Source organism: Hordeum vulgare, chromosome 2H, assembly GCF_904849725.1.
Source record: "Hordeum vulgare subsp. vulgare chromosome 2H, MorexV3_pseudomolecules_assembly, whole genome shotgun sequence".
In the NCBI taxonomy this organism is placed as follows: domain Eukaryota; kingdom Viridiplantae; phylum Streptophyta; class Magnoliopsida; order Poales; family Poaceae; genus Hordeum; species Hordeum vulgare.
In genome coordinates this window covers 586,988,221-587,060,309 of record NC_058519.1, presented here as the reverse complement: position 1 = coordinate 587,060,309, position 72,089 = coordinate 586,988,221, and the positions used below count along the sequence as shown (strand labels likewise).

The following is a 72,089-nucleotide window of genomic DNA, read 5'->3' as shown; positions in this document are numbered from 1 at the left end:
ATGAAGCTATGGATAGTATCGGGGGGTGGGGGGGTACTAGCCATGGAAAAGTGAGAATACAGTAATCCAACACCAATATAAATAGAAATCAAGTTTGCTACAGTACCTAAAGAGGTGGTAGTTTATTTTCTTGTGCTAATGTGATCACGAGTTTCTGTTTAAGTTTTGTGTTGTGAAGTTTTCAAGTTTTGGGTGATGTTCGCATGGACAAAGAGATAAGGAGTGGAAATATCTCAAGCTTGGGGATGCCCAAGGCATCCCAAGCCAAATTCAAGGACACCAAAAAGCCTAAGCTTGGGGATTCCCCGGGAAGGCATCCCCTCTTTCGTCTTCAATCCATCGGTAACATTACTTGGAGCTATATTTTTATTCACCACATGATATGTGTTTTGCTTGGAGTGTATTGTATCGTAGTAGTCTTTTCTTTTTGTTGTGTCACAGTCATCCTTTCTTCACACCTTTTGATAGAGACATGCACTCATCGTGATTTTGTTAGAATGCTCATCGTGCTTCACTTATATCTTTTGAGCTAGATAATTTTGCTCTATGTGCTTCACTTAGATCTTTTAGAGCACGGCGGTGCGTAACTTGGTAGTTGGTTTGTGCTATGAAAGTAGTCCCAAAGGTGATAGGTACCCAAAGAGGATACAAAAACCTCCATCTTCATGTGCATTGAGTAGAAAGAGAAGTTTTGCTTCCTCTCAATTAGTTTTGAGACGTGGATTTGGTAATATTAAGAGTTATGTTAGTAGGGTGTTGTGAATCTAGAAATACTTGTGTTGAAGTTAGTGATTCCCGTAGCATGCACGTATGGTGAACCGCTATGTTAGGAAGTCGGCGCATAATTGATCTATTGATTGTCATCCTTTGTGTTGAGGTCGGGATTGCGCGATGGTTAACACCTACCAACCCTTCCCCTAGGAGTATGCGTTTAACACTTTGTTTCAATTACTAATAAAAACTTTCACAACAAGTATGTGAGTTATTCATGACTAATGTGAGCCCATGGTATTGATGCACTTTCACCTTCCACCATTGCCAGCCTCTCTAGTGTCGCGCAACTTTCGCCGGTGCACGAACCCACCATATAACTTCCTCAAAACAGCCACCATACCTACCTACTATGGCATTTTCATAGCCATTCCAAGATATATTGCCATGCAACTCCCACCGTTCCGTCTCATGACTTGTGCTGTCACTCTCATATTGCCATTGCATGATCGTAAGATAGCTAGCGAGATGTTTTAACGTCATACGCCAAGCTAGATCGTTGCACATCCCGGTACACTGCCGGAGGCATTTCCTATAGAGTCATCATCGTTCTGAGCTTGGAGCTGTGAGTAAATAAAAGTGTGATGATCATCATTATTAGAGCATTGTCCCATGTGAGGAAATAAAAAAAAGAGGCCAAAGAGCCCCAAAAAAAGAGGCCCAAGAGCCCAAATAAAAAAAATAAAAAAAGAGAAAAAGAGAGAAGGGACAATGCTACTATCTTTTTCCACACTTGTGCTTCATAAAAGCACCATGTTCTTGATGATTGAGAGCCTCTCGTTTCATCACCACCATATGCTAGTGGGAATATATTATATAACTTGGCTTGTATATTCCAATGATGGGCTTCCTCAAATTGCTCTAGGTCTTCGTGGGCAAGCAAGTTGGATGCACACCCATTAGTTCTCTCTTTGAGCTTTCACATACTTATAGCTCTAGTGCATCCTTTGTATGGCAATCCCTACTCATTCACATTGATATCTATTAATGGTCATCTCCATAGCCTTTTGATATGCCAAGTCAATGTGACCATCTCCTCCTTTTTTGTCTCACAACCACCACCACACTCTATTCCACCTATAGTGCTATATCCATGGCTCACGCTCATGTATTGCGTGATAGTTGTAAAAGGTTTGAGAAAGTAAGAGTGCGAAAACAATTACTTGGTCAATACCGGGGTTGTGCATGATTTAAATTAGTTGTGTGGGGATGATGGAGCATAGCCAGACTATATGATTTTGCAGGATAACTTTCTTTGGCCTTGTTATTTCGAAAGTTCATGATTACCTTGCTAGTTTGTGTCAATAGCAAACTATTGTTTTGAATCTTACGGATCTGAACATTGATGTCACACGAAGGAAGTTGCAAAGGACAACTATGCTAGGTAGCATTCCACATCAAAAATTCAGTCTTTATCACTTCCCTACTCGAGGACGAGCAGGAGTTAAGCTTGGGGATGCTTGATACGTCTCCAACATATCTATAATTTTTGATGGTTTCATGCTATTATCTTGTCAAACTTTGGATGTTTTGTATGCCTTTTATATCTTTTTTGGGACTAACCTATTAACTCAGTGCCAAGTGCCAGTTCCTGTTTTTCCGTGTTTTTTACCCTTTTCAGAGGAGGATTTTAAACGGAGTCCAAACGGAATAAAATTTCCGAAAAGATTATTTCCGAAACAGAAGAAGATCGGGAAGCTTGAGAACCAAGGCAGGGGGCCACCAGGGACCCCACAAGCCCCCTAGCCGCGGCCAGGGGGGCCGCGCCTTCGAGGCTTGTGGGCTCCCTGGGCCACCTCTGCCCTAGGTGTTTCGCCTATAAATTCCCATAAATTCCAGAAAAAATCAGGAGATCATCGAAAGTACATTTCCGCCGCCGCAAGCTTCTGTCTCCGCAAGATCCCATCTGGGGCACGTTCTGGTGCCCTGTCGGAGGGCGGATTCAGATACGGAGGGCTTCTTCATCAACACCATGACCTCTTCGATGATGCGTGAGTAGTTCATCATAGACCTACGGGTCCATAGCTAGTAGCTAGATGACTTCTTCTCTCTCTTGGATCTTTAATACAAATTTCTCCATGATCTTCATGGAGGTCTATTCGATGTAATATTCTTTTGCGGTGTGTTTGTCGAGATCCAATGAAATGTGGATTTATGATCATATTATCTATGAATCTTATTTGAGTTTCTTCTGATCTCTCTTATGCATGATTTCATATCCTTGTAATTCTCTTCGAGTTGTGGGTTTTGTTTGGCCAGCTTGATCTATGATTCTTGCAATGGGAGAAGTGCTTGGTTTTGGGTTCATACCGTGCGGTGACCTCACCCAGTGACAGAAGGGGTAGCAACGCACGCATCGTGTTGTTGCCACCAAGGGTAAAAAGATGGGGTTTTCATCATTGGTTTGAGTTTATCCCTCTACATCATGTCATCTTGCTTAAGGCGTTACTCTGTTCGTCATGAACTCAATACACTAGATGCATGTTGGATAGCGGTCGATGTGTGGAGTAATAGTAGTAGATGCAGAAAGTGTCGGTCTACTTCTCTCGGACGTGATGCCTATATGTATGATCATTGCCTTAGATATCGTCATGACTTTGCGCGGTTCTATCAATTGCTCGACAGTAATTTGTTCACCCACCGTAATATTTTCTATTTTGAGAGAAGCCTCTAGTGAACACTATGGCCCCCGGGTCTACTCCACACCATATTTTCAGCCTTACTCCTTTTCTTCGTTGCACTTTCCGCTTTCAGGTCTCACTTTGCAATCAATCTTGAAGGGATTGACAACCCCTTTATAGCGTTGGGTGCAAGCTCTTTTGTGTTTGTGCAGGTACTCTGGACTTGACGGGATTCTCCTACTGGATTGATACCTTGGTTCTCAAACTGAGGGAAATACTTACTGCTCCTGTGCTGCATCACCCTTTCCTCTTCAAGGGAAAAGCCAACGCAAGCAAGTCTCCGTCAACGTTTTAAATTCTGGCGCTGTTGTTTGAGAAGTAGCAGGGCCCACAAGCCAGGGGAGCGCCCTAGGGGGGTTGTGCCCTGCAGGCTTGTGGCAAGGTGGTGGCCCCTCTCCTGTTGATTCTTTCTCCAATATTTTTATTAATTCCAAAAATATTCTCCGTAAATTTTCAGGTCAATCCGAGAACTTTTATTTCTGAACAAAAATAACACCAAGGCAATTCTACTGAATACAACGTCAGTTCGGGTTAGTTCCATTCAAATCATGCAAATTAGAGTCCAAAACAAGGGCAAAAGAGTTTGGAAAAGTAGATACGTTGGAGACGTATCAACTCCCCAAGCTTTATCCTTTGCTTGTCCTCAAGCAATTCAGTTGATAAACTTAAAATGATAAAGAAAACTTTTACAAACTCTCTTTGATCTTGCTGTTGTAAATATGTCTAACTGATGATGAGAGCTTCAGCTAAGATTATAGACTAACCACATTCACAATAATATTTAGGTCTCATATTTACTTATATCAATGGCATAATCAACTAGCGAGCAATAATAATAAGTCTCGGATGACAACAATTTTATCAAAACAATCATAATACAATATGATAAACTGGTACCTTGCTAGCCCTTTCTGAGACCACAAAACATAAATGCACAACACCTCCGAAGAGCACGGACTGACTAGACATTGTAATTCATGGTAAAAGAGATCCAGTCATACTCATACTCAATATCAATTAATAACAAAGCATACAAATGACGGAGGTGCTCTCTGACTGGTGCCTTTTTATAGGAAGAGGATGACTCAATAGTAAAGTAAAATAGATAAGCCCTTCGCAAAGGGAAGCATTGAATTACAGAGGTGCCAGAGCTCGAGCTTTTAAAACAGGGATGAATCAAGATTTTGGGCGGTATGCTTTCATTGTCAACATAACATCTAAGAGATCTCAATATCTTCCATGCTAGATACATTATAGGCGGTTCCCAAATAGAATAGTAAAGTTTTTACTCCCCCTCCACCAATCGATCACACTCCATGGCGGACCGAATCCATGGGTACCGTCCATACAAACAACAATCCCGGGGAAGTTTTGTTTCATTATACTTTGATTTGACTTTTGAGCATGGAACTCGGCATCCCGAATACTAGCCACTTTCTCGTGAATGATAGTGATGAACACATACCGTGAGAATAACCCACATAGCATGTAAGATACTGACAACCCCTAGTCAGTACATGAGTGATTCGGGCATATAGAACAGAATATCTATTTGAAGGTTTAGAGTATGGCACATGCAAGTTTACTTGGGACGGCAGGTAAATACATCATATAGGTAGGTATGGTGGACTCATATGGAACAACTTTGGGTTCATGGAAATGGATGCACAAGCAGTATTCCCACTTAGTACAAGTGGAGGCTAGCAAGAGACTGAGAAGAGACCAACTAGAGAGCGACAACAGTCATAAACATGCTTTGAGATTAACCAACATTGAATGAAAGCATGAGTAGGATATAAATCACCATGAACATAAACATCGTGGATTCTATGTTGCTTTTGTTTCAACTACATGCGTGAACATGTGCCAAGTCAAGCCACTCGAATCATTCGGAGGAGGATACCATTCTATCATACTACATCACAACCATTTTAATATGCATGTTGGCACTCAAGACAAACCATTATTCACTCCTAGCTAATTAAGCATGGCATAAGTAACTATAATATGTAATTGTCATTGCAAACATGTTCAATTCATAACAAGCTGAATCCAAAATGATGAGATAATCATATTTACAAGAACAAAATAGGTCGAGTTCATACCAGCTTTTCTCCACCTCCGCCACTTCATCATATATCGTCATTATTGCCTTTCACTTTCACGATCGAACGGTGTGAATAATAATAATAATAAGAGTGCACGTGCATTGGACTAAGCTGGAATCTGCAAGCAATAACTCCAAGGAGAAGACAAAGTAATATGGGCTCTCTGATAGATAAACAATAATGCATATGACAGACTCTCAGCATGTCGCCGTTGTCTTCTCCTTACGACCCAAAGAAGAAAGAAAAACTATTTACATGGGAAAGCCCCCAACAAGCAAAAGAAGAACGAAAAATCTTTTGGGTTTTCTTTTAACACTACAACTTAAACAAATTAGAAGGTAAAGCTAGAACTAATTTTTGTGGATTTTCTCAAGGTTAATGAAACACACAAGAAGAAAAACAAAAGGAAGAAATAAACTACCATGGATGGTAGAATGAAAAAGTATGAACACCGACAACTGGAATGAGTGTGTGAACATGAATGTAATGTCGGTGAGAAATACATACCCCCCAAGCTTAGGCTTTTGGCGTAAGTTGGTATAGGGCCATGGCTGGAAATAACCCTCTCCTGGATACTCCGGAGGATATCGAGGGTTCCACTCGTTTGCGAGCTCCTGCGGCTCCCACTGAAAAACTGGAGCCTGATACGGATCGAGGGCTGGTGCAGGCTCAGGTGTTGGGGGTTGCGACAGGCCCCAATATTTGTAAATGTCCTCGGGCATAATAGTGTACCTGCCTGAATGGATATCAAACAAAGAAGAAGCAGACAAAACAATAATCTCACAAGTACCCTGACTAAATACTAAGTTATAAAGCAGCCTCTTATCGTTATCTTTCTTAATAAAATCATGTGCTACCATCCTATCATAATCTAAATATCTTATAGGAAGTAGCATTTCCTCTTCCTCGTCAAGCCTAATAGGTATCTCAAAGTGTTTAGCTAAACGAGATGCATAGATAACTCCGAATATAGGGCCCTTCGAACGGCTTAAGTTCAACTGTTGGGCCACTATAGCGCCGAGACTGAAAGTTTTTTCAGCAAGTAAAGCGTGGCGCATAATAGTGGGGTCGGGAGAACTGAGGCTTCCACTTTCACCATGTCCAACTAAACATCTCCCTGCAAATAATGAATAATAACATAGAATAGGAAAATGTACGTTGGCTGCTCTTGCCTTTGATACCCCTCTCTCTTCCTCTACAGTGATTGCGGAAATAAAATCCTCCATGTCTCTAGGACGCGGTTCACTGATGCTGCCCTCAAAAGGTATTTTGCAAATATTGCAAAAATCATAAAGTGACATTTCCTTAAGCACATCATATAAATGAAATTCTACCATGGGAGGATTCTTCCTAGGATAAAAGTGAAAATTTTGCACAAAAGTATTAGTAAGTAGGAGATACTGGGAACACTTATCGTTGAGGAAGTCGGTGATGCGTGCATTTTCTGCTAGATAGTAGAAATCTTCATAAATTTCGGCCGCCCTCAAGAATGCCTCACTTGGCCATTCACATGGTCGAACTTCCACGGTGCGAGGAATATTGTATCGAGGCTTCTCATTTTCATTTTCTTTAAAACCCCAGCTTGAAGAGCCTCTCAACAATCTCCTTATCTTTTCTTTCTCTGAAAAATAAATCTGAAATGTTTAGTGACTCCTCATAAAAATGGAACAAAACTCAATCAACTTATAGCAACTACTCCCACAAGTCCCTAGAAGCTATATCATGGATCAAAAACTACTTGGGACCCTACAAGTTTGACATGCAAGCTCAAGAACAAGGTCACCACAACATAATTTTTTTGTAACATATAAAGCACTAGAACAAAATCTAATTGAACCATTGGAGGAGTCACATACCAATGAACAATCCCCTAAAATAGTTTTGCAAATGGAGCTTTGAGCAAGGAGGTCAAAAATGGTAGTAAGATGAGCTAAAACACGGGTTTGAGCAATGGTGGGATTTTTTCTGGAGGAAGATGGAGTGGATGGGTACTGGAGTAAGTGAAGGGCCCCACATGGGATCCACAAGCCATGGGGGCACCGAGGGGTGGTGGTCGCGCCCTGCAAGCTTGTGGCCCACTAGTGCAACCCCCTGATGTGTTCTGAGGGCCAAAAGTTCTTAAATATTCCAAAAAAATCATACTAATTTTTCAGGGCGTTCTGAGAACTTTTATTGCCAAGTCATTTTTCTATTGCACGAATAAAACGGAAAACAGAGAAATAATAGCATTTTTTCTAAATTTAAACTAAGGAACAGAAAATAAAAGTTGGGTACAGAAGGTTGTGTTTCTAAATTGATCCATCTCATGCCCGTCAAAAGGAATCCGTCAATAAGGTTGATCAAGTCTTATTGACAAACTTTTTTCGATGGACATGGAACCAGAGAACTTTCAAATAACACTAGGTTACCTCAATGGTGATATGCATGTCCCCAACAATAAGTATATCATATTTCATTTTGACAATAGGGAGAGGGAATTCAAAGTCTCCAATAGTAAACGTTGGGAATTTTTCAATGGAGTTGATACTATGAACTTGAGGTTGTTTCTTCAGAAAGTGTATCATATGCTCATTACCATTAACATGAAAAGTATCATTGCCTTTGTTGCAGTCAATAACAGCCCCTGCAGTATTCAGAAAGGGTCTACCAAGGATGATCGACAAATTGTCGTCCTCGGAATATCAAGAATAACAAAGTCCGTTAGGATAGTAACGTTTGCAACCACAACACGCACGTCCTCACAAATACCGATGGGTAAAGCAATTGAATTATTAGCCATTTGCAGAGAGATTTCAGTAGGTGTCAACTTATTCAAATCAAGTCTACAATATAAAGAGAACAACATAACACTGACACCAGCTCCGAGGTCACATAAAGCAGTTTTAACATAATTTCCTTTAATAGAGCAAGGAATAGTAGGTACTCTGGGATCTCCTAGTTTCTTTGGTATTCCACCCTTAAAAGTATAATTAGCAAGCATGGTGGAAGTCTAGGCTTTCGGTATCTTTCTTTTATTTGTAACAATATCTTTCATATACTTAGCATAAGGAGACATTTTCAGAATATCAGTTAAGCGCATACGTAAAAAGACAGGTCTCGGCATTTCAACAAAGCACTCAAAATCCTCATCATCCTTCTTCTTGGATGATTTAGGAGGAAAGGGCATGGGTTTTTGAACCCATGGTTCTCTTTCTCTACCATGCTTCCTAGCAATAAAATCTCGTTTATCATATCTCTTATTCATAGGTTATGGGTTATCAAAATCAACAGCAGGTTCAATCTCCACATCATTGTCATTACTAGGTTGAGCATCAACATGAACATCATCATTAATATTATCCCCAGATTCATGTTCATTACCAGATTGTGTCTCGGCATCAGAAATAGAGATATCATGAGGTTCACTAGCAGCATGCAAATTCCTATCGTCATTCTTTTTCCTTTTATTAGAAGGAACATGTGATCAATATTAACTCTTTGAGAATCTTTCTCAATTCTCTTAGGATGGCCCTGAGGATACAAAGGTTCCTGAGTAATTCTACCACCTCTAGTCACAACTCTAACAGAATGATCATTGTTCTTACTAATCATCTCATTGATCAAATCATTTTTTGCCTTAAGTACTTGTTTTACTTGAGTAGTTACTGGAAGAATGTTTACTAACAATTCTAAGGTCATTAATAGTTCTACTTATATAACCACCCAAACGATCAAGCATCTAAGCATTATGTTTCAATTGTCTACTAACATAAGCATTGAAATTTTCTTGTTTAACAACAAAGTTATCAAATTCATCCAAGCATTGGCTAGCAGACTTATTATAAGGAATATCGCCTTCATCAAATCTACAAAGAGAATTTACCTCAACTACCTATGTCGGGTTATCAAGACCATGTATTTCTTCAATAGGTGGTAGATTCTTAACATCTTCAGCTTTAATACCTTTTTCTTTCATAGATTTCTTTGCCTCTTGCATATCTTCACGACTAAGGAATATAATACCTATTTTCTTTGGAGTTGGTTTTGGAGGTGGTTCGGGAATGGTCCAATCATTATCATTGCTCAATATATTATTCAATAGTAGTTCAGCTTGTTCAATACTTCGTTCCCTGAAAACACAACCAACACAACTATCTAGGTGGTTCCTAGAAGCATCGGTTAGTCCATTATAAAAGATATCAAGTATTTTATTTTCTTGAGAGGGTGATCAGGCAAAGCATTAAGTAACTAGAGAAGCATCCTCCAAGCTTGTGGGAGACTCTCTTCTTCAATCTGCACAAAGTTAAATATTTTCTGCAAGGCAACTTGTTTCTTAGGGGCGGGAAAATATTTTTCAGAGAAGTAAAATATCATATCCCGGGGACTACACACACAACCAGGAGCAAGAGAATTAAACCATATCTTAGCATCACCCTTTAATGAGAACGGAAACAACTTAAGAATATAGTAATAACGATTTTTTTCCTCATGGGTAAATAGGGTGGCTATATCATTCAATTTAGTAGGGTGTGCCACAATAGTTTCAGATTCATAACCATGGAAAGGATTAGATTCTACCAAAGATATTAACTCAGGATCGACAGAGAATCCATAATCCTTATCAGTAACAAACATAGGTGAAGTAGCAAACTTGGGATCATATTGCATTCTGGCATTCAAAGATTTTACCTTCCACTTGCATAGCAATTTCTTAAGATCACCTCTATCCTTACAAGCAAGAAAGTCCCTAGCTACTTCTCCTTCCATAACACAACCCTTAGGTATATTAGGCAATTCATATCTAGGAGAGCTAGGTCTAGCAGGTGCATCATAGTGTTCAGTTTCAATAATTTCATCAGATTTAGAAATATCATCAGTTTCAGCATTCACTCAAGCAATTTGTTCATCAAGAAATTCACCAAGTGGCACAATAGTATCAAGCAAAGTATCACCATAAGCATCATGCATAGCAGAAGTAGCATCGTCAATTACTTGCGACATATTAGATTAAGTAGCAGGTGGCGGTGTCGCAAATGTACTCATAACAGAAAGCGAATCAAGTGCAGAGCTAGATGACAGTTCCTTACCTGTCCTCGTAGTTGAGGGGTATATCTTGGTTTTAGCGTCTTTAGGATTCTTCATAGTGATCAGCAGATATAAATTCCAAGTGACTCAGAGAATAAAGCTATGCTCCCCGGCAACGGCGCTAGAAAAAGGTCTTGATAACCCATAAGTATAGGGGATCGCAACAGTTTTCGAGGGTAGAGTATTCAACCCAAATTTATTGATTTGACTCAAGGGGAGCCAAAAAATATTCTCGAGTATTAGCAGATGAGTTTTCAATTCAACCACACCTAAAAGAATTAATATCTGCAGCAAAGTATTTAGTAGCAAAGTAGTATGGAAGTAACGGTAACGGTGGCAAACGTGACAATAGCAGTTTTGTAGTGATTGTAACAATAGCAACGGAAAAGTAACTTCGCAAAGATCAATATGTGGAAAGCTCGTAGGTAATGGATCAGTGATGGATAATTACGTCGGACGACATTCATCATGCAACAGTCATAACATAGGGTGATACAGAACTAGCTCCAATTCATCAATGTAATGTAGGCATGTATTCCATATATAGTCATACATGCTTATGGAAAAGAACTTGCATGACATCTTTTGTCCTACCCTCCTGTGGCAGCGGGGTCCTAATGGAAACTAAGGGATATTAAGGCCTCCTTTTAATAGAGAACCGGACCAAAGCATTAGCACTTAGTGAATACATGAACTCCTCAAACTACGGTAATCACCGGAAAGAATCCTAGTTATTGTCACCCTGGGGGATGCGGATCATAACTCGTAATAGGTGTATACAACTTGCAAGATAGGATCAAGAACACATATATATTCATGAAAACATAATAGGTTCAGATCTGAAATCATGGCACTCGGGCCCTGGTGACAAGCATTAAGCATAGCAAAGTCATAGCAACATCAATCTCAGAATATAGTGGCTACTAGGGATCAAACCCTAACAAAACTAATTTGATTACATGATAGATCTCATCCAACCCATCACCGTCAAGCAAACCTACGATGGAATTACTTAGGAACGGCGGAGAGCATCATGAAATTGGTGATGAAGTATGGTTGGTGATGACGACGACATCGATTTCCCCTCTCCGGAGCCCAAATCAGACTCCAGATCTGCCCTCCCGAGGAAGAACAGGAGGTGGCGGCGGCTCCATATTGTAAAACACGATGAACTCTTCTCTCTGATTTTTCTCTCCCCGAATAGGAATATATAGAAGTGGAAACGAGGTCAGAGGAACCACAGGGGCCCCACAAGCCAAGGGGCGCGCCATGGGGGGGGGCTGCAGGCTTGTGGCGAGGTGGTGGTCCCTCTTGGGTTGATTCTTTCTCCAATATTTTTTATTAATTCCAAAAATATTCTCCATAAATTTTTAGATCAATCCGAGAACTTCTATTTCTCCACAAAAATAACACCAAGGCAATTCTGCTGAAAACAACGTCAGTCCGGGTTAGTTCCATTCAAATCATGCAAATTAGAGTCCAAAACAAGGACAAAAGAGTTTGGAAAAGTAGATACGTTGGAGACGTATCATAATCCATCGATGAATTACATAGTCACGACCTCCCAAGCTCCCTCTAGTACTGTTAGAGGTTCCAAAAATCCGGGATACTTGACACACTCGGGTTGGGCTTGTTGGCAAATGCAGCAAGATTGTAAATAGTGACGAGTTTGTTCTTTCATCTTTGGCCACGCAAAGTGATGACACAATCTGCGATAGGTTGCTCAAAAACCTGAATGGCGTCCTACCAAACTGTCATAAAACTCGTGCATGATTATTCGCTGAAGTTCTGGTGCCCCGCTAAGCCAAATTCTGCCCCGGAAATATAGCAGCCCATTACGCACAAAGAACCGCCACTTTGTATATGGTTGATTGGCTAATTTGGCAAAGATCTTCTCGGCCTAAATATTGTTGGTGTAACTCGCGATGACATCCTCTCACCATGCAGGTTTACATTCAGAGATCACAGTTAATTGAAAGTGAGGGTGTCCAGGGCATGACAGAGCACCAGGAGCAGCATTTGTTGTCCCCGGTCGATAACAGATCTTGTAACACGGTCCAAGTAGTTTAGTGAAGGCCTTTTGTTGCCATGGAGTAAACAAACGCTGGTCATTCAAGTGGATTAAGTTGCATTGGTCTGTTCGAACAGTGAATTGCCGAGTCTGAAGTATGGTCGCCAGTGTTTGATAACCATCTGCATAGCGAGGCACTCTTTTTCATAAATTGAGAGACCGCGACTCTTGGGGCCCAAGGGTTTTCTCATGTAGTCTATGGGTGACCTCCTTGATGTAATACTGACCCCTACCCCATAATCACAAGCATTCGTGTCAATCGTGAATGGTTGGGAGAAATCTGGTAATTGGAGAACAGGTGCGAACATCAAACTTTGTTGCAACACGTGGAAAGCAGTGTTAGTTTCAGAGGTCGAGAGAAATGGTTGGTTCTTGTTGAGCAGATTGAACAGTGGACGAGAGATGATACCAAGATGTTTGACAAATATGTGGTAGTAACCTGCTAATTCGTGAAAAACCCGGACTTCCTTTGTGGAGGAAGGTGTTGGCCACTATTCGGTCATGTGGATGTTGCTGGGATGAGTGGAGAAACCTTCTTTTTATTGATCAGGTGTCCTAGGTAAGTGATCTGTTGTTGGCCAAAAGAACACTTGGATTGCTTCACCTTCTAATGATCAGCATGGAACAATTACATCACTTGGGTGAGGGGTTTCCTGTGCTCTCAGAGGGTTTTATTAAAGACCCAAATTTCGTCGAAGAAAACCACACTACATATCGTGTTCAATGGCTCAAGTGTAGTGTCCATGTCCCCAAGGAATGTTGTTAGTCCCGTGGCAACCCAAAATGGCATGACTCACTACTCCCAATGTCCACAGTGCGTTTGGAAGGCTGTTTTATATTCTTCTCCTTCAGCCAAACGAATTTGATGATAACTAACACGTAAGTCGAGTTTAGAGAACCACTGTGCCCCTTGTATTTCATCAAGAGGTTCATGTGTAACTGGAACTGGGTATTTGCTCACAACGGTCATGGAATTCAGACAATAATAATCCACACAGAGGCTTTGTGAACCATCTTTCATCATGACTAATAGAGGTGGGGAGGAAAACAGGTTGTTGATTCTCTAAATGATGCCAGCTTCGAGCAATTCCTGAACCTGACGCTCAATCTCTCTTTTGAGCTCTGGTTTGTTTATGGTCTTATGTTAACTCGTTGGTCCCGTGCAATCAATGGTATCCTGTGGTTGCAAGCCCTTCTTGGAGGTAGGAAAGTAGGTTCCTCAAACACATCACTGAACTGTTCAAGAACTCTGAGAATGTCAGTGGGAATTGGAGTTTCTATGACACGTCTTTAGATAGTGTAGATATATGAACCACATAGGCAACTGAACCTTTCTTACACATTTTCAGAAATTCTGAGCCAGAGATGACTGGACATTGTTATTGGATAGCAGGAATTCCCTAGATTTCTATTGCTACTTGGGGTGTTGTCATAGACAAATATTATGCTTCCCAACCGACCTTCATTGGGCTCTATTTTCTAAACTAGTCCATGCCAAGGATGGTATCGTAAGTGCCCAGGGAAATGATCTAGAAATCGGTACAAAATTCGTTGCCCTATGTAAACTAAGCACATCTAGGAATGTACTGATGGCACTGAAGGATTGCCCCATCAGCCACTTTAACTTTACATGGAGTGGGAAGTTTAGTTTGGCCTTGTAACTTAGGAGCAACCTGAGTGTCAACAAACGAAGATGAGCTTCGATAATCCACTAACAGAAGCATTTTTGTGCCCTGAAGCCAAGACTGAATCTGCATGACATTGGAATTAGAAGATCGATCAATAGCTTGTCAAGATAGTGTACATAAATTGTCCTCATCGCACTCTGGTGATGTTGGGATGGAACAATCACTTTCTTCTGCATTTGTGAACATATCCAACAGTTCTTCTACCACATGCATTGGACAATGCAGGACAAGTATGATCCTTACCCCACCTTTCACCACACTTAAAGCAAAGACCGCAAGCACACCTGAAGGCCCTGAATGTGTTGATCTTGTTGTTGTTAGTGGGTGCTCTAGCTTCATCAGTACCTCATCTATCTTCAGTCGTTACTGTGGGTGTTGGTGGATGACTCAAATATGGTTGAGTAGGATTGCCGTAGTTTGAGGAGTTCATGTATTCACCATGTGTTAATGCTTTGTTCTGGTTCTCTATTAAAAGGAGGCCTTAATATCCCTTAGTTTCCAATAGGACCCCGCTGCCACGGGAGGGTAGGACAAAAGATACCATGCAAGTTCTTATCGCAAGCACGTATGACTATATACGGAATACAAGCCTACATTACACTTATGAATTGGAGCTAGTTATGTGTCGCTCTAGCATGTAACTGTTACATGATTTATCAGTGGTGGAGCTAGGGGAGATATGAAGGGGGGCCAAAGAGAAAATATGCATCTTTGGGGGGGGATAACAACAATCTTCTTAATTTAAGGCTCTAATTTTTTTTTCCTTCAGTAAACATGCAACAGCTGAGGGGGCAGCGGCCCCCTCAGCATTGCACATAGCTCCGCCATTGTGATGGATGTTATCCATATCTTTCCATCCCTCCACCATGTCCTATGCTTTGCATATGTTGAATCTTGCTAAGTTACTATTACTATTGTCACTTTCACTATTGTTACAAAGTTCCTGCTACTACTATTATTTTCCATGCTGCTAAACCTTTGCTGCAGAGAGATATCCTAGGTGCAGTTGAATTGACAACTCAATTGTCAAGGTCGATAAATATTATTTGGCTCCCCTTGTGTTGAATCAATAAATTATGGTGGAATACTACCCGTGAAGACTGTCATGATCCCCTATACTTGTGGGTTATCAATCTCCATCAATGCATTATCTATCACATTATGTGATAAACCCTTTATGAAAGGATAAGCCAAGTTTTTAGATGTTTGGATATAATCCAACATGATAACTCCGAAGTTCTTCAATTTTCTGACAGATTTCAATCTCCTCTTCACATGCCTTGAGGACTTCATATTATCCTTAGAATTGTTTATCTTGATGATCACAGTTTGATTATCATAGTTCATTAGGATAGCGGGTATTGGTTTTTCAACCACAGGCAAGTCCATCAAGAGCTGACGAAGCCACTCTACTTCAACAGTGACCGTGTCTAATGCTGCGAGTTCTGCTCCCATAGTTGACCTTGTTAAGTTGATCTGCTTGCAAGAATTCCAGGAAACAACGCCACCACCAAGTGTAAAACATAACCACTTGGGGCCTTAATCTCATCAGCATCACATATCCAATTTGAGTCACTATAACCCTCCAGTACCCCCGGGCACCCGGTGTAGTGAATATCATAGCTCTCGGTGCCTTTCAAATAGTGCATTACTCTCTCAAGTGCATGTCAATGATCATATCTCCCAGGTTTGATACAAATCGGTTTAGTTTACCCACAACAAACCAGATGTCATGCTTTGTGGCACTTGCCAAATGCATAAGCGAGCCAATAATCTGAGAATACCTCAGTTAATCTTCTTTTGAAGCAACACATTAGCATCACATGGAGTTGGAGAAGGCTTTCAGCCGCTATACCCAAAAGGACTCAAGACCTTTTCCACATAGTGAGATTGAAGCATTGTAATCCTGCCATTCTCATCTCTTAGCAGGTTGATGTTCAAAATAACATCAGCTACTCCTAGCTCCTTTATCTCAAAACAATGAGATAAGAAATTCTTAACCTCCTTGATTAGATCAAATTTGGTTCCACAAATTAGTATGTCATCGACATACACACAAAGAATAACTCATTCGCCCCCACCATAGCGAAAGTACACACATTTGTGAGCTTCGTTTACAACAAAGCCTACAACAGTTAATGTTCTTTCGAACTTCTCATGCCACGACTTAGGAACTTGTTTAAGGCCATATAAAGACTTCAGTAAATTGCACACCTTTCCTGTAACGACCAAGATGCGGTCCTTTCCGATCTGGGGATCGAGGCCTCGAATTGGAAAGGAGCGCATCTAAGCGTCTCGCAAACAGGTAACACATCACATACATAATAATAAAAGATAGACAATCACGGGTTCAATTGCCTTCTCATAAATATATCAGAGTACAACACGCATACAACCAAAGTAGTTCCGCTACGGACTACAAAACAAGAGAAAAGGCTATGCTACCCTGCCCGCTGGCCCACGATCACGACCACGCCTCAATCTTCTGGATAGTTCACGTACAGGCGGTCGGTCTCCTCATCGTACTGCCACGCCAGCTGCGTGCCGTCGGGATCATCTGTCTCTGGGGTACCTGAACCTGTTGGTATTGTGGAGGAATCCGTGAGCCACGGGGACTCAGCAATCTAAGACCTTGGTGCCAGAACTAGTCAAGTTATTAGGTTGGATAGGGTAGAGTGTTGAAGCTGCAGCATCCTAAGCTTGACATGGTGGCTAACTTACGTAGAACATTTATGAAGGTGGACTATACTAGCGGTCGGGAATACTTGATCACTAAGTGATCCTGAACACCTACCTATGTCATTCATAACCCCACCGTGTTCCCGATCGCAGAGAGATCTTCGAGGGGACAGTCACGGTTACGCACACGGTTGGCAATTTTATTAGCTTTTGTTTAAGTTATCTATTACCGGATGTTAACAAAATATTCCAAGTTGCCACATAACCGCGGGCACGGCTTTCCGAAAGATTAAACCCTGCAGGGGTGCTCCAACTAGTCCATCACAAACGTACACAGGCCGCAAAGTAATCCTCTATCACGAATCTCGTGATCTCGTCGGATTCCTTAGAGGAAAACCTCAACTCTGGGGAGAACCAAAGCTTCACTGGGATTCCTATACGCAAGATATATCGCTAAGGTAAGGCAAGGCTAGCAGGACCTCCCGACGTGTCGACGACCCTGATAAGAGACGCGTATCTCAGTCTCAGGACACGCCGGATGAGCGATGGTTACCACGCCAAAACACGAGTTGCCCCGGGGAGCGTAATAAGCTGCTCTGGGTTGGACCAACGCTCATGAGGAGCACTGGCCCGGGTTGTTGATTAAATTCCTCGGGGTACCTATTCCCTATGCAGATTATTATTAAGTGATTAGCAAATTAACACCAATGTTGGGTCCTGCCGGACAAGCCTTAGCACTACGCGATTTATCAAGGGGGTCCCCATAACAACCCCGAACGTGTTAGGAGCGATCAATATGGAATCAAACACCGGTAGCCGGTAACTATGGCGGCAATAACGGAACAAAGCACCCGGCAAAAGGCTAGGCCTTCCGTCATTTACCAAGTATATAGGTGCATTAATTAAATAACAGAATTTAAGATAATTATATCAAGCTCATGTTATCACATGAGTCAAAGCACCTGCATCTAGCAACGCTAACATTAGTAGCTGGGCAAAGCCTACTTAGCCATTCAAGTTTGCTAGGAAGGGATCAGTGTTTGGGTTCATGGCATATCAAGAGGCAAATATTTCAGTGGTAGGCAGCGAGCATATGACAAAGGAAACTTAATCTAGCATAACAAGTCTAGAGATGGAATCAAGGTCATATCATCTTGCCTGTGATATCCTCAGCTTGGAATGGTTCTTGATCGTCCTGCACGTACTCTCCTGACTCCACGTATTCGTTCTCCGGTCCCGGTGCTACCCAACATAATAATAACATCCAATGAACAACAACACCTCAATATGCAACAAGCACATGATGCATGAGATGAAAATGAGCATGCATCACTATTTCTATCACTAACACAAGCTTAAGGAGTTAAAACAAGTTCCTGGACAGAACTGCATGCTAACCTATTTTGACATGCATGAGAATGACATGATCATATGCTTCTCGTGAAAACGATGCAAAACCATATAAAGAACGATACAATCGGAGCTACGGATCAACGGGAATCAACGAAACAAGATATGAAGCCCTACGTGTCAAAATCATCACCACACACTCAAATGGCACAAATCTGGTATTCCCAGGTTGCCAAGGCATAAAAACAACCCATCATGGATGGGGTGGAGCAAAGAAGAACACCACAACATCAACTAAGCACTCACAACCATCAAAATGACAAAACTACACAATCTGCCATAAACTGCATCATAGCACTTTGCGAGCTACATGCAATGCACCTACAGCCACCCAACTATGACAAATAATATATGTGGCTGTAGCTAGCCAAGAATACTACCAGCACAAGCAAGAATCACACAAAAAGGAATTAAACACAGAAAGTTATAAGGCTGCAAACTTGCCCAAAACCATCAGATCTCAGGGACTTGGTGAAAATTCCTGCACCTAACTTTCTGTCTTTGCTCTGAAGCTTTTTGACAGCAGCCAAAACAATACCTACAGGGCTCCCAATGACATGAAATTTTACAGGGAGCTAGACAAACATATCAGGTACAACTTTCTAGTTGAAGGCTAGGGCTATATCACAACACAATGACCAGCACAACCTCACCAACAGGAGAAGAAAATGTAAACAGATTCTCGGACTTTCACTAATCTGGAATTTCAGCCACATGCCTACTTTGAGTGGGCATAACTTGCACATATGGAATCCTAATAATGATATGAAACCAACAAGAGGTAGAGGGGGTCACCCTCTACTAGCACAACCAAGAAACAAACACAAGAGCACATCACAACTCATGGAACCAAGCTCTAAACATAGAAGAAAATGAAAATATGTCATCTCCAGAAAATGTTCCAATGGCAAAAATGATTTCACCAATGGATTCCTGGGATATTTCTACCCCAAAACCATATATAAAACATATGCACTTGCTTGGAGCAAGTGAGCTCAAACTAGGAAGGAAAAACTACGTAGATCCAACATAGTGAATAGTGCAACATTTCATGCCACTCTCACTAGAACAACTATCACATAGCTATGCTCATGTGCACAAAGACAATATGGACATGAGGGTTTGGACCCCATGTTGGTGTCAAGCACATCAACAACACATACACTTCTCTCACTATATCACCCACACACACACATCATCTCAACACACACACACACACCTACTCATGTGCAAACCATCTAGTAGCCACCAAACCTCCTACACATGCTAGCAAAGCAAAAGATTACTAACACATGCATATGACTCAAACACACACATACATGCATACACTAGCATCACCACATGTGTGTGCAACACATACATACACATGCACACACCTACTGCCATATAACTAGCCACATAAGCAAAATGAAAAAAGCCACCTACACATACATCATCTACAAGGGGAAGCATCACACACACACACTACATACATACACTACATATGTGAGCATCATCATCTGTATGCACACGCACACACCTACACCTCACACATGAACACACATACACTCACACACATTCTTCCACTACTCTAGCAGGCAAAAGGAAAAATACAATGCCACCTTGTTACCTATGGAATTAGGCACAAGTATAGCAAACAAAGGCAAATGGAAAAAATAGAAAGAAGTAAAAAAGAAAAAGGGTCTCCCTGGGATTCGAACCCCAGTACCCCTGGTTACAGAACAAAGCCCAAACCAGCTCGCTACTGTCACTGCATTTGACAAAGAGAGGGGATCGAAGAGGGTAAGGTTTCCCTGTTGCTTACTGTGCCGAAAACAACCAAACAAAAAGGTGTCGAGGGGGGGATTCGAACCCACCACCTGCTACTGTCAACCACATCACGCTACCACTACACTACACCTCGAAGTCTGACAGAGAAGGGATCTGGAACAAGGTAAATTACCCTACTCCTGTCTCTGCTCTGACCCGCACGCCGGTGACAGAGAGGACGTCCGGCAGAACCACTGCTGCTGCTGCCCACGAAGGGAGCCACCGCCACATGCAACGATGCACTACGAGGGGGAGGAACCCCTGCTACACAACACACACACTACCACGACACCAGCCATCTACTGCACCACACACACAACCTGCTGCCGATCTGCTGACAGAGAAGCACGACGCACCACCACGGCGGATCTACGACGGAACCGAGGAGGAAGAAGGAAGGGGAGGTGCAGCCTCACCTCTGGGGAAGGAAGGAGAGGACCCCGCGGGCGATGAGGCGACGAAGAGGAAGAAGAATGCGAAGGTCTGCTGCTGCTGATGTAGAGGAAGGAGGCACCGTGGCCGCGGCGAAGACGAGCTCGGCCCCGTCGGTGTGGTCGCTTCCCGACCCTACCGACGATGGGAATGGAACGCGGGGCCGAACCCCGAGATCCTGGACATGGCGGACTCGCCGGGCGGCGACGTAGGCGGGGTAGACGCGGCAAGCTCCTCCCTCTCTCTCTCTCTCTGCTGCTAGCCTACAGGTCTTACCAGGGAAGAAAAGAAGAGATGGAGATGGGGATGGGGAGAGGTGGCGGCAGCGGCTGAGGGGAAGAGGAACCCTAGGAGAGGGGAGGCACGGACGCCCAGGTTATAAGGGGGCCCCCTCAATGTTTGTGCCTCACGGCGGCACTGCTCGCTCTCTCTGCACGCTGATGGAAAGCGAGGGAAGGAGAGAGACGGCGTCAGGGAGGAGGAAGGAAAGTGAGATGGGCCACCTGCGCGAGGGAGGAAGGAGATGTGCCGGCCAGGAGAAGGATAGCCCACCAGGTGGCGCCACTTAAAAGAAAAGGAAAGCCAGTGGCCTCTTCTATTTAAAGGAAAGGCCAGAAAGAACAAAAAACAAGGCAAAAACTACTGGGGATAAATCAAAAGAAAATACCCCCTGGTCATAGAAAAATATGACCTATTTAAATAAAACAACAACAAGATTTTTAGGAGCAAGTAATATTTCACAAAACAGAATTAGATGACTCTGTTTTGTATTTATTGCACCTGTTTAAAACACTTTTAAAATCACCAAACTTGCACAACTTAACACCCACAATATCCCCTAAATAAAAGACATTTTTAAACCAGCTTAGGAGCAAGTAATTATTTTAACTAGGGAATAAAGAGAGAGGGGGGTTTTGCAACCAAAGGGTTTTGCAAACCAACAACCACCACAAACACTACTACTACTCACCACAACACATATGCACCAACATCACATGAAATCACAAGACACCACATCATCACCACCACACTTGCAATCACAAAATCACAATGATACACGGAAGATATGATATGGCATGCATGCATGCAAGGAAGAAAATACAAGGGACATCACATGAATTCACATGCATTGATAGATCTCAAGACAATGACAAATTGGACCCACATGGAAGGTTACAAAAAGGGAAGGTTACACACTTGGGGCACTACATTTCCTTCCTCACCAGGTACTACAAAACCATCGGGCCGATCCATGTAAATTTCCTCGTCCAACTCTCCATTGAGGAAAGCGATCTTAACGTTCATTTGATGAACGAGAAGACCGTGTGAGGTAGCCAGTGATAGTAGCACTTGAATGGTGGTTAGTCTAGACAGAGGTGAGTAAGTACCAAAGAATTCTTCACCTTCTTTCTAGGTGTAACCATTGGCCACAAGTCGTGCCTTGTACTTTTCAATTGTACCATCGGGTCTAAGCTTTTTCTTGAACACCCACTTGCATCCCACGGGTTTGCACTCATAAGGACAACCAGTGACTTCTGAGGTTCCATTAGCTAAGGTGGAATCCATCTCACTACGGACAGCTTCCTTCTAATAGTCAGCATGAGAAGATGCATATGCTTTTGAAATAGTCTTGGATGTGTCACCCATGAGGTACACAATTAAATTATCATCAAAGGACTTTGCAGTCCTCCGTCTCTTACTCCTCACAGGAGTTCCATTATCATCCTCCAAAGGATTCTCAACATGTTCCATCGCTATGGTGGGTTCAGGAATTACAACTAATTCCTAAATAGATAAAGTAGGTATCTCCTGATTTGGTGAGTTAAGCATATCCTTCATAGGAAGTATGTCCTCAAAGAAAGTCGCATCATTCGACTCCACAATTGTACAACCATGCATATCGGATACCTCAAATTTTATTATCAAAAATCTATAGCCAATTCTACGAAAGGCACAACCGAGAAGAACACAATGCACGGTTTTTGGTCCAAGCTTGCGCTTCTTGGGAATTGCTATATTTAATTTCACCAAACAAACCCAAGCACGCAGATAAGAGAGTTTTAACCTTTTCCTTTACCATTCCTCAAATGGAGTAATAGTTGTATGCTTTGTGGGAACTCGGTTTTGGACATGATATGCAGTCATTAGTGCCCCCACCATACCTTCGAGAGACCCGATGTGTCTAACATGGTGTTAACAAAATCAATTAGAGTTCGGTTCTTTATTTTGGACACCCCATTAGACTGAGATGAGCAGGAAGGCACCCTCTCATGGATGATACTATGTTTCGCACGAAACGAATAAAATTCATTGAAAAAATACTCTCCTCCACGATCATACCTAAGACATTTTATTTTTTGATCAAGTTGGTTCTCTGCTTAAGCTTTATAGTTTTTGAAGAAGTTTAAAGCCTCATCTTTTGATTTCAGAACATACACATAACAATATCTAGTGGAGTCATCAATCAATGCCATGAAGTATTTCTTTCCACCTTTTGTCAACATTCCATTCATCTCACAAACATCAGAATGTATAAGATCTAGAGGCACAAAGTGTCTTGGCACTGCAGTCTTATGGCACTTGCGAGGTTGCTTAGCTTGCACACACACTTGTAAGTTGGAGCCCTTGACAGTAGTGATTTTTAGAATTAAACTAATATTGGCTAGCCGCAACATGCAACCAAAGTTAATATGACATAGTGTGAATGCCAAATATTAGACTCATTATCGTTTCCAACACTATTAATAACTTTAGTGCAAAAATCTGACAAAGACATGCGGAACAAGCCTCCACACTCATAGCCTTTTTCCAACAAATTGTCCATACTTAGAAATTACAACTTTATTGGACTCGAAAACCAACTTAAAACCATCTCGACATAACGGGGAACCTCTCACGAGATTTTTATTGATGAAGAGAACATGATGAATGTTCTTCACGCGCACGATCTTCATGAGCACGGGAGAATTCCATGTGACCCAGATTCCTTCATATCAGTATCATTGATGACAACATTAGAGGACTTTTCACTCTTCTCAAGTCTGTGCTCCTCATAGCGGTTAGGACATCTCGGAGCAGAGTGATTAGGATCACCGCAAACATGGCATAGTCCCTTCCCCTTCTTATGAGAATTCTCCTTGAAGTTGGTAGAGTGTGACAACTTGTTCTTTGCATCAATCTTGCCTTTGCCATGAGATTTGCTCGTGTTGTTTTGGGGTTGTTGAGATGGAAGTTCTTCTTCTGTATAATGTGGGCACTAGAAGCTCCCTCAAGAACTCGAGCACGTGTGTCTTTTGCTCTCGCCTTATCTTCAACATCAAAAGAGCCAATGAGATTTGAAACTGAAAACTATTGTCTCTTGTGTTTCAGAGAAGTAGCGAAATTGCTCCATGAAGGTGGAATCTTGGCAATGATGCCTCCGACAACAAACTTGTCTGGCAACACACACTTAAAGTACTCAAAGCTCCTTCGCGAGTGACTGTATCTCATGAGCTTGCTGGACAACAGAGCGCTCATTAGTCATCTTGTAGTCATAGAATTGCCCCATGACGTACAACTCGTTGCTAGTGTCCGAGACCCCAAACTTGGCCTAGAGCGCAACCCACATATCCTTGCCGTTGTCAAATGACATATATGAATCCATAATGGAATCGTCAAGAACCCTCAGAAGGGCGCCCTTGAAGAGGTTGTCGATCTTCTCAAAAGCTTCATGTTGTGCAGGATTAAGATCACCCTTGGGCTTGCCCTTGGTGGCGTCATAGCAGTACATGGTCTAAAACCAGTAAACTGCTCTCGTGCGCCACCTCTTATATTGCACCCCCTTGAATGTGGGCAGCTTCAAGTGCGTAGCAAAACCACTCGAAGGAAATTGCTTATAATCGGGTTTTTGGATTGTTGAATATATGAGCAAATTACTATGAGATTTAATCTGAGTAAACAGTAAATAAATCATGACGATAGTAACAGAGACTAAACTAATCATGCAAACTAGTATAGTAGATGAATAGATCGAATTTATGGCACGGACTAGAAATAGAAATTCTAGCATGATGTCAAATAGAGCATACAGAACTGCATACTATGCAGCAGGAGCAAAACTGACAGTGTTGGTGTTGTCGCCCTTGTCATTGATGAATAGGTTCCCGAGATCAGGGAAGAAGTCGTCGTCCGGAAAGTATTTGCTGCCACTAGTCACGCGAGTGCGCTCCCCAAAAACCTGATCGCCCCTCTCATGTACAGGATCACGAGAGGCGGGGTTCCGGAGGCCTGGTGTCCCTTCTCGTGGTGCACGCCGGAAGGAGGGATGGAGAAGACATGTGTGGCGACGCAATGTTCTGGAACGGTGCGAAACCATATGTTGTGGCGGCGGCTAGGGTAGATGTCTATTGTTTATATAGTGCGGAGCGGGTAGGCCATGGGAGTAAACCCACGTCCAAGTCGGTAATAGACCCACAATCCAAAAGAATCGGAAACTAGTGAGTAATAAACGCGTTCGTTAATTATCAATTACTAACTTATTATTTTTTCTCGAGCAGCAAAATTATAGACAACATGTCGTTAATTATCAATTACTAACTTATTATTTTTTCTCGAGCAGCAAAATTATAGACAACATGCATAGCTTTGTCCTCGGCTCAGCTCATTCCCAAATCCAACGCGGTGCATCGTGACGAGGCATGGCGAGGCGAGCGAGGAGGATAAGCGCGCGTGTAGGTCTCCTCTTTTCATGCTCGTACAAATGCTAGAATAGTTCACCTTATAAGGTGGTGCAACTCTCTTCCAACTAGCGGCATGAGGCTAAAGATGAGTCTCACTCACATCACACACAACCGTGCAAGAATGGGACATGATAATTTCAGATTTTTAGTTGGGCTTTGGGCCAAAGGCGTACTAGCAAAAATCCAACAATCTTTCCGTATGCATATAAATAATCTAGTCACATACTACACTAGGGGTAAAACAGTCTTTTTAGGTTAGACTTAACACCATTACTAGCTAAAACTGACGGAAGTGTCACATAGGGAAAACTGAAGTTTGAGTGTCAAAAAGAAAAGAAAAGAAAATTTTGGACCAATAAAGGAAGCAAATTTTAAGAAAGGGTCAAATAAGAAATTCTCTCCAAAAGAGAGCTTTAGGCACCGTTGAAACCACTCTTACCAAGGAACTTCTTAAACGATTACCACCTCTATCCTAGTTTATTGACCTTGGTAGTACTTTATGCTAAATTTTGATCATAGATCTAACTGACAAAATGTTAGTGCATGTCATAAAATATTATATCGTTGGATTCGTATTTGAACATAGTTTCCAATGATATTAATTTTTATGACATGCATTAATATTTTGTTAGTTAAACCTAATGTCAAAGTTTGACATAAAATAAAATAAAAGTACCAATAAACCAGGATGGAGGTAGTATATGTTTGCAATGTTCCTAGAATTTGGCTTGGAGAGGTCATGAATTCAGTTAGTAATGATTTCACTAGTTCAATATCATTGCAATTATGACAAAAATGGATTTGGAGAGGTCAAAACTATAGGTAGGGTTTATCCCACTATTTTGGATAAAAATTCTTTTAACGGCGATGATTGTACTCTTGCTTAGGTGATAAAGATTCTACAAGAATTTGTTAAAATGTCTCATGCTAATGAATATAATAGTCTTTACATATATAACACTTTGCAGAAGGTGTCATAAAAAGCTAGAGAAGAAAAACTGAAACAAGTCTGTATTCCAAAATATATATAGATGGATGGGGTCATGGGAACCTGCCATTACGATTACAATTAATAGATTTGAGTTTAATGGTTTATGTGCTAGCATTTCCACCATGCAAAAAAGATTTGTATGGTTTTCTTGGTTTAAAGAATATGGCTGAATGTTTCTTGAATTTACATTTAACAAGAAAATTCAACTATCAAGAAGCCATTGGGAAGAGTAGATAATGTCCCTATTATAGCAAATCAAAATTATATTCCCATGACTTTCAATAATGGATATTGAGTGCGATCTTTCATGTCCCCTTATACTAGGAAGACCATTCCTGAGAACATTTGGGGTTGTTATTAATACGAAAGAAGGTTTGATTGCCTATGAAAAAAGGAATGAAACACTTTCCAATGAAGAAAATCAAACTACACTACGAATCCATTACGAGAGCAACATATTCTTTGGGAAAACAATAATGAGAAAACCTACAACTCTTCAGTTAAAGAAGTACAACGTTTATCAAGATAGACAGACTCGTAGTTCAAGCCCTACTAGAGCAAAGTCAGGGGGCGCAGAAAACAGTGTCAGGCCTGACGAAGTATTCTTCTTCTTCAGTTAACGAATGGCCGAGATAGAAGCATCCAAGAATATCCTGCGGCTATTATTGTACTCTTTTATTTCCACCGTGTGCCGCTGATGCTATATAAGCACCCGACTAGCCTGTGAGAGTTATGTTGTATTGTCAGAGCTTTGCTCCAAACAGAAATAATACCTCTTCCAGCGAATATACTCAGCATATACCTCACACTTTCCCCTCTCCTCTCTGATCTGAGACAAACCCTAGCTTAGATCGAGATCGAGGTCGTGACAGAGTATGACTTTCCTTCGTGGAGTGTGACAATTCGTCTTAATTGATGAGGATTGCCCAAAAAAACCTAGAAATCATAGAGATACATGAAAGAAAGCCATATGATGCCAGATATTACGTCAAACAAGAACCTCCAAAGGTTCAAAACACAACAGTCACGATATAAATGTTTTGAGTAAGCTTCCCATGGGCTGATTCGGCTTATATATCAGATTCACTTCAGTGTTAGTACATACATACATATAGCCATATCAGAAAAGTACTGCCACTGTCTTGCTATTCATGTACAGAGTATATACCATTCCGCTCTTGGAAAAATAAATAGAATAACCAGCGACAGATTTACATAAACAGGAAAAAGGAAACCATCTTCAGTAAATTGTTTGATGAATGGTGCATCTTCTGTTGTACTCCCTCTATAAAGAAATATAAGAACGTTTAGATCACTACTTTAGTGACGTAAACGCTCTTATATTTCTTTACAGAGGGACTACAATATTTTTCATTGTCATAAACCATCTTCTTCATTGTCATAAAAAATCAATATTTTTTTAAATAAAATTCATAGGCATCCACAGATTGGGCTATATTGGCTGATATCTGCAAACATAGTCTAGAATACAATATTTAGAAGCTTGATTTTGAAGGAGGTGGCCCAACCCTTCCTTCTTCCACATATTTACACAAGCAAGCCTGTTGTCGCTAAGTGCTGGACAAGTCAGAACAAAAGTTGGCAGCTCGTGAGTGAAAATTCAAGCTGCTCTATGAAAGGATCAGAAATGCTCGCGGACAATGTACCTGGGTGATCTTTCCAAGAATGTGTTAGTATCTGTGATACTACAATACTATAGATCTCCACATATATTGATCTGCAGCGAAGATTTAATCAAGCTGGGTGGCAGGATTACGTCATCACAGGTGGCTGCTCTTACAGTATATGTGGATTGCACTAACCCTTTCCATCAGTTTGAACTTTTGATTGTATTGGCTAGCGCATGAAGCTTAACATGATATCAGAGCCAAGGTCGTGCGTGAGTCAGTATATGTGGATTGCACTAGCCCTTCCCATCAGTTCGGACTTTTGGTTGCGTTGGCTAGTGCATGAAGCTTAGCAGCTGCTATGATCTCTACATGGACATTGCTGGGAAGACCAGAACATAACATGCATTTTCAGAACTGAGAGCCTGCAAGACAGGAAATAGGAAACATTATTTTCAGAACAGAGATCCTGCAGGACAGAAAAGATAACACTTTTTTTAGAGCATCATATGTTGTACTAGCGGAGTAACACCTGTGATGCTTCTCTTCCTTGCCAGGGCAAATCTTCATCTTTTTTAGCTGGATCATGATGATCTCAGATAAAATCTCAGTTCATCATTCACAAATCACCAATTGAAGCTTCTTTGCTTCTTCCTCATCTGTTGCTCAGTGCGAGGTGGTATCAAATGAGGTTGTAACAGTTTGGAGATCGGGAGGCCATTAATCCATTATGTGTAGATACCTTATAGCATATGCTGCCTTCATTTGCAGCTGTGTGAGCATATGCAAAGTTGCATCTTCTGTCCAAACAGCTCGATCTGCAACGTTGACGAGCCTTCTCATCAAAATAAATAATTAACACCCTACTCGTTCTGAATTTTACAAGCGCACTAACTTTAAAAACTTAAACAACCATTTAAGAGTGTAAATAAAAATACAAACATGCAAATGCATATATAATCATTAGGAAGGATGCTGTGTTAATCATATAATCACAGGGAATGCCTCATTCCTTGTGGATAAACTTGAAGTCTACAATATTCATCAGACATTATGGCATTATGCAGGAACAAATGTTTAGTATTGATAAACTTGTGCACAGGGACTCCACAGTCCATGGAACCTAAGTAATTCAATGCAGCATGTGAAGTCAATAGAAGGTAAAAAGAGCGAACACTAAGTTCAGCTTGACTGCAGATAACAAAGAGATAACATCTATTTGTACATATCCATGTGCTATGCAAATTCAGATTTTTTTTACTATTTACCTATTTCACATATATGCAAAGGACATGTGCAAACTCAGCAGCATTTTCCAACTGAGACACCTTTTACTGCCAACTAGCTTCCTGCAGTTTCTTCTTCATAATCCTAAAACTCTGCTGCCCAGTTTCCGACCAATTAAATGAAGCGCCCCTATTTAACATCTCTGAAAATATAGGTACTTTAGATGATGCATCCTTCAGAGGAACATCGTCATAATCTGCATCAATGGAGAACTTACGGTCATTACATAATCCAAACCCAAGGGAACTGAAATGATTCTACTTCAGATATGTATAACATTCAAGGTGAAGTCCGCATGCTACTTGAAACACGTATTGGCTATGAGGAGCGATGGTACCCTTCCGGATGTGGGACTGCGGATTGGTGATTACAGACCAACATGTCATCATTTGGTTGGTTATCACCAAGCCTCACAGAGAGAATTCGAGGGGGGGGGGGGGATTAGTGGAGGATTACATCCGTAAGTTTGATCCCGTAGGTTTACCATTTTTGGGCTGTGAGTATGTAAGATAGATCAGTGTTTATGTGCATGTGTTTTCATAATGATGAGCTGAAAGCAGAGGATCAGGGACCAAATTACAGAAAATAATAGCGTGTGTTACGGTTGCTGAGAGACGTCAATCATAATGCATCACTAGTTTTGTCTCACCTGAGGACCTTGGAAGATGATATTGGATTCTCAAAAATGTGGAGGCACCATTATCCTTTTTATGGCACAAAACTCGAAGGAGGGTATGGACATCATGTACATTTCTTCTTCGAGCAGTTGCGGGCTCAAGATGGTGTGAAATATGTTCACTTGCTTTCATCAGCAAATCAATGATTGTATCAGCCTGAAAAACAGCAGTTGGTACCTTTCCTTAAGTTAGTTACTGTGTAGCATTGTTCTTGGATAAAAAGGCTGAAGAAAAAGAAGCACCAGACCTTTAGCACATAGAGGTCTAAAATCTGCTGAACTAATTTAGCCTCCTTTTCAATAACATCTGATGGTAAACCTTGGCCTTCTGCTATAAAAAGATCCTACAGGAAAATATTCACCAGTTACGACAAATACATCTTACAATCATATGTCCAGTTTCACAAAGGTGTCAACTTGTTAAAATGATATGCTCAATGTCTTGCAAGACTCTTGATTCTTTTCTAACTCACGGTATGTACAACACACATATGCTTAGTCTTATTTTCTCACCTTGAGTATAGCCAGATCATCTTTCATCAAGTTCACATCTGTCTCCAAAAATGCACGGGATGGACCTCCATCCAATAGGACCCAAATGAATCCTTCCTAATTAAAGTAAACGTTTGAAATTTAACCATCTTGTGCATTAAATAAATAAGATATTTTTAAAGAAATCGCACATATGGAGCATAGAAAGATAGACATATACCATGCATGCTTGAAAAACTCTCAGCACAACTCGGTCTCTTAACACGTCAACGATTAGATCACATACCTGGTCAAGAACCTGCAGCATTTGTCGTTCCTCGGTTAATAAAACTAAAAGCAAGACATGTTTACTGACTGAACATGTAGGTAACTAGGTATCCCAAGTTTGGATTCACTACCTGTTCAATTGTAGGGATAAAAATCTCCATGCGTGCACTTTCAACTCTAGTACGGTACAAGGAGAAAAGAAGCGAGTCCCTCATATCCCAGAATACAGCCCTTGTTCCTGCAAAGCATTACTCTGGCAACTCAAGTAAACTGTATCGGGATAATGTTTCTTCCAAGAAATACCAGGTTAATGCAACAACAGAAGAGTGCAAGATTATTATTCCTTGTACATTTCAAATAAAAATATGTTTTTGTATTGCTCATGAACGAACACAGAAAGTTCCACAACTGCAGCAATAGTACATCGCCATGATCTACCGTGTACCTTACCCAAAGCACATCTTAGTCTAACTAAAGTGTTATACAATGAGCTAGTTGTATTATAAATTTATAATGGCTCAGTGGGGCAATGTATATGCATATTACGAGGAAACATACTGTAAAGAGAGACACACAATGTAGTCCAACATAAAGCAGCTCAAGAACGAACACAATACAAGGGTCAGCTGAATAGGGTTGAGAATAATTTAAGTTACATATTTGGGAGCAAGTTGATATTTAAGTCAGATGGAAAGTAATCTTATCTTTAGATGGAAATTTTGGTTCAGAAATACATTGTTTCTCTAGAGGATGAGTTCAGTTGATATTTTAGGCTGAAAGGGGTTCAGAAATAGATTGTTTCTCTAGAGGATGAGTTCAGTTGGTATTTTAGGCTGAAATGGTTCTGGTAGATGCGGCTCTGATTCTATCAGTCAGGACTTCTTCAGGTTCAGCGCCCTCACGTATAAGTTCCACGAGTTCATGGTCTAATCTCATCTTTCTTTTAAAATCCCTCCCATTCCTGATCAGCTCAATATGGTAACTGCCCAGATGTACTAGTCAAAAATTACAACACTTCCCTGGATTTTAAGAGTTAAAGATAAACAAATAGCAAAATGCTTCTAACAGGTTGCCTGTTCCCTGATGTCATGACTACGAACTATCGACTAGAATATATTCTTAAATATACTTGCATAAAGTACATTTCAACAAATAAAAGTGAATTGCGAAGAGCACGGACTAAGTAGCTCACCAATGAAGTTCAAGATTGTGTCAGTTATATTCACCGCAGTCCTTCGCACATCATCAAATATTGTAAACAACTCATCAATCGGTTCATCAGAACGTGAATTTTTTGAAGTAGCTCCTTCACTGGCCATATAAGACAAATAGTCTAACAATCCCACAGCTGCAAGAAAAAGGAACAAACATTAGTCATGTATAATTTTCCTTCCATGCACTTCAACTAATCATATAAGACAAATAGTCTAACAATCCCACAGCTGCAAGAAAAAGGAACAAACATTAGTCATGTATAATTTTCCTTCCATGCACTTCAACTCATCAATCGAATCATCACACAATGACGATTTTTCGGAGAACTCCTTCACTAGGCATGTAAGACGAGAAGAGTCTACCAACTCCACAACTTCAATAACCTAAGCTATCACCCATAACACTAAGCTTGGCAAACTTCACATATAGACAACAACTCATAATTCTTACTTCATTTGTTTTGCTTTGTTCTGTTCTTAGATTTTTTTTATGTATTTTTTCCGTTTGTTTGCTGCTAGGCCTAGGAGTCTTTGTTTCTGTTTTTGGCTTGCTGTATTTTTGTTACATTGACGCCTTCAATCTAACGAAAGACAAACAGTCGGTTGTATGTCGGAAAAAATACCATAATTCTTGATTACGGTATCAGCAGTCAGTGAAGCCCATGCATACATGAAGTTCCTCTAGAACAGCTCGTTAAACAGTCTTTGAGCTTGTAACCCTTTTCAGGTTGAAGCTTAAGCCTCACCTAACAGCCCCCCAAACCCACATTCTTCATAAGTTTCCATTGACCCATATGATTGCAAAAACAAATGTGATCCCAGTTAGGGAAGAAAAAGGCATAAAAGTAATTGGTTACCATGAATTCAAGGCTACCTTGATGACAACCATGCGATATGAAAAATACAGAAGGACAAACTTGTTTGGTATTGCTGTGGATTTTGAAACATACTTACTTCCTATAGATTTTAACATACTAGTTAGTTAATAGCATATTTTTTGGAGTTACAACAACCAAATCTTGCTAGAACTAATAAGACTGGCAAGTCGAAAGCATGTTTTTGGATCTACAACAAGAAAATCTGTCACTAACTAGATTTTCCACAGCGCAGCACTGCAACACAAAAACTGGGCCATAGAGGGTGGATTACCTGACTGGACATCGACCCATGATTGTTTGATGCCCTCTTCTATGGTATCAAGTTGATCTCTAATGTACTGCAGCATACAGAAAATAACTGGATCATAAGAAAATGACACTAAAAATAGCGCATGTTGTGACAAGAGTAATGGAAGCGGTTCTATTTATCAAGATTAAAAATGCCGGTAAAATTATTAAACTTTTATGAAGTCATAACATGAAAATTAGGGATGACAAGAGGGATTGTTTGAGCGGGTAACGCTATCCAAAACCTAGCAACATAAGCCAGGTACTTGTCTGGCCCTCCTTTCATAGACAACCGGTATGGTACTAACCAGAATGGTACTAAACTGGATGTGCGACATGCTGGAAAGGGTATAGCTGGATGTTCGTGGGCAGTGGGTTGCTAAGAGCTACTCTCTCCATCCCATAATATAAGAGCGTTTTTGACACTACACTAGTATAAAAAACGCTCTTATATTATGGGACGGAGGGAGTATTTGTAAGTGCGGAGCTCATATGAAGCAAGTGGCTCATATGCTTTTAACCTAACACAAAGCAGGCTTACACAATTATGTGAGAGGTGTGGAGTAGTGAAGCCATTTATTACGTACTAGCAAAAGGGCCCGTGCGTTGCAACGGGAGAAAAAAATACCACACCCTTTTAATCTTTTTATAATCATTTTGATTTATTAAAACAATAAGCTAACTAACTAATGTAGTCAGTCCTATCCTATTTTGTTGAGAAATCAACCCGTCCATTGTTAATTCCACCATGATGAGAAATTGAGCGGCAAAGCAAAACAAAGAGGCTATGTGAATTGATCAATGGACTGTTATCTTATTTCACTCATGGGGTAGAGAATGTGGGATCGGATGACAAACTGAAGGTCGTGTTCCATTCTCTCTCTCTACAACAATGCAATCTTACATTCAATACATTCATTCATCAGCAAACAAATTCCCACAAAACAAAAATTCTTGCCGGTGCTTGACACACGGTTGGAGGCATGGGGAGGGGATCTCACCGGATGATGAGTTCCTGCCAGAGGAGGGGATACGATGAGGGGAGCAAGGGTTAGGCGCCTCTATCTGGCCATAAGGAGTCGCCGTTGCCGCGCCATAACCTCGGAGTTCCCCGTGTGAGCCATGGAGGCCCGCCTCCACCTGCAAGTACTTCGCTCCGCCGCGCCTTATCTGCGCGCCGCCGCCGTTCTGCATCGAGCAGACGCATCATCCCAAGTCGCTATAGCTGTCGCGTTGATTTGATCCAGAAGCTGTGCTCGAGCGCCGAAACGGGGGCAGCAAGCGGGCAGAGGTACGACCGCGGAGGCGGGTGGGTTGAGATCGACAGCAGTGGTGGTTGAGGTCGGCCGCGGCGGCGAGTGGTGTGGCAGCGGCCTGGGCACAGGCCAGGGTGGACCAGGGTCGACGCGATGCGCTCGAGCACCGCAACGGGGGCAGTGAGCGGGGAGAGGTACAGCCGCGGAGGCAGGTGGGTTGAGATCGGCAGCGGTGGCGGTTGAGGTCGGCCGCGGCGGCGAGTGGTGTGGCGGCGGCCTGGGCACAGGCCAGGGTGGCCCAGGGTCGACGGGAGGAGGCGATGCGTACGGGTATAATTTTTGCAGCGAGTCGTTTTTTCCTTTTACGTTGCAGATAAATGATGGAGCGCGGGTTGAATAACAAAAATTACAGGGGCTTTTTTATAAAAATGTCGTGGTGGATTTTCCGACGGAAGCAATAGCCGCTTTATTATTAGGTATAGATTTTGATATTCGAGTAACCATGCCCTCCCAGTCCCAGTGACATTCATGGGCACCTTCCATGTAGGAGACAAGCCCATTGTGCCCACGCTCCACGGGTGGACCCGGCTCCACGGGCAAGACTTGTTAGGAAGTATTAGTATTGGTTTAGGTGTCCTTATTAGTCTATGTTTACTTTCCTTGCACCTCAAGTCTTGTGTAATATATATATGCCCCTTGGGCCTTCAATAAAGATAAGTTGCTTTCCTAACATGGTATTAGAGCCCTAGGTTATTTTTTCGCACGCGCAACTCGTGCTGATTCAATCCCACGCCGCCGTCATTTTCTCTCGGCCGACGTTGTTATCCTGCGCGACCGACCCTCTCCTCTAGTCGGCTCGCTGCTGTCCTCCCATCCCAACACCACGTTCGTCAAGCGCGCCGCCCGATCCGTCTGTGTTGACCGCGCGTCCGCCCGTCCTCCCAGCCGATTCCCGTGCGTGAATCCTGCCAGATCTGTTCGCTCACATGCACACCAGCCTGCCTGCGCGTGCGTTCCAGAGTTGCAGCCGTCTGTGTATTGGATTGGATTTACGCATGCGGCTGCTGATTCTCGCCTGCACGTCCTCGTGAGCAGCCCCTGTCTCCGTTTTGGCTGGTTATTCCTTGGCTGGTTTTCGTTGGGCTTCTGGATACGGTTGACTACAACTGTTCGGCTGTGTTTTGTTGCTTTGGCTGGACTGGATCGTGGCTGCTTCATCTGATAAAAAAAAAACAGGTCCAATGTCGTCAGGCTATGTCCTTGTTCCCCGTTGTCAGGTGACTTTTGATGGTACAAACCACACTGAGTTTGTTGGTTTCTTTCGCATTCATATGCGTGGCATTCGTCTCTGCGGTGTTCTATCTGGTGAGGTTTCCTGTCTGCCGTGCCCGGTTTCTCCTGTGGCTCCTACTCCGCCTAAGTCTTCGTCTCTTGCTGCGGATGCTCCTCAGACTGCTAAGGATGCAGCTAAGCTTGCTGATGAGTCTGCAGCTTGTGCTTATGAGCAACAAGTTTTGATCTATGAGGAGTCTCTTCACTTTTATCGTGATGCTCTATCTACTTACACTAAGTGGTGTGATGATGATGCTCGTGCTGCGGCTGTTCTCACATCTAGTGTTTTGCCTCGGTTTGCCTCTGAGTTTATGGGCCTCGCTACCGCCTTTGCCATGTGGACATGTTTTTGCCAGCGCTATCAACCCTCTGGTGATGCCTTATATTTATCTGTGGTTCGTCACGAGCATGCTCTTCAGGGGTGAATCCACCGTTGACGATTTCTACGCCCAGAGTTCTGCCATTTGGCGTCAGCTTGACTCTCTTCGCACTGCTGGTTGTCGTACTTGCAAGTGTTGCCAGGCTGTGCGGGCTGACTTGGAATTTCATCGCGTCTATGAGTTCTTGTCTCGACTTCGTTCGGAATTTGAGCCACGACGCGCTCAGTTGTTTGCTCGTGGCCGTATTACTCTTATGGAGGCGCTTTCTGAGATTCAAGCTGTGGAGACTCGCCTTCATGGTGCTGGTTTACTTGAGGTTCCCTCTGTTCTCGCTGCTCGTGCTCCTGCTACGTCGTTTGCTGCACCAACTTTTTGCTCTAGCCCGCCAGTCCTCCCCACTTCTTCTGGTGGTGGTAAGGATCGCCTCGTACTCACTGTGGCTACTGCAACACGAATGGTCACCTCGAGCCTGATTGCTACTTGAAGAAACGACAACTAATCCAGCCACGTTCAGAGACTTCAGGGACTCGCACTTCTACCCCGACTCCTTCAGGAGTGTCTCTGACTGAGGAGGGTATTGTGTGACTTAAGCATCTGCTTGCAGCTTCAGTTTCTTCTTCAACAGGTTCTATTGGTCTTGTTGTTGACTGGTTTAGCTCAGAGAGTCAACCCTCTTCACAGACAGGAGCTTGGTTTTGGCCTTTGCCGCCATGATATTATTTTTTCTCTTCCGCTGCCATCATCCCTAGTCTAGTGTGTGTTTTCTAGTTTTCTTTGTTTTTCGTTGTGTCCACCAAACCCGTTGATATTTTGTGTTTCTCACGTCATGCGAGTCCACCATACCTTTGTCCGTCGGCCTTTTCTTTGGTCCTGATCCTTTCTATGCAACTTTTGTGGCCTACTTGCCCTTGTTGTTTTCTATAGGATTTTCTGGATTTCTTTTGCATTGTCGATCTACGTCCATCGTGCCTTATCCGCCGAACTTCTTTCACCGACGGTTGTCGTGGACTATGATTTTCTGCGCAATGCTTTATTATCTTGATGTGCCATCTTTTTTTGACAACCCATCTTCTGTAACATCCCAATTTTCGTAAATTCGGATGTTAATAGATCATTCTTTTGCATCCCATATTTTATGCATCATTGCGTTCCTCTGAATTTTTTTTATCGTTATGTGACTGCGGGCAATTTATCGGAGTGGAGATAATATGACTTCTCCCCTGTGAGTTAAAGTCACCATTTTGGTTTTGCAAATTTTCTAAACTCCGAAGTATTTTTTTTTGTTGAGTTTTTCGATCGAGTTGTGTGACCTACTGCATAAAACTTTTTAAAAAAAAAATTGCATTAGGTGGAACTAGGGTTCCTATATGTATTATATATATTAGTACTCCTTACAGTATTTGTTAGTGAGGCCACATTTTTTTTTTACTGCTGTTTGTTTGCTTTTTTTTCAAAAAAAAAAATAGAACTGCCAGGCCGAGCCACAAGGGCTCAGCCCAGCCCCCATGCATGCATGCATGCAGCCCCCTTCCCCACGTCCCAACCTCCCTCTCCCTCCCCACGTTTCCCTCTCTTTCCTAAGTTTTCTCTCTCTCTTCTCTTCCCCCACGTGAGTACTCCCTCCCTTTCCTTATTTCTCTCTTTCCTATTTCTACTCCCTCCTTTTCCTTTTCTCTCCACCGCCACCTCTCCCTCTCTTTCCTATTTTCTCTCCCGTGATCTCCTTCCCAAAGTTCTCCCTCTCCTTCCTTTCTACTCTCCTCCCCTAAGCCTATATAAACCCCCCCACCTCCACCTCTCCCCAACCCTAGCCGCCGCCTCCACAAGCCGCCGCCGGCGCCTCACCCCACCGCCGCCCTAGCCGCCGCCGCGAGCAGGCTGCTGCACCTTGGCCTCGCCGCGGAGGAGGAGCCATCCCCGAACTCTCTCTCCACCGCCGCCTCTTCCCCGCGGAGGAGGAACCTCACCGCCGCCGCCCGACGCCCCACCGCCCGGAGCTACTCCCTCCTTCCTCGCCGGTCATCTTCTTTCTTGCCGGTGCAACACCTACAGCAGCAGGTAGCAACCTCTCTCTATATATATTTCATGCACTCCATCTCAGCCCTTAGATCCCATGCAATCCCATGCAATGGCTAGGATTAGATCACCTATACCCCTTCGGTTTATTCCGGAAAACCAACGGTTCTTTTGTTCACTTAAGATTTAGCCAGTGGTTTTGCTAGCCATGGGACGTTTGCTCCAAACCAAGAAACACACAGCCACTACCGCCAATAGAAACTTGCCACGTGTGCCTCTCTTTAGCACTAGCAGTTTTGTAATTTTCTGTCCAGATTTCGAAAACAGAAACTTTCAATCTTGTTTTGATCACAACTTTTTATCCCTGCGTCCAATGACATTGATTCTTTTTCCAGTAGCTCACAAATTTCCTGTAGTTTTTAAAAATATATAATTTTTCTGTGTTTGGAATTTTTAAATATAAGTTAGAGCAGATTTAGTTTAAACACTGATAGGCAAAACAGTGTTTAAAACAAGTGGGAGTAGCGATTGATCATGGTTGCGGTCGTACTTTTGCCGGTATGCCAAACAAGTTTTACTCCTATAAGAGCAACTCTAGCAGACCCTGTATATTCACGACCTGCAAACGCGTTTTGCAGGTCGTCGAAGTGGGGTTTTGCGGGACAAAAAGTTGCGCTGCAGAACAGAACCCGCATAATGGAACTGCATAATTTGAAAAATAAACATTCGCGGGCATGTTCAGAACCACAGTCATGATCATACAACACTACATTCATGATCATACAACACTGTTTGGTTTGAGGACCGAAAGTTATGGAATGTCATGGTTCCATCCTAAAGTCATGGGTTGGTTCCATCCTTGTGTTCAGTTGATGATAAAAAATGTCATGGGTTGGTTCCGTCCCGGTGTTTAGTTGGAGAGATGAAATGAGAAGAATCTGATGCCACTCACCTCTTCGATATAAATGATGAGATTACATCTATGAACAAATAGAGTTATTTGCATTTGACAAGCCTATAATTTAAATGTTCAGCAACATTTTATTTCTATTTTCAACACATGCAAATAAAAATATATGATAATAAGTACATACCAAATATTTACGAAAAATAATCACGAAAATGAAAAAATAACCACGAAAAAATAACCACAAAAACTTTGTTCGGGTGCGGAGGTGAGCGCGGTGAGAATTGCTTGGTTATTTCTTCTTTTTATTTGCTTTCACGGAGGAATAACGAGTCAATTCCTTCAAATCGGTGGAATCACTTGGTGAAGCATCTGGAGGGAATATTCCCTGCATGCGGATGACCCAATTCCGGTTCCTAACCCAACTAAACACGAGAACGGCTGCTAGGGATGGAACCAACCCATCCGATTCCACCTCATCCTGAAACCAAACACACCCTACATTCATCAGTACTAGAGGGGGCATCACCTACTGGAGCTACTACCGCACTACTTTAGTTTAAACACTGTTTTGCCTATCAGTGTTTAAACTAAATCTGCTCTAACTTATATTTAAAAATTCCAAACACAGAAAAATTATATATTTTTAAAAACTACAGGAAATTTGTGAGCTACTGGAAAAAGAATCAATGTCATTGGACGCAGGGATAAAAAGTTGTGATCAAAACAAGATTGAAAGTTTCTGTTTTCGAAATCTGGACAGAAAATTACAAAACTGCTAGTGCTAAAGAGAGGCACACGTGGCAAGTTTCTATTGGCGGTAGTGGCTGTGTGTTTCTTGGTTTGGAGCAAACGTCCCATGGCTAGCAAAACCACTGGCTAAATCTTAAGTGAACAAAAGAACCGTTGGTTTTCCGGAATAAACCGAAGGGGTATAGGTGATCTAATCCTAGCCATTGCATGGGATTGCATGGGATCTAAGGGCTGAGATGGAGTGCATGAAATATATATAGAGAGAGGTTGCTACCTGCTGCTGTAGGTGTTGCACCGGCAAGAAAGAAGATGACCGGCGAGGAAGGAGGGAGTAGCTCCGGGCGGTGGGGCGTCGGGCGGCGGCGGTGAGGTTCCTCCTCCGCGGGGAAGAGGCGGCGGTGGAGAGAGAGTTCGGGGATGGCTCCTCCTCCGCGGCGAGGCCGAGGTGCAGCAGCCTGCTCGCGGCGGCGGCTAGGGCGGCGGTGGGGTGAGGCGCCGGCGGCGGCTTGTGGAGGCGGCGGCTAGGGTTGGGGAGAGGTGGAGGTGGGGGGGGGGGGGGTTATATAGGCTTAGGGGAGGAGAGTAGAAAGGAAGGAGAGGGAGAACTTTGGGAAGGAGATCACGGGAGAGAAAATAGGAAAGAGAGGGAGAGGTGGCGGTGGAGAGAAAAGGAAAAGGAGGGAGTAGAAATAGGAAAGAGAGAAATAAGGAAAGGGAGGGAGTACTCACGTGGGGGAAGAGAAGAGAGAGAGAAAACTTAGGAAAGAGAGGGAAACGTGGGGAGGGAGAGGGAGGTTGGGACGTGGGGAAGGGGGCTGCATGCATGCATGGGGGCTGGGCTGAGCCCTTGTGGCTCGGCCTGGCAGTTCTATTTATTTTTTTTGAAAAAAAAAACAAACAAACAGCAGTAAAAAAAAAATGTGGCCTCACTAACAAATACTATAAGGAGTACTAATATATATAATACATATAGGAACCCTAGTTCCACCTAATGCAAATTTTTTTAAAAAAAGTTTTATGCAATAGGTCACACAACTCGATCGAAAAACTCAACAAAAAAAAATACTTCGGAGTTTAGAAAATTTGCAAAACCAAAATGGTGACTTTAACTCACAGGGGAGAAGTCATATTATCTCCACTCCGATAAATTGCCCGCAGTCACATAACGATAAAAAAAATTCAGAGGAACGCAATGATGCATAAAATATGGGATGCAAAAGAATGATCTATTAACATCCGAATTTACGAAAATTGGGATGTTACATCTTCTCTTGATACTTATCTTGTATCTTCAAGGGGTGCGGTGTCTACCTCTGATGTGCCATCTCTTCGTTATCCCCTTTGGCTTGACTCGACAGGTTCTGAAAACTCTTCATGCTACGACGACACTCTCAAGACGTGGATTTGGATTATCATTTTTTTAGTATTACACCTTTTCAAATGCAATGCTATTGCATACGCTTTGCATTTGAGGGGGGTGTTAGGAAGTATTCGTATTGGTTTAGGAGTCCTTATTAGTCTACGTTTACGTTCCTTGCACCTCAAGTCTTGTGTAATATATATATGCCCCTTGGGCCTTCAATAAAGATAAATTGCTTTCCTAACAAGACTGACATCTTCTCATATGTGTTTTGGACACCCAAAATTATTAAAATAAACCTTTGGTTATGGAGGAGTTATGCTTGGTGTAGTGCCGACCTGCATGTAGAAAACTTTGATTCTACGACCATGAAAGCATTTGATTAAAATGAACACAATTGGGCATCTAGAAAACGCAGGTCAGAGATGCATTGCTGAAAGGGTTTAACGAAATACCCAGTCATGCAGTTTGGGAAGGAGTGGTAACCAAAATGTGTTACCTGAAGGGTGTTGAGTTTCACGCATAATTTTGGGACTGTCAAATTGTTCAATTTATTAGCCACCTTTTCTTCACGAACTGTAGGCTCAATAAATTTCCTTTTGGCAAATGGATTAACTGATTCCGCATAACGGGTCAAGACTGGCGCAACAGGAAGCAGGGTGGCTCTAGAAACTGCAATCGAGAAATGACAGATGAAGAAAAAACAGTTATTGATACAACCAAGCAAAAGTAATTAATACAGTTTTAGAAGATAAAAAAAATGTAGATGTTATATAGTACTTGTGAAACTGCTACATGCTGTTCTGCTGGATAAGTATTAGCACATTGGTTAAAAGAAAAGATGATGGTTGTAGCGATATCCCACAGCCTCTAGGATGTAGTCAGCAAATGTATCAGTCTTTTGATTAGTTGGTTTCGTTCATGTATGTTTTCAGTTTTTTTATCTGCACAAAGTTAGGGACTACGATGACACAGGCGGTTAAACAACTCATGCAATTAAAAATAGCTTCTATAGGCTATAGCAATGCATCAGTATTTAACTTCCGTAGCAATGCACGAGTATTTAGCTGGTATGTCTAATAATCAAAACTACTAAATATGTACTGAAAGCGGTACCACATGATGTTTCACATTAAATTGCAAGAATATCAACACAGATATCTCATGATGCCCATTGACAGATCTGTTAATAGTAAACGTAGTCACAAGGCTGCACAAGTAACACTAGCGTCAGCGTGGTACAGTATGATGCCGACTCAGTGTAGTCTTCTTCTAAGATCATTTGAGGTCAACAGTTCACGTATAAAGTGAGCAGTTCCATTGACACACCTGATGTGATGACATTAGGACTCATGTTGGTTACTTTCTGTCATACCTACTACAAATGTACTGTACAAATGAGACCTCGTGGGTCCAAGATAGTGCATTGGCATTTACGCAGAATTAAGGCATACCTTGTTGGTTTTCCATGTGAAGCAGATAGACTTGAAGGCTGCTAGTGATTCCTATAAGCAGACTCCGCAGGTGGACAATATCCAGAGGTAGACTTGAGTTAAAAAACTGATCAATTGTCTGCACATAGAATGATCAGATAAGCCCAAAACCAATATAAGAGTATTAACTGAATAAAAATAAGGAAAAATGTGAGTTTGTAGTAGAACAGCCGTCAGATTATTATTGTTTTTTGAAGAACTTCAACATTCAGGCAGTGACTGGAAATATTGAAGATTCTGCCTCCATAATGAACTTTCCAATGACCAATATTCAGATTGCGTTAAGATCAGATAGCATATTTTTTAAGGGAAGCCCCGGCAATATAAATAGGAGCCTAAATCTGAGTCCATGATGACAAACCCAGGTGGTGAGATTGTACATCCACTCCCCCAACCAAGTGAGCTAGGCTCGTTTCCTAGTAATCACCATGTTTACTACACCCTCCGATCCAAATTGAGTGATGCACCTTTAGTACAGCTTTAGCACAAAGTTGTACTAAAGATGCGTCAATTAATCTTGATCGGAGGGAGTAATAAGTTTGCACCAAGTCATCCGAAAGCAAGAGATTTTTTTTCTTCTCTTCATTTTCTTTAGGAACATAAAATATGGTGGTAAATGAGTTCATTGGAAGAAAAGCTGACCTCCTCCACAATCCGGAAGACTTCAACCATAGATGTCGCTAGTTTCCTGTGAACTGACAGAGGCTCCCAATTCTATGGACCAGAGATGAAACAACAGCCCGCGTGAACAATTTGTCTTGGAGACTTAAAAGAAGACAAAAAAAAAATACATACGAAAGGCAAACAAAGCAAATTTATGATGCATAACAAAAGTTTGAAGAGTTAGCTATTAAAGAGGAATCTTAAATAGAAAAAATTGAAGTCACCAATTAAAGAATGTCACATGGGCTACCATCATCTTCTTGCGGACGCCAGTACTAGTCACAGAGTTATGTCAATAACAACAACCATATGTGTCTGATTATTACATATGTAGCACCAGTTCAGTTTTGTTGAACGTACCATGCCAGTTTCAATAAAATCAACACTAAGCTATCCCACTAAGGTTGTTCAAATCTGACGTTGTGGTTAATATTATTATCTTGTCACAATAAATAAAGCTTGAATTTTCTTCTTTCTTTGCAAGATTCAACCTGACTGCAAGACTGTAACTACCAATTTAACAGCATAAAATGCATTGAACTAGCAAGCAGGTTACTGTATGAACCATGTGGCACTAAAAATGAATGTGATCAAATTTGCAGCAAACAATACCCGCATGCACAATTTTACAATCACGATACATCTACAGAGGAACTTTCCTATTTTCCATGTATCAATGCAAAGAAAATACAGAATCATTTTCAGGATGTTCTAGCATAATTAACCATGCACTAAAAACCTTAGCAGTGAATTCTGCATAGGATAACAAACCTCAATCTCAATGGTACGCTTTGTCCACTCCAAAACATTCTCGTGTTGAGCATGAAGCCACTGAAGAATGATGGGTGAAGAAAAACGATCTATCTGTATAAAATTTAAAAGGTGTCATTCAGTCCAGCATAATGTGGAAATGCCACTTGGCACACCAATGCAGTTTGATCCAAACTAAAAATGAGACCAAGTGATATCTCATTGTTGTACTTTAATTTTTGTCTTATAAGTAAATGTTAAGAGGGGTCGTGGTAGACCAAACTTGACATGGGATGAGTCCGTTAAGAGAGACCATAATGTGTATAATTTTATTTCATTTTGTGCCAAGTGTATAAATAATTGTCTTAGAATTGTAATAAGATTAGGTTTTGAAGTTATGAATAAACTACTAGGGAAGACATTACGTCAAGATGCTTGTGTCAAGAAAAAGCAAAGCATCTACGAAATCAGGATAGCTTGGCAGTTTGACAAGCACAATAAAAAAGGTTCTTAGTGTTAGGAATAAGCAACTTGTATTCCCATGAGGCCATAGACCGATATATATACATGTACAGGTGATGGACTATATGCAGGAAACCCCTTATATAACGGGATAAATACAAAAGGATACATGGCTATATTATATCTACTCTAACACCCCTCTCAAACTCATGGTGGATGAACAACACTAAGTTTGAAGAGATAGAAGCCATGTTGTGCTCTAGTCTTGGCCTTCGTCAGAAAATCTGCCAACTGTAACTCGGAAGGCACATACTGAAGAGCAATAACCTGATCCTGCACACCAGCGCGCATATAGAAAGCATCAACACTAATATGCTTGGTGAGGTCATGCTTCACAGGATCGCGCGCAATGCTGATAGCACTTGTACAGTCAGATAAGAGCAGAGTCGGTGTAGTGACAGAAACACCAAAATCCTGAAGTAACCACCGTAACCAAGTCACCTCTGCCGTCAAAAGAGCCATCGCACACAACTCAGCCTCTGCACTCAAACGGGAAACTGCGATCTGTTTCTTCGTCTTCCAGGCAATGAAAGAACCACCAAGAAAAACACAGTAAGCAGAAAGTGAACGGCGATCCAAAGGATCACTAGCCCACGTAGCATCCGAATAGGCCTGAAGCTGTAAAGAACTGGAGCGAGGAAAGAATAGACGATGCGAGATCGTACCCCGAAGATATCGAAGAACACGAAGGAGGTGACTATAGTGAACCGAGGTGGGAGCGGAGACGAACTGACTGAGAATATGAACCGGATAAGAGATATCCGGACGAGTGACAGCTAGATAGACAAGACTGCCAACAAGATGATGATAACGCGTCGGGTCAGGCAGGGGATCACCATCAGTATCACGAAGGTGACCATTGAGCTCCATGGGAGTCTCAACAATGCGCTCGTCAATAAGAGCAGCACGAGCAAGAAGATCCTGGATATACTTTTCCTGGGATATAAAAAAACCATCAGAGGTAGAAGAGACTTCAATCCCAAGAAAGTAGCGAAGAGGTCCAAGATCAGACATAAGAAACTGCTCGCTAAGACGGGCCTTGACAAAGGCAATATACTCGGGGTCATCCCCAGTGATGATCATGTCATCAACATAGAGAAGAAGAGTCCGACCACGAGGAGAAAGGTAGACAAATAATGCTGGATCATGAGCATTGGCTGAAAAAACAGCAACAGTTACCACAGAGGCAAAACGCTCAAACCAGGCGCGGGGGGCTTGCTTAAGGCCATAGAGAGAGCGACGAAGACGACAGACCATGCCATCAGGAACCGAATACCCAGGTGGTGGCCACATGTACACCTCCTCACGCAGCTCACCATTAAGAAAGGCATTCTTAACATCAAGCTGAGATACAGACCAGTGGCGTACAGAGGCCACGGCCAGCTCACCATTAATAATGGTCATATGGGCCACAGGAGCAAAAGTCTCGTCATAATCACGACCATGCTCCTGCTGAAAGCCACGAGCCACAAGACGAGCTTTATAACGCTCAAGAGAACCATCGGAGCGAGTCTTAACCTTGTAGACCCACTTACAAGTGATGGGATGGACACTGGGAGGAAGGGAAACAAGATCCCATGTACCAGTGCGTTCAAGAGCAGCAATCTCCTCTGCCATCGCAAACTGCCATTCAGGATGAACAACAGCCTGACGATAGGAAGTCGGCTCAAGAACAACAGCACCAACGGTGGGAAATCCAAGGCGATCAACAGGCGGACGAGGGCGAGAACGCAAGGCATAGGGAGGCTGAGATGAGGATGACGACACATCCGCAGAGGCCACATGACGTGAACGACGAGTGTAACACTGAGGAAAAGACGAAACAATGCAAGGGGGGATCGCCAAGGTAGAATCAGGGGGTGAAGACGTAGAAGTCACCGGAGATGAAGGTGCAGAATCCATAATCACGACCATGCTCCTGCTGAAAGCCACAAGCCACAAGACGAGCTTTATAACGCTCAAGAGAACCATCGGAGCGAGTCTTAACCTTGTAGACCCACTTACAAGTGATGGGATGGACACCGGGAGGAAGGGAAACAAGATCCCATGTACCAGTGCGTTCAAGAGCAGCAATCTCCTCTGCCATCGCAAACTGCCATTCGGGATGAACAACAGCCTGACGATAGGAAGTCGGCTCAAGAACAACAGCACCAACGGTGAGAAATCCAAGGCGATCAACAGGCGAACGAGGGCGAGAACGCAAGGCACAGGGAGGCTGAGATGAGGATGACGACACATCCGTAGAGGCATCCACATGACGTGAACGACGAGTGTAACACTGAGGAGAAGACGGAACAATGCAAGGGGGGATCGCCAAGGTAGAATCGGGGGGTGAAGACGTAGAAGTCACCGGAGATGAAGGTGCAGAATCAGGTGAGCATGAGCACCAGGACAAAAGAACTGAGCAAGTGTACCCTGCTCAGCGAGAAATCCACGCAACATCTTGGAGATATACTCTCCAGCAGAGTCAGCACGGAACACACGAATAGGCGTAGAGAACTAAGTGTGAACCATGGCAGCAAAACGCTTATAGATAGATAATACCTCACTACGAGAAGACATAAAATAGATCCACGTGTATCGAGAGAAATCATCTATAAAGATAATATAGTAGCGATGGCCTCCCTTCGAGGAAAAGGGAGCTGGACCCCAAACATCCGAGTGAACAACGTCAAAAGGACGCTGAGACATAGTCTCGCTATGAGGATAAGGTAACTGAACCTGTTTACCAAGCCGGCAGCCCTAACAGTCTAAAGACACACCACCGGAGACGGATCCAAGAAGACCACGTCGAACTAAGGATGAGAGACGGGAGCCACATAAATGACCCAGACGATGATGCCACTGTTGAAAAGAGCTAGTAGACAAGGCAACAGAGGAGGAGAGACTGGCTGCGGTGGCAGCGGATGGAAGGTGAAGCCAGTCAAGCTCCCAAAGACCCTGAGAGTCACGGCGCCGGGGGCCAGCACCAAGAAGAGCACCAGTGTGACGGTTCGGAACTGAACATGAGTCAAAGTCAAGAATGACCCGACAACCAGAGTCAACAATCTGGCCACCAGAAAGGAGTTGCATGGTAAGCCGAGGAACATGAGCAACATCGGGAACATGAGAAGATGAAGTGCTAAGAGTGCCTCGGCCAGTAACCGGGAGAGAAGTACCATCAGCAGTAAGAACATGAACAGGAGAATCAAGAGGTCAAGTAGATGACATGGTGGATGAATCATGAGTCATATGAAAAGATGCTCCAGTATCAAGAACCCACGGAGATGTACCTGCGTGTGTAGAAGGTGGTCTCACAATGCCAGGAGAGTCTGTAGCAGAACCAACAGAACCTGCCGATGAAGAAACAAAAGATGGAGCTAGCAGACATCAAAATCGTCCAATCTCCTGCTCAGTCAGGGGCGCAACTGAAGATGTCGATGTAGTCACACCCGACAACGGAGAGTCGGAGGCAAGCAGCAGGGCGCGAAGTCGCGCAATCTCGTCCTCGATGAAGTACACAGCTGAAGTAGGCGGCGTAATGGCACGAGGAGAGAAGCGACCACCACCACCTGCGGGAGCCGCTAAATATGACGGTGTAGCATGTCCAGTATCGTCGGCAAAGACCGGTGGAGAAGACGAGGTCGTGTGCAGACAACCACCAAGCGCCAAGGGAAGACGCGTGGATGAAGAGTAGTCCATGGAGTCATAAGCACCAGGACAACCGGTGAAAGTCGCGAGAGGTGTCGGGGAAGAGCGACATGCATCGATGAAAGTCACGAGAGGAGTCGGTGTAGAGCGACAATCACCATATGTAGAGCTCGCAGGGGCAGCAGAAGAACTACCAGCACAGCCGTCAGTCATGGGAAGCAAGGGACTGCAACGTTGCGTGCTGGTGTAGACCAAATTTTTTTTAGAGGAACCAGCAAAATTCGACGAGATCCAACACAATCAGGCAAGATCCGGCGAGATTGAGGTAACCAGCAGTTGGATCGGGACCCTGGGGCGGCTGGAGGCACATCCAATCTGGATCAGCTGAGCAGGGCTGCCGCGGGATCGAGCAGAGAGGTGAGGCAACGCGGAGATCCAAGACGGCGCGACCTGTAGAGATCCGCAGCGCGACCTAGACAGCGCGCCCTGACCAGCGACGGGAGACGAGGCGGCGTGACCTGCGCGGCTGAGGGGAGGAAGAACGACGGGGCGCACCCTGACCAGCGACGGGAGACGAGGCGGCACGACCTGCGCGGCTGAGGTGAGGAAGAACGATGGGGAGAAGCCGACGCAGCGAGGGGGGCAGGCTGGAGATCGAGCGGGACCTGCAGAGGGCAGGATGAACCGAGCGGGAGGGAGGAGCTCGATCTAAGCGGCGGCGTGGGATTGGATCAGCACGAGTTGCGCGTGCGAAAAAATAACCTAAGGCTCTAATACCATGTTAGGAATAAGCAACTTGTATTCCCATGAGGCCATAGGCCGATATATATACATGTACAGGTGGTGGACTATATGCAGGAAACCCCTTATATAACGGGATAAATACAAAAGGATACATGGCTATATTATATCTACTCTAACACTTAGTAGCTCATCAAACCACTGGCTTCCATAGTTCTACATGACTTTGGTGCCATCAGCTATGAAATTAGCAGAACAGATTATACAAGATATTTCATGTTTACAAAAATCGCATCATAGGGGTAGAGGGAGAAAATCCCTGTCTAGCCATGGGCAGGGGTGCGTGGAAGCTTGCTATCCATGTGCCAGAACCATAAGTTGGTCACGAGATCTTATGGGTTTCACCTCTAGCCTACCCCAACTTGTTTGGGACTAAAGGCTTTGTTGTTGTTGTTGTTGTACGGGTAGAGGGAGAAGATTATTTTACACTCATTATGTTATTAAATAAAAGCCTAAATGTATAAAGTGTTCCTAAGTATTTTTCAGGATAAAGAACACTCTCAAATATTATGTATCATGAGCACAAAGCACATCCTCATGCCTTACCATGTATGGTTTTAGGAAGTTGGACGATGAAGACCCAGCAGCTTCCCCGTACATTGAGTAAAGCTTCTGAGCTATACAGAGCTCAAAGCTGTTAGATGCTCCCAGTATCTCTTTCAAGTTTTCTGAATGATCCGTCCCTTCCAGGAACAGCTCCTTCACACCAATGGTAGTAGCAAACATCATTACAGTTGACACAATAAAAATATCACAGCTGAGCCGGACAAGGGAGTTTACTAACCAGTTGTTGGCCATAAAGTAGGTGAAAGACAGTTAGTGCTACTTTTCCAGCTTCAGGATAATATTTATGAAGTACTGGGCTGAACGCAGAGCACTCTTTCTCCACTAATAGCTTTAGCTCACTTGCAAGCAATATCAATGGATGCTTAAATTCTGCTTTTGATTGGCCATCTGCTGAAATTAGGGCCTAATGAAGCATAATGGAAATATGAAACATTCAAATCATGCTCTATTTCTTGCCAAATGTATTTGATAATGGGACACAGGATGGTTTAACTCACATGCTTATATGCAGCTTGAATGGATCTGACAACGAGTATGTGGATCAAGGTAGATTCTGGCGTACTGCCAAGCGGGGTCCCAATGAGCTGAAATAAATCCAAATATATCAAAGCATTGCACTGTGAACCCTGAAAGCAACTTATGAGGCAAATTTGAGCGTCTTAATTGAACCAAAATTTTGTAATGATGCCTTGTTTGGATGGGATGGATCCCAGGCCATTCAAACAAGGTCTAATAAGGGGAACAAGAGAAGGTTAGCATCTAACACAAGACAAACTAACTGATGAGCCAAAACACTCCAAGTGACTTTAAATGACAAGAGGGGTCAAACTGATCAAAAGGGAGTTGTCCATGTTTTATTAACACTGCCAAAAGAATTTGATGGAATTACTATGAGAAAGATCAATTCAGGCATTCGGGGTGATGATTGGGGACGCAAGTTGGGCGCCCCGCAAAGTCCCGCTAAAACAGGATGTTAGTTCAAACTGAACTAAATCTCAGCAGGGAGATTACAACTAACCTATTCTATTTTGACTACGGAGCAGGGTGGATCAGGCGCCGCTCTGCACCCCTAATAATGATCTATATCTTATCTTAATCCTTACAACATTGATTACATTAGCAACCACGGTACAAACATGAAAAGTGACAATCTGATCCAAGTGAAACTTTTTGTGTTTATTATCTTCTCACATTCTGCAGGTCATGACTAAAGTCTAGAAGTAGACATACAAAGCAAAATGTATGATCTGCCACATAACATTTTTTAAGGCAGATTTTTTTATGAGGAACGTTCATGTACAGCTCGCCGGCAAATATCTCCTAGTTTGAGCAAGTTGTAACCACTTCTTTTCTGAGAATTTCCCTGCTGAATGGAGCTTAGTGTCAATTACTCAATTATATCATGACTACGTCAGACCTTGCAGGGTATATATGACTTTGATAATTTGGAGTTAAATATGTTACATTAATATTCAAAGATTGTCTCTACTTATGTCAAAGTAACACAAGAATATTTTTATTTAACCAGAATGGGTAAAGCACCGTAAGCCGTAAGGGGCTAAGGGCAGGGTGCATCGGATATACACTCGAGGAACTAGGTATCGATTTAATTAAGAAAAATAGGTATGCCAATTCTGTTGGAGAGGACTCAGTCCTGGCCCACTCCCCTGCCCACTTGAGCTAGGCTGCATTCCAGGTTAACGAGGGTGCATATATAGAAGTACTATCGGAAAAATAAAAAAATATCTAACCATGGCTTCCTCATCATCATCAGTAAGATTCGCCGCCGAAAGTAACGCCAAGTTCAGCATGCTCTCGAAGATTGAACAGTTAGCCTGTAACAGAAAGGCAAGATTAAGAAGCTCTTATGGCAAACTTTGTCGCGGCATTATGCTAGTTTTGCGGATTGGTTTCTGGTAATATAAATCGAAGGGTCAACACATTTTTCACTAGACAAAACAAATGCAGCTCGGACTAAATCATTGTTGAAACTGATTAAGGTGAAGGCGATGACTCACGTGACCAATGATAATGGATAACTAACCTGCATCTGCAACTGTCGTAAGTGTTTTGAACTTAATTTTTTTTTTTCTCAAACACGCATGTGTCTAGGTCTCTAGGAGAGAAAATGTCAAGGTGACACAAAGTACAGGCAAAGGGCGAAAAGAGCGGAAATCTAGACAAATTATCCTAAAGCCTAACTAAACAAAAACCCACGAAGACACAGAAAACAGCCTAAAGAAGAATTACAGCAGAGAAACAGAAAACCTATGCTTATTCAGTAATAAAAAAATGGCAGACCATGGTTATAATTCAAGAAACTATACTTCCATCATCTGCTTGGCCTACGATAAATTTCTAACATGGGCATTGATATAAACATTTTGTCAAATCATAGGTCACAAGACAGTCAGGTTAACTTCAGCACCAGGCTGAACCAAAGAGTTCATCTAAGAAGTAAAATAGATGACCTAGACTATAAGTATCTATGCATCCTCCATGAATTATAGAACAATAACTAAATGATATAACTTGTGTTAATAGGTTTGGTAGAACATTAAAGCACATCTAGCTATAAGTTGATGGCCTGATGAATTAAAAATATCCTCAGGAAACATTTAAGGACCCAAACAAGGGAGGTAACAAACCTGACTGAAGTATAAGTGATAATTCTTGAGTTGTCTGTGGCACCACATGTTTATTTTAAGAAGGGCACTGTCCACCAAATTTAGAGCGCCGTTGCTGCCAAATCCTTCCACAGAACAAACAAAGCTATCTATATACAGCTCTGCTTCTCTAACATTATTATGCAACTGAAGTTTCTGTATCTGAAGATCTGTCTGTCTCAGTAGAAAAATTTCCCCAGTTTGAGCAAACTGAACAGAAGGAAAATAACCATAAAAATCAGTATGGCATCACTGGCATGGTACCTAGCACTAACAAAATGCTCTTGCCAAGAATAACATTTTTGAAGAATGGAAGAAGGAAGCTTCCCATATAAGAAATGAACTAAGCAGAGTAAAAACGAATTATTTTATTATCATTCACAAGGCAACCTGTTGAACAATGAACTGTACTATTTGTTCAAAACAACTCTGAAAACGCTTCTCAATTCCAAGTTGCTAAGTTCACCAGACAATATATGTCAATGCCGTTCAACATGTTAGTAAGTAACAGATCAGCAAATCCCTACTGCCCTTCAAAACAATATACAATGAGGTGCTTCTACAGCAATGGAAACGAAGAGAACCTGATGGAGAACTTATGCATTCACAATACAGTCATTTCGAAAAATGACAGAAGGTAATATCCCAAATGTCTACTACTATAAATATAACAGTTGGTGGCGCTGGCCCATCTGCCAGACCCTTGCAATTTTCTAACTGCCCCTGAAGTTGAGTTGTTTTTTTCCCACAGGAACCAGACCCAATCATGTGGCTTAACCCAACCTAATCATGTGGCTTAACCCAGGATTTAGGTCCACGGTTGTTTTATAGTAGTACTATATTATCAGCCAAATATATTGTCCATGGCAAAAGTGAGTTCACTGTTAACATGCCTGCCATTTTTCTGGTAGTGATTTCAATACACCAATAAAAATATACTATTTATTCCTTCTATCTGTTTGTGACAAATGGATCTTCTGTAACTCCAAATCTAACAGTATGCATGATTATAATGCCGCAGTAACGGACGATCAACTCGCTACTATAAAAGAAATGCCTATTATTCAACCCTGAACTCTGGCTAAAATTCATTTTTCAGCCTTGGACTCAAACCGTTTGAGTTGCAAACCCAACTTACTGGAACATACTTTTCACCCTCAGATGCAGGCCCGTATCTTGTCATGTGCAACCAGAGCGGTTGCACAGGGCCTCTAAATTTCAGAGGGGGGGGGGGGATAGACATTAGTACTACCACTGGTCAACTGATTAGCTACTAATTAATGGGCCTTTAACTTTTAAGCGCTAAATGAAAAGGACTCACCCTGAACATCGGAAACCCTCCAGGCCAACCTCACGTCTCTCTCTGGGTAACATTAGTACTACCACTGGTCAACTGATTAGCTACTAATTAATGGGCCTTTTACTTTTAAGCGCTAAATGAGAAGGACTCGCCCTGAACATCGGAAACCCTCCAGGCCAACCTCACGTCTCTCTCTGGGTATTTGCGTTTCTCATTTTCACTGCATGCTGCTAGAGCGATCTAACCCCATGCATTGCCACTCATGGTCTCCAACTTTTCTCCCCTTCAATTAGTTTCTTGCAGACAAGTATATTTTTTGTTCTTTCTGATATGTCATTATTATTTTCTTTTTGGCAACATGTAAATTCTTTTTTGTGATGATAAAATGTGAATTATTTGAAGGAAAAAAAAACTGTAGCATCACAATAGTAAATACAAAATATTTTAATTGACATTTTTACATATTATAGGTCCTAAATTTGATTTCGCACTGGGCCCTGGATTTGAAAGGTACGGCCCTGCTCAGATGATTCTGCGGGTGGTTTTAACTGATATGGATGCCATGTGTCTACCACCTCAATCCCATGAAAAAACAAATACTACGATGAGACACGATCTAAAACAAGCCCAACCATTTTGATTAAAAAAATCACAATAAATGCTAGGGTGGAAAAAAAATTGGTAGGAACAGATGAATACATGGAACTTGGTGACATAGCAACGATGTGTGAACTCATGTCATCCACGTCACCCAAAACCACTTGTGAAACTACCAGAGGGTGAAAATAACATGGTTTCAATAAACTACCAGAGGGTGAAACCACTTGTGAAACTACCAGGGGGTGAACCAACCGGCCTTAAGAATTTAGGGTTGAAAAATGAACTTCTGCCAGAATTCAGGGTTGTAAGGTAGTATTATTCCGATAAAAAAAGGGCAACAAATAGTGTAGTAGACAGACCTTCTGGAAAAGGACCCAAGCATACAGGGCGTCATGCAACTTCTGGGTAATGCCCAATATAGGCCAGGTCAGTTTCATTGTTTCAAGTATTTCATCAGCCTCCTGGTAGCAAACAGAATAACACTGTCAGGAACTCAAGATGCAACCTTTGACTTAATGCCACATTGTCGTTCAAGAACAATTCAGCTACATATGCAATGAAGTGTGTGTTTTCTAAGCATATCAAAAAGAAAAACAAACCTCTACAAGTTGCCCATCTTCAAGAATATCGAAGACACTGGAGAGAAGTTTCTCATATAGCCTAGAATTAAAATGATAGCTCTGAGTCCAATGGTAGGTTTCGCCTTTAAGGCCAAACTTCTTTGGAGCTACACATAGTCTTGTGTTGTATCTTTCAATGATAGTTAAGACCTCAATACGCCCATCAGGAACACTCACAACCCAGTCCTGGAATAGTTTATGATGCAAATATAGACAAAACTCAATATCGAGACTGAGGCCAACTTGAAGAAAAAGATTAAACTATTGGTGTGGCTTTAATCGATACAAAATGATGTAAGATATGGATAATGGTGCTTGCCTCTGTATTTTTTAGCTTGGAGAGAACTATCCGCAATGTTTCACTCATACTGCACTCACAAGATGCTGAGAACAGAAGTAATTCTTCTAGAACATTTGCCTGGAGAGCAGAATTGTGAATAATAGTTTGAACAAGCATCCATGCTGTAGAGAGGAACAACTTAAGATTCTTGCCTGTCTTCTCTGCCATTGTACACGCAATCTTTCTGTTGGGAAATCAAATTTTCCAACAGAGCTTAAGAGTTGTAGTGATATGGAAGGCACATCAAGTTGTCCCTGCACCATCTTCGAACCAATACGTCTTAACGCTCTCTTAGCCAATGTATCCATAGATTCTGATATCTGAAAAAATGTGTTCATATAGTGAGTTCTATCCACACTATCCCCTTGTATCATAATCAGGGAAAGAGAATAAAAAATAAGTTCAAAATCGCCAAGAAGGCAAGAACCAAAAAGAATGAACTTCTCTTAGCTAGAACCTTCTGTCCTCGGATCACAACAGGAAAATTTAGAGTCCAAAAAACAAGAACAAAACGGTATTTTAATGGGCAGATAAAAGGGAAAACAAATACAAATAGAGTCTTTCGATAGTCTAATCTTCCTCAGATCATTATGCAGTATGCACACTTCCAGTTCTCAGTAACAATAAAACATGGAATGAAGGGACAGCGTATGAGTTTGGCATCATGTGAACCTTGCTATCATTGCCAGGTATTTCAAAAGTAAATCACAGAAGTTATTTTAGTTAAACTAACAAAAAGACGGGACAGTACAGAAATTGGTGAAGGACCTTGCCTCCATTTGTGCTCGGATCAAATCAAGATGGTGGGTATAATAATTTTCCATCTGAGGTACTGAATTAGATCCTTCAGTCTTCGACCTCAAACCCTTCAGGAATTTAGGCTTCTTTTCTCTCTTCTCTTCAGCGAAGTACATTTTTCCACTGTTGGTTACATATCATTAAGGAAGAGATCCAACAATGAGTCAATAGCGTAAATATGAATATGCACATAGATATGAGTTTATGTGTGAACTACCTGACAAATAGAGAAGCAAGAAGGACCTCATAAGCTGTTTCTCTTAGATCATCATCAGACAATTCTTAAAAGGTCGAATAAAGAGTACATAATTAGTTCAAGAATACAAATTGGGAAATCCCTACATGCCTTTCGTAAGAGGGGAGCACAGCACAAAAGAAGCATGGACAACTGTCTACCTGTGTTTAATCTAGGTAAACCTAGAGAAAGAATATCCATTTCTTTGGCTTGGTGGGGAGACGTATCTGCCAAACTAAGATCCTTCAGACCATAGGATGCTCCCTGAATGTCAACCGCTACTCTAAAAGAATTGCTATGCTTCCTTCCTCTACTTGAGTTCTCTTCTGCAGTTGGTTCGGGTCCAATGTCCGGTGCTACTTTCTTTGGAGGAGAACCAGAGCCTTCTGGCCTTGAAAGAAGAAAATATGAGTTCCCTGATGGCGAGCTCGTCTGTCGAATGAAAAAATCTTAACAATTGCAGAGATATTGTAAGCAGTAGTTCATGGATCATTAAACTGCTATTTAACTTTGAGCATTTTATTTGTGAATTGCAGACCAAGGTGTAATAGATTTATGTTTATCACTTCGGACAAAACAGCAAACATGATAGGGCAAGACGAGTAACTATTATTTTCATATAAAGTATTGTGCAGAAGTGCAGCACTCATATAAACCTCGAAAATCATGGAGGGCTGCTTAAATCTGGTAAAACTCTGTTCTTCACATCAAAGGCTAGTCATCTCAAATTATGTAACTACATTAACATACTGCTTAGAGTTGAGGATGGATTCATGTCTAGCTGCATACAAATATTTGCAACATATAGCCCTGTTCTTAATGTTTTACTACAAACCAAAGATGCTTCCATTAGACTTCAGCGTAGGCTTAGAAGAGTCAAACTATGCTGTGTGATGCTCCTGTTGCTATTACTGCACGCATTTTGAATGCATTCTTACTGCAATTAACTAGGTGGGTAAACATAAGGAATTAAGGAAATAAGGATCGCTACTCATTTATTGACCAGGAGCAATTATCCAACGAAACAAGGTGCAGATCAAACTTGGGAGCTGAAATGGATGCGAAATTTCGAGCGGCCAGCTCAGACGTACCATGATCGGGTACCTCCTGTCGTCAAAGTACCTCCTGGTGGCCTCCGAAGCGTCGAACGGCGCGCCTGGTTTCAGTCAAACACGCACGCGACCGACCATCAGCTCAATTCAATCCATAAATAAACGCTCCATCCGCACGGGCCCGGATTCGGAGGGAGGGGCAGGGGAGAGGCCGCCTTACCGGAGGCGACGCAGTCGAGGGCGTAGTCTGCGCTGACGGCGTCGAGATCGACGCGGGAGAGGTCCACGGCGCGGCCGCCGGCGGAGGAGAGGAGGAAGCCCAGGAGTCGGCGCCGGTCGCGGCGGTACGCCTCCAGGAGCGACGCCGCGGAGTCCATGGCTGCCGCCGCCGCCGCCGCGCGCAGAACCTCTCGAGGGTTTCGGGGAGGGAGCGGGGCGGAAAGCTGCGCGGTGCGAGTGGGAGTGCGGAGTGCACAGAGAAAGCAGCTGTGGGAGAAAAATAACGGAAGAATGGGGAGAGGGGTTTGGTCACTCCGGCGTGGGGAACAAACGCACGAGACGAGGCCGCACGGCGCACGCAATCGCGTGAGCGGAAACCGTCAAACGGTAACGACGATGGCAGCCGCCTTGTTCGGTCCTCGGCATCGGCGGTGAAGACAGCACTCAAGAGACGGAAGACTAGTGGGTAGCACAAGCGACCAGCGTATCGGGTACGGCCGTCTTTCTCATTTTGAATATTTCTTGCGGCAGCACCAAGTGTACTACGTCGAATGTGTATCATATTTTTAGAGCATCTCTAACAGATGCTTTATTTTAGTTTTTGTGTCGCTTTTTAGGGCATCGATGGACAAAAACACAGCTCCAACAGATGCCCCTAAGCGGTCCCTAAAATGGGGCAGCCCTAAATTTTGCCCTTCGTTGCCTTTTATTTGGGGATAGAGAGGACCGCGCGGAGACGTGTCCTATCCTTTTCATTTCCACGCGTGCGCGCCCAACCGCTTTTCCTCCTCCCGCTCTCCACCGCCCCGACCGGCCATATCCGCCGCCGCCGCTCACATCCGGCCATCCTCCGATGTGCCGCCGCCCCTCAATCGCGTCCCTGTCGCTATTCGCCAAATCGCATCCGCCGCCGTCCCCAAATCCCGTCCACCGCCGCTGCCGCTCCCGAGCTCCCCTGCCCCCAAATCGGGTTTGCCGCCGCCGCTCTCGTGCTCCCTAGACTGCTCGTGTGCTCCGCCCCCATCTGCAGCCGCTCCCTACCCTCGCACACAAACCCTAACTGTCGCCTCTGCCATGGCGCCGCCAAAGAAGACGAAGGCGAGCCCCGGCTACAAGGGTGTGCGTGTGAGGCCGTGGAGCCGGTGGAGCGCGGAGCTGCAGCACGAGAGCGTGCGCTACTACATCGGCACCTTCGACACCGCCGATTTGGGCGCTCGGGCGTACGACGTCGCCGAGTGGCAGCTCGGCGTTCCCCGGGAGGAGCTCAACTTCCCGGACATCACCTCCCTGCAGGACGATCTTCGTCGGTCCCCCGATGAAGAACTAGGTGAAGACCCGGTTCGTGAAGAAGAAGGAGGAGTCGGCGTGGGTGATTGAGACCGACGACGAGGCAATGGCTCGATTTGCTCGGGAGCATCCCGAGTACGTGCAGTACGAGCGCGAGTTCTTCTGGAAGCGCGAGATGATGAAGAAGAAGAAGCTCGGCGAGGCTGGACCATCAACGGTGAAGACGGTAATCAAGTTGAGCTCCTCCTCCTTCGAGTGGACATCGAACGGATCATCCGATTCGTCGGATGAGTTTGATTGGCGTACGTTGTGAACTCGAGTTCAAATCGAGCTTACGTTATGTAGAATCGAGTTTAGGTTTATGAAATCGAGTTCGAATGATGATTTGTATTTCGTAAGTTTGAAATTGAGTTCGAAAAAATGTTTGAATGTTGATCGGATGTGTCTAAAATAGGGCATATGTTGGAGAATGTGTGTCCTAAAATAGGACATCTGAAAAAGTAGAAAAAAAAATGGTGCCCTAAAACGCTAAAATAGATGCCCTATAACACCAAAAACTGGATATAGGATAGGGCTTCTGTTAAAGATGCTCTTATAGAAGACAGAATTTTAATTGCATGACGACTACAACTTGTTACTAACAACAAGCATACTGCGAGGGCCAGACCGACGCCGGTCATCTTCGAAGACAACATCAACTCCAACTGATCGCCGTGTCCCGACCGACCTCGGTAACCTCTGAAGACAACACCAACTCCAACTGAAATCCACTCGTCGACCCACCATCCGTCCTTGTGATGTCTAAAAGGAGGAGACAAGTGGATGGCGGAACTTGGTCAGTCCGAATCACCGATGGGACCCATATCTGGCCGTCGATGGAACTGCAGAACCTTAGGGGAACCTGTGTAGCACTAGCTCCCCTGCCGTTGTGAGGTTTCGGCCCCCTGAATCGCGCCCGGTGTGCAGTGTTTGTCCACAAGGTAGGTGATTTGGAACAAGAAGAAGATGCGGGGAGGTGATTTGAAATTCTGAATCACCTGGCGGTTTTGGGTATACTCAATGCTGCTGGATCTCAGACCAGCGGACAGCCGTGGTCCTCCCATGACGCGAGACTCCAGAACGGCTACATTTCGAATATTTCTCCTTTTTATTGAACACTCGACCAATCGAACCGTCTCCTTTTCCCGATGTGATGGTTTACTGAACCGGAAATGGACTACTAACAGCTCTGCCTTCCATGGCAACCAGCTCAGTAAAATGCTTTGCAAAATGATAAAGAGTATATCAGTCAAGAACAGCAACGCTGGAGGAGAACCGCAAACAAGTTACCACACGAGATGCATCATTGAGCAAACCATTCTACAGTCCAGAACTATCCCTAGCTTCTTTCATCAGCTGTTCACTCGCCGTAAAAGATCAAGCAGGAGTTTCGCAAGCCCGATTCAACGCAAATAGGTTTGGGGAATAGTATGAATCGCTCAAATATAATTATACAGCCCACTGAGTAACTAAGCATATAGTCCGAACTGTAGAGATACACCCCAGAACTAATTCTGTAATATGGACAACACTTTAGTCACCTTTTAAGACATGACAGGATTGACACACTATCAGCGCATTTGGGATACAAAAATTTACACCACATTAGCGGGGACTCAGGCGTGAAGTCGGAACCGATGGCATTCTCAAGTGGGATACGTTTATACTTCCTCGCTTCCGCTGCTGCTCCCGCCCTTCCGGATGCTGAACTTGCACAGGGGGCATGTCGCGTTGATGTGCAGCCACTTGTCGATGCAGGCGCAGTGGAAATGGTGGCCACAAGGGAGTTCACGCAGCTCTGCACCATCGTCGTATGCTGAAATGCAAATGCAGCACTCCTGCATTGACAAGGTGAAATGAATGGATGAATTATTGGAGTAACATCATAAAGCATCACTTGTGTAAACGATAAAGCATGATGCATTGACTTTATAAAAATCTTATGCGTCCACTGGCTTTTATATAGGTTGGCAGCATTGGCTGCAATAAAATATTCCGGTCAAGAGTTGGAAGATAAACCAGGAAGCGAAACAACAGAATAGTGCGGAAAACAATGTTATATCCTGAAGTGCACAGGTTTTACAGAAGCATGAATGCAGAGTTCCCTATCATGAGCCATACAGCAAGCAAATGGTAGGATGCTCATAATTCTTACCGATTAAGACTAAACTTAACTCATGCATGAACGTATTTTCCTAAACCAATAACTAAGCCCACCAAAGCCAAGTGTTTCATTAGTATGAGCCGACTAAAACAGAATCATGGTTTTATTGCATCCCATTGATTGGACATGATTCAGTCATGATGAATGATGAACCAACAATACTACGTGAGCTGGTACAAACTACAAAGTATAATTGAAGAGGTTCAGAGTTGCAGCAACTCATGCATTGTTAGGGCCAAGACATGCATGACCAAAAGATGAGGCATGAAAACTTACTGCATCTTCAGCTGCAAGTGCTTTCTCTATAGGTTGGTTGGTGCCACACTCTGTCATTATTCCACCAGAAGACTCAGTGGCATCAGCGGAATCCTTTTCAGGTTCATCCACCCTACGGAATTTGTATTTCGGAATTTGCCGAATGTCATCTTCAGATGCTCCTTCCTGATTTTGATAGTATGGCAAAGAAAGGTTAACTAATTGCAAGACTGGCATATGAGTGTTAACTGCTCACGGTTTAAAAATCTGTAGGAGAATCAACAGTATGGCACAGAACTGGATCCTGTTGTTCTAGACTATATATATGTATCAACCATCTATAGATTGTATCGCCGTATTTCACATACTTGAAAGCCATACCTGATCAGAGACAGCATACAGAATTGCTATAATGCAAGGGAGGCAGCAACAAACGGCAATACCAATAATGCAAGCCAGAGCAACACAGAAAACAACAAAGAACACGTCAAACGCCAGAAAGACTATGCAAAGCCTGCAAAGCAAGACATATAAAACATGTTTATGATACCGAACAGAAGAAATAAGGACCGTTGAAAAGTGGGATATTACTTCAAACATAGATGTACCAGTATAGTTGAGGTGCATCACGGATAACCTCTTCACCCCCGGCAGATATCCAGTAAAATCCAATTATCCACCATATGAAGGAGAACATTGTATTCGCAGACTCCAGATGCTTTGCCAAACTGCCAGAGTAAACCACAATGATATAATCAGGCACAACTGAACAAGATATAATGGACTGCTGACACATGAACACTCTTACATGGAATCACATAATGAATAACTATGTAGGCACACCATGAATTATGTAGGCACACCATGAATTCACCAACCGGTGCAACACTAATAATAACTAGTACAACTGAAAAAACAGGGAGATGCACAAAACGTGTTACAAAACAAGGAAGAGAAACTTATGCAATGGTCTATCTGTCCTTGTAGAATGGCGCATAGGCACTATAACAATCAAAAGTTATCACTACCGTGGCTAGGGGCTACTTGACAAAATTTCATTTAGGAATTGAACTGTCATAAACCAGTTTTGCTGAACTTTCTAGGTAGCTTGAAACAACCAGGGTTGCGCCTAACAGCTTAGAAATGTCCACTACCAGTTGTCAAATCCCTCGAATTACCTGACGTAATCGGTGTCGCGACCACGAAGTTGGTTCTCGCTGGCATCCTCGTCGCTAGAGGAAGACGAGACGTCGCTTCCCCTCTCCTCGTCGGCGGGTACCGGGCCCCCGCCGCGCTGGCTTCGGCGCATCCGGTACTCGACGGCGACGCAGACCATGTGGACGATGCACTGCAGGGCGTACCCTGCGACCCAGGTCCGGAGCGGCATGGGGGAATTTTCGTTGCGGCTGAGCACGAGCACGACGGCGGCGACGGTGATGAACGAGATGTTCCAGAGGAGATCGAGCGCCACGACGGGGCGGGAGTAGGCCCAGTCCGCCTGCCGCTCCTCGAGGTGCTCGGCCGCCGCCTCCCGCACGAGCATCGACGGCTCCCGCATCGCCCGGCGCCCGCTGCGGCGCAGCAGGCGCGCGGCGCCGCGCAGCGACGGCCGGCGGAGCGCGTTGCCCCGGCGCTGCCCCCCGCCTCCGCCGGCGCCGGTGCCGCCGCCGAGCAGCGGCGCCGAGGTAAGGAGCGCTTCATCGCGGCTTCTGGACATCGGGGGAAGCCTGCGAGATCGAGAGAGGGGAAGAAGTCTATTTTCCACGGGGGAAGGGAATTGGGATGGGTTGGAGACTGGAGAGTCCTTTCTCGTTTTTTCCCCTTTTCTTGCCCCCGGTTCTATGATGGGGAATGCGGGTTGGACCAGCTCAATTGATGATATCACGTGCGGGCAGTTCGCTGCCGACGGAAAAACAAAAGGAGGGTAATGTATATCACGGCCAATATTAGAATTCAAAATAAACATCCCCTTTAAAAAACACGTAAAAAGAATTTTATATGAATCAAAATTTATTTATTTATTTTATTTTCGTGGGAAAAAAATCACTGCTTTATTGATGATGAGTAATAACGGTACAAAGATTTTTGGAAGTGACATATTATTTTCCTTTCCCGTACGATAAGGCGTCTAGGGCAAAGTTCTCCTCCCCTCCAAGCTCCACAAGCGAGCCAACCCGTGAATTCTTCTTCCATCTGCCTGCCACTTCGGCGCCTCGTGACGAGGAGGGAAATCCCGGTACCTCGGCTATTGTTAATAGTTTATGATAGAGTTTTTTTAGTCCTCGTAGGGCGGCTCTCGAGCGAATGGTGATGCTTCATCTTTGAGTTAGTCTTCAGGGTTTTGATCCTCCTTTAATTTATTCATCAAGATAGAATCGACGGACATTCAGCGTAGATTCTTGTTGTCTTCTTGCAGCAACGAGGTTAGGGTTTTTCGTCGTGTGTGTGGGACGGTGAGATCTAGTGCGAGGTGCTTCACTTTAATTCAAGGGTTCCACTATGGCAAATACAACTCCAGGGTGTTGGTTCTTAGGGACATGTGTGTAAAGTCTTCCTGACTACCGTCGAGAAGTTTCATGCGGCTTTGGTATGAAAGCGATGACAACAACGTGTAAGCCGCTCATTCCGGTGGAGATAGTGGTCGTTAGATGGTCCATAGACCTCAATGTAAATTTTAGTATGTTTGGGTACTTTGTACTCGAGTGAACTTTATAATAAATATGGTGTTCTGCAATAAAAGGATTCTCACGAGTAAAATTTACAACTAGGTTCATGGACGGACTAGCGGTGATTATAAGCACTAGAACGAAACAAAGTCATGTCATCGTCATCACCCTTTTCATCGAAGTTAGACATCCCTTGTTATAATTGACAGTCGAGAAGTCGTCGTGCTAAGGCCCCAGGGACCTACAGATACAAAGAAAAACATATATCAAATACGCCAGATCTGCAAAAACACCAATGACCACAAGAGTCGATTGGAACCAAAATTATTCGCGAGAGACCAACGTTGGCCAAACATCGATGGATTTGCTGGGAGCACACTTTGACATGTCTTCCTCGGAGCAATGCGCATCTTCGGGACAAGGATATGATGTCAGGACATTATTTTGACTTTGGGATGTCGTTGTTGCCTTGCCGCCTCGAGCAAGACACCAAAACTACCTCCAATATATGTCGTGGACCACAAGAATAAGGTCGCTTGTGTGCATGCCACTGCGTCATGCACATCCTTGTAGTGTCGTAGGGTCATCGTAGGCTTTCTCCCTTAGTCGTTCCCTCCTCGGGATGCCACGCTCCTCGCTCTATCGCCATAGTGCTTCATCACCATGTTGACCCCGTTGTTGGCATCCCTTCTACCTTCCCAGCACATCGTTGTTGGAAATATGCCCTAGAGGCAATAATAAATTAGTTATTATTATATTTCTTAGTTCATGATAATCGTTTATTATCCATGCTATAATTGTATTGATTGGAAACACAATACTTGTGTGGATACATAGACAAAACACTGTCCCTAGTAAGCCTCTAGTTGACTAGCTCGTTGATCAAAGATGGTCAAGGTTTCCTGGCCATAAGCAAGTGTTTTTACTTGATAACGGGATCACATCATTAGGAGAATCATGTGATGGACTAGACCCAAAACTAATAGACGTAGCATGTTGATCGTGTCATTTTGTTGCTACTGTTTTCTGCGTGTCAAGTATTTGTTCCTATGACCATGAGATCATATAACTCACTGACACCGGAGGAATGCTTTGTGTGTATCAAACGTCGCAACGTAACTGGGTGACTATAAATATGCTCTACAAGTATCTTCTAAGGTGTTCGTTGAGTTAGTATGGATCAAGACTGGGATTTGTCACTCCGTATGACGGAGAGGTATCTCGGGGCCCACTCGGTGATACAACATCACACACAAGCCTTGCAAGCAATGTGACTTAGTGTAAGTTGCGGTATCTTGTATTACGGAACGAGTAAAGAGACTTGCCGGTAAACGAGGTTGAAATAGGTATGCGGATACTGACGATCGAATCTCAGGCAAGTAACATACTGAAGGACAAAGGGAATGACATACGGGATTATATGAATCCTTGGCACTGGGGTTCAAACGATAAGATCTTCGTAGAATATGTAGGATCCAATACGGGCATCCAGGTCCCGCTATTGGATATTGGCCGAGGAGTCACTCGGGTCATGTCTACATAGTTCTCGAACCCGCAGGGTCTGCACACTTAAGGTTCGACGTTGTTTTATGCGTATTTGAGTTATATGGTTGGTCACCGAATGTTGTTCGGAGTCCCGGATGAGATCACAGACGTCAGGAGGGTTTCCGGAATGGTCTGGAAACGAAGATTGATATATAGGATGACCTCATTTGGTTACCGGAAGGTTTCCGTGCATTACCGAAAAAGTTTCGGGCTCATCGGTAATGTACTGGGAGTGCCGGGAGGGGTGCCGGGGACCATCGGGAGGGGTGTCACGCCCCAAGGGGTCTCATGGGCTATGGGAAGAGATAAACCAGCCCCTAGTGGGCTGGAATAAGTTCCCACTAAGGCCCATAAGGTTTGAGAAGGAAAAAACACAAGGTGGAAAGAGTTTCCAAGTGGGAAGGTGGAATCCTACTCCAAGTAGGATTGGAGTAGGACTCCTCCACCTCCAATTTCGGCCAAACCTTTAGGTTTTGAGGCTGCCTCCTCCCCTCCCTCCCTCCTATATATAGTGGGGTTTTAGGGCTGATTTGAGACAACTTTTGCCACGGCAGCCCGACCACATACCTCCACGGTTTTACCTCTAGATCGCGTTTCTGTGGAGCTCGGGCGGAGCCCTGCTGAGATTAGATCACCACCAACCTCCGGAGCACCGTCACGCTGCCGGAGAACTCATCTACCTCTCTGTCTCTCTTGCTGGATCAAGAAGACCGAGATCATTGTCGAGCTGTACGTGTGCTGAACGCGAAGGTGCCGTCCGTTCGGCACTAGATCGTGGGACGGATCGCGGGACGGTTCGCGGGGCGGATCGAGGGACGTGAGGATGTTCCACTACATCAACCGCGTTCACTAACGCTTCTGCTGTGCGATCTACAAGGGTACGTAGATCGGAAATCCCCTCTCGTAGATGGACATCACCATGATAGGACTTCGTGCGCGTAGGAAAATTTTTGTTTCCCATGCGACGTTCCCCAACAATCATCACCTCTCATTTTACCTTTAAAGAACCTACCTTGACCCCCTCCTTTCCAGAAGCCCCCTCGCACATGTGCACCACCCATACACCATCTAATGGCACATATCCATGTCAATTAGCTATACCACGGTGTACTACGTGAAGTATTGATGACATTCAGTTGCTCATCAGGAAAGCTATCATCAATAGGTTGTGGGTCATCAAGAACATTCTCCAACCTAGACAAGTTATCTGCTACGGGGTTCTCAGCACCCTTCTTGTCGACAACATGCAAATCAAATTCTTGTAGCAAGAGAACCCATCTGATAAGTCTAGGCTTAGCATCTTTCTTTTCCATGAGGTACTTAATAGCAGCATGATCAGTGTGAATAGTGACTTTGGAATCTACAATGTAAGATCTGAACTTTTCACATGCAAACACGACTGCTAAAAATTCCTTTTCAGTAGTAGCATAGTTTCTTTGGGTACTGTCTAGAGTTTTACTAGCATAGTGAATAACATTCAACTTCTTATCAACTCTTTGTCCTAGGACAGTGTCAACAGCATAATCACTAGCATCACACATGATTTCAAAAGGTAAGTTCCAATCAGGTGGTTGAACAATAGGCGCATTTATCAAGGCCTTTTTAAGTATTTTGAAGGCTTCCTCACAATCATCGTCAAAAACAAAAGGAATATCCTTCTGCAAGAGATTGGTAAGAGGCCTAGAAATCTTAGAAATGTCCTTAATGAACATTCTATAGAAACCAGCATGACCAAGGAAACTTCTTATACCTTTGATATCTGTGGGGCATGGCATTTTCTCGATCGCATCAACTTTAGCCTTATCGACTTCAATACCTATTTCAGAAATTTTATGTCCCAGGACGATGCCTTCATTAACCATAAAGTGGCACTTCTCCCAATTCAAGACAATGTTGGTATCTTTACATCTCTGCAAGACTCGATCAAGGTTGCCTCAGCAATCATCGAAGGAAGACCCATAAATGGAGAAGTCATCCATGAAAACCTCAACAATCTTTTCAGAAAAGTCAGAGTATATAGCCATCATACATCTTTGAAAGGTAGTAGGTGCATTACATAAGCCAAAAGGCATACGTCTGTAAGCAAAGGTACCGAAAGGGCAGGTGAAAGTGGTTTTCTCCTGATCAGATTGTGCAACTGGTATTTGGGAGAAACCAGAATAACCATCTAGAAAGCAGAAGTGTGTGTGTTTAGACAGTCTTTCTAGCATTTGGTCGATAAAAGGCAAAGGGTAATGATCTTTCTTAGTGGCTTTATTCAATTTCCTAAAATCGATCACCATCCTATACTAAGTAATAATCCTCTATGGGATCAATTCATCCTTATCATTAGGGACAACGGTAATACCTCCCTTCTTAGGGACGCAATGCACCGGACTCACCCAATCACTATGAGCAACAAGATAGATAATACCTGCTTCCAGGAGCTTTAGTATTTCTTTTCTTGCTACCTCTTTCATCTTAGGATTTAATCTCCCTTGACGATCGACAACTCGTTTGGAACCAGGATAGGTTTTGATCTTGTGCTGGCATAGAGTGCGACTAATGCCCTTAAGATCATCAAGAGTATATCCAATAGCAGCACGGTGCTTCCTCGGAGTTTTTAGTAACTTCTTTTCTTCATGCTCTGAGAGGCTAGCACTAATTATAACAGGATATATCTCTTTTTCATCAAGATAAGCATACTTAAGAGTATCAGGCAACTGTTTGAGCTCGAACACAGGATCACCCTTTGGTGGGGGTGGATCTCCAAGCAGTTCAACACAAAAATTATTCTTAAGGATAGGATGTTGTTCAAAGATAACTCTATATATCTCATTCCTTTCATCCACGTGCATATCATTTTCATGCTCAAGCAAGTATTGCTCTAAAGGATCAGTAGGAGGCACGGCAATAGAAGCTAGGGCAATAATTTCATCCTTACTAGGCAACTCTTTCATGAGGTTGTCTACCAAACTTGGAGAAATTGAACTCATGTGACACACCTTCAAAGCCAACAGTGACAGTTTGCTTTTCACAGTCAATATGAGCATTGATAGTATTGAGGAAGGGTCTGCCAAATATAATGGGACAAAAGCTATCTTGTGTGGTAGCAAGAACGAGATAATCAGCAGGATACTTCGTTTTACCACACAAGACTTCAAGATCTCTAACAATTCCCAAAGGGCAGATGGTATCTCTATTGACAAGCTGAATAGTGACATCAATAGGTTCCATCTCAAGAGGTGCAATCTCGTCTTTAATTTATCACTAGTTAAATGCCCGTGCGTTGCTACGGCATACGAAATATGATGTAAAAAAATTACTTGACAAAGTGGTTGTATAGATTTTGATATTTTAGATGAGTGTTTTCTATTGAATATATTTAGGAAGGGAACAATGTCAAAGGTAATTGAAAATCTATGAATATGGACAAACTTGTTTTGAAATGTAGATAATAACTAAAACATTCGTGAAATTAGCATATCTGTTAAAATGCCATAGACACAAACAAGCATGACGAAACAATCACCCACATAGTAGATACAAACTCATGTGTGCGATAACTAAACTTACAAATTGAAACACATAATCATGGGTAATTTTTTTAGACAAGGAGGTTCAACCCCCGGCCTCTGTATCAATCGATGCATGCATCCATTTTTTTTAATTATTTCACGAAGGTCTGACAAGGTCATACATCAAGCCACCTGTAGCCATCACTTACACCTACAAACATGATAATATTGAGTGCTCTCACTCTTCATATCAAAAAACATTGTCATCATCGATCCATCCATATAACGTATCGGAACAGCAAACGGTGCAGCAAACCTAAAGCGCATACCACTTGCACACTTCTAGAAGTCGCCATCATTATCGAACCACTGTCCCATCTTCAGGAGAGAGATCTGTATCACCCATGCCAGTCTGTACATCCGTCGACGCCACCATGGCGCCTAACGACGTCACCGTCCTGCGCTCGTCCATCCTGACATGAAGGCTCCGGAAGATCTGTCGTGCTATGCATGACAACTATAGTATATCCTACTTCCATGTATTCATATGCAAAATGTAAAATAAAAAGGTTAAAAAGAAAGACATATGGAATATGCAAAACAGATTTTTTTTAGTCTAACCAAGATATGCTTATACCTTTTTTCAGCTAATAGAACTTGTGTTACTCAACCATCAAGATTACAATAAGTGAGGCATTGATCCACAACATCCTCACGATCAAAACATCTCAATAGTTGGATGCCCGTGCGTTGCCACGGCATATGTTAAAATACGATAAACAAATCCATGGAGTTGAACAAAAAACAATTGATAAAAAAAGAGTTTGAATACATGTGTGTAGAGATAAGTCCACTTTTATTATCTAGAAGATTACTACTCCCTACTTGAGGGACTTGAGAATTTGTCGTATATCATACGGGATGTTCTCTTCAGCTTCATTCGCATGATAGTCGAGCAAATATATCAAAAAATTCTTTCTCGGCTCATAACCATCCTGCATGAGCAGTGTATCTCATTAGCATGCAATTATGCCTCATTTTTTTATTAATATGTGCTATAGGACACTCACCGTGCAAATTGGACGAACAAATTTGTTATCATACCATGAGAGCATAAAATGGAAAACAAAATAATCAGATTCGTACATGTAGATGAATACATTATCATTATTTTGGGAGTTAATGACAATGAATATAAAATGTGCATAGTGATTTTCATAGTAACTTACCGGTCTAGGCTCGTTGGAACATCAACTGCTGATTTACGTGGCCAGAAAAAAATATCTGACTTTCAACCTGGTTGTGCTAATTCGAGTGCATCATTCAGGTAGAATGAAATCCTTTGAAATGTTAGTGCATATCTCTCCGAGGATAAGGACGGAAAAAGAGGATCCATAATAGATACTTGACGGGCATGTTTGTTGATCGCGAACAAGATGTAGTGGCCAAGGGATCTATGAGGAAGCAAAATCTACAAGCAACACTCATTAAGAATAAACATTTATCACGACAACCATATAAAATAGCCAAAATTACCAAATTGCATGATGAGATGTTGAGCTCTATCTCAGTCCAGCTACGAAGCAATGCTGCTAGCGCCTGAATATCTGGTTGTATCCGTGAATCTAGATCTCGTGCGAACGCAAGAGCGGCCTCGGTCACAACCGTCTGGGTGAAAAATGGTTAAGAAACATGATGGTGACAATGATAATATAACCAATGATTGGGGTAACTCACATAAAATTGTAGGTCCATATAGCGCACCGGAGGATCTACCGCGAGTAAGGCCTTGTCACATGCAAGTATACGTATAGCCATGTTGAAACAATCAATGTCCAGGGGCTGGTCCCTGCAGAGTATACCTTGAATTCTTCTAAGACTTAATCCTATCGGATGGGGTTTAGAGCTTCGCACCCACTCCTTCCTGGAGGTAACAAATATAATTGTAACATTGTAATAGTTTATATTGAAACTTTATATTTCTTAGACATGCTGCTTACTCCAACGAATCAACATCATTAATGGACATGATGTCATTGCATATTTTGTCAACTAAATCATGCGGGTCTACGCCCATGATGGGGGTCGGAAGGGGGCTTTTGTCTTCGGCTCGATCACGTGAATCTTGCCGCTTACGTTTTCGATCATCCAGGAGCTCAACATCAGAATCAGATACTTTTTCTTCATTGTCAGGTTCATGGTATATTGGACTTCCTTTTAACTTATTAAGTTCTGTCTCCAATAATATGATAGCTAATTTTCGTCGAAATTATTTCATGTCCTCCTGCATATAGCAATTAAAAATAATTCGTTAAAAAAGCACGTGCATTTGAGATGAAATCTGATATTTAGAAAAAAGAGATACCTGAGTGAATTGATCTGACAAAAGTTCTCCTGTCCAATACTCCATAAAATTTAACATAAAAAATCCACATGACGTGCTGCAATATTGAAGTATTCCTTTAGGCTTTCATCTAAATATAAAAAGTATTTAAACAAGTAATAACGTTCATTGTACATGTCTCCATGCATTGTCAAATGTATCTATTACCTCAACGTTTTGGCTATAAAATAAGAATATTTTTTGTATAAAATTTATTATTCACAAGACTTACTATTCTATCTATCATAAATTTCTCTATAATTCAGTTCAAATATGAGATGTGTTCATCATACCCATCTGTTTGGAGTGGCTTTTGGAATTGTTCTATGACTGTCCAATTCAAAATATCGAGGTCCTGCCACCTATCACCTCTCTTAAACTCCGACATATCACATGCAATCTTTATATGTTTGTCAAGTCCTTGTATCTATTAAATGAAAAAAGTCAGCACGTATTAGGCAAATGAAATGTAATGTCTAGGGAAAGAAACACATGAAGTAGATATTTACCGTCATAGTGAGGTCACTTCGGTTCCTGCCAATTCCAAGTGAGTCCAATACATGTATCTCTCGTTTCTTCGCATTGAGAACCGATAGATACCAGTGGTATTTTGTAATGTTAATCGGAAGGAATACCTAAAGCAATAAATATTATATAATATAACACGTAACTACTCTATCAATAAAAAAAGTGCCGCATCATTATATGTAAGTGTAGTGAGTTAAGACTGACCATGTCATGCTCCAGAAAAGTATTTACTCGTTTTACAATGTGACGATGTGTTGTCGGGTCTATCTCATCTTTCTTTAGCAGGGAAGACACAAACGTGCTTGCAATGTGT

General features: G+C 42.8%; 2 protein-coding genes across 5 annotated transcripts; both read right to left on the bottom strand.

Moving 5' to 3' along the window:
- Positions 1-27,460: 27,460 nt before the first annotated feature.
- Positions 27,461-57,813, bottom strand: LOC123427478 (protein unc-13 homolog). Of its 4 annotated transcripts, none has more exons than XM_045111533.1 (30): positions 57,414-57,813; positions 57,233-57,297; positions 56,303-56,573; positions 56,124-56,187; positions 55,882-56,029; positions 55,261-55,428; positions 55,088-55,186; positions 54,748-54,954; positions 54,508-54,609; positions 52,231-52,458; positions 51,334-51,417; positions 50,080-50,166; positions 49,800-49,985; positions 49,562-49,714; positions 44,084-44,176; positions 43,292-43,363; positions 42,611-42,728; positions 41,656-41,828; positions 33,136-33,202; positions 31,965-32,120; positions 30,904-31,010; positions 30,726-30,803; positions 30,527-30,622; positions 30,262-30,357; positions 29,987-30,170; positions 29,319-29,533; positions 28,583-28,868; positions 28,246-28,475; positions 28,090-28,160; positions 27,461-28,000 (listed from the first exon to the last, which is right to left on the bottom strand). In XM_045111533.1, exons 1-26 carry the CDS (start codon positions 57,568-57,570, stop codon positions 29,382-29,384), a joined length of 3,411 nt encoding a protein of 1,136 aa, XP_044967468.1. In that variant the 5' UTR covers positions 57,571-57,813; the 3' UTR covers positions 27,461-28,000; positions 28,090-28,160; positions 28,246-28,475; positions 28,583-28,868; positions 29,319-29,381. The 4 variants fall into 4 exon arrangements, with proteins under 4 accessions (XP_044967468.1, XP_044967470.1, XP_044967469.1 ...); XM_045111535.1 differs by having other exon boundaries at positions 28,090-28,475; positions 28,583-28,709; positions 28,793-28,868; XM_045111534.1 differs by having other exon boundaries at positions 28,090-28,475; positions 28,583-28,885.
- A 2,327-nt stretch (positions 57,814-60,140) lies between these two features.
- Positions 60,141-62,980, bottom strand: LOC123427477 (E3 ubiquitin-protein ligase At1g12760-like). Its single transcript, XM_045111530.1, has 5 exons — positions 62,336-62,980; positions 61,766-61,885; positions 61,539-61,671; positions 61,179-61,343; positions 60,141-60,576 (listed from the first exon to the last, which is right to left on the bottom strand). Exons 1-5 carry the CDS (start codon positions 62,872-62,874, stop codon positions 60,400-60,402), a joined length of 1,134 nt encoding a protein of 377 aa, XP_044967465.1. The 5' UTR covers positions 62,875-62,980; the 3' UTR covers positions 60,141-60,399.
- Between the last annotated feature and the right edge of the window lie 9,109 nt (positions 62,981-72,089).

Coding starts and splice junctions, on each gene's coding strand:
- LOC123427478 (XM_045111534.1), bottom strand. CDS start 57,570: ATGGACTCCGCGGCGTCGCTCCTGGAGGCGTACCGCCGCGACCGGCGC. Junction 49,715..49,799: donor TACTTTATGGCCAACAACTG/GTTAGTAAACTC, acceptor ATTGGTGTGAAG/GAGCTGTTCCTGGAAGGGAC. Junction 33,203..41,655: donor TGAAACTCAACACCCTTCAG/GTAACACATTTT, acceptor TGTATGCTGCAG/TACATTAGAGATCAACTTGA.
- LOC123427477 (XM_045111530.1), bottom strand. CDS start 62,874: ATGTCCAGAAGCCGCGATGAAGCGCTCCTTACCTCGGCGCCGCTGCTC. Junction 61,672..61,765: donor GATGCACCTCAACTATACTG/GTACATCTATGT, acceptor CTTGCTTTGCAG/GCTTTGCATAGTCTTTCTGG. Junction 60,577..61,178: donor CACTTGCAGCTGAAGATGCA/GTAAGTTTTCAT, acceptor TTGTCAATGCAG/GAGTGCTGCATTTGCATTTC.